The sequence below is a fragment of the Triticum urartu genome, chromosome 1A, assembly GCF_056163025.1.
Source record: "Triticum urartu cultivar PI428250 chromosome 1A, HENAU_Tu73, whole genome shotgun sequence".
NCBI classification, from domain to species: domain Eukaryota; kingdom Viridiplantae; phylum Streptophyta; class Magnoliopsida; order Poales; family Poaceae; genus Triticum; species Triticum urartu.
Genome location: NC_141873.1, coordinates 43537248 through 43608749, shown reverse-complemented (window position 1 = coordinate 43608749; position 71502 = coordinate 43537248). Strand labels below are relative to the sequence as shown.

Sequence of the window (71502 nt, the reverse complement as noted above, 5' to 3'; positions counted from 1 at the left end):
AGCGTTGTCATTCTGGTCGCGAACGTGTACGTACATATTGGTCGATGTAGAGGCGCGCACGTGTCGTAGTAGAGGCGCGCACGTGTCATAGTAGAGGCGTGCACGTAGCATGTACACGTACGTACATCGGCCAGGGTGCAAAAAAGAAAATACGGCCACGTATGTGTACATACGGGCGGGGTCTCGAACGCCTACTCGCGCATACGTACGGCCAGGGCTCGTGTACATGGCTGGGTCAGAACGGAGAAACAGCGTCGTCGTCGTGTTCATGGGGAGGCAACGGAATGCGTCGTGTTCATGGCGAGGCAACAGAATGCGTCGTGTTCATGGGGAGGCAACGGAATGCGTCGTGTTCATCGGAAGGCAACGGAATGTGTGGGAGCCAACCGGCTGGGTCGGATCGGAATGCGTGGTCGTGTTCATCGGGAGGGCTTGGACGGAACAGGCGATGGAAACGAGGCCTAGCGTACCGCACAACGGAGGAAACGGATCTCCTACGTTCGGAACGGGGTCCTGTTGATCGGGAGGGGTCTGGCGTACCGCAAAACAGAGGAAACAGACCTCCTACGGTCGAAACGGGGGTCCTGTTCATCGGGAGGGGGTGTGGCGTACCGCAAAACGAAGGAAACGGACTTGTGTTGGAGCGCTACGGTCGAAACAGGGGTCCTGTTCATCGGAAGGGGTGTGGCATACCGCAAAACGGGACTCCACGGGATACTGTTCATCTCCACCGTCGACCCCCTCCAGCCTCCACGAGCTATTGTTCATCCACCGTCGACCTCCTCCAGCCTCCACCTGCGACTGTTCATCCACGGGCTCCTGTTCATCTAGCCTCCACCGCGCGCTACTCCACCGGCTACTGTTCAACCAGCCCTCTCCACGGGCTCCTGTTCAACCACCCCTCCACGGGCTACTGTTCATCCTGCCCTCCATCATCTACTATTCATCCTGCCCTCCACGGGGTGGTCCTGTTCATCCAGTCCTCCACGGGGTCCTGTTCATCCAGCCCCAACCGGCTCGATCGAACGGGGTCCTGTTCATCCAGAGGCAACACCATAGGGTCCTGTTCATCCACCCCCACCGGGAACTGTTCATCCAACCCCCCCCCCCCCCCCCCCGCGCGCGCAACGCTCACTGTTCATCCAGAGGCAGCATCGATCGGCTTCAGTTAGCAGCAGTAGCGAAGGAATCACTCGATCGGGTTCAGTTAATAGCCATCGATTGATCGCTCGGGTTCAGTAACGCGTAGCTTGCAGTGCAATCACTCGGGTTCAGTTAGAGCCCAACACCTCGCTCGGGTTCAGTTAGAGCCAACGCCTCGCACACACGCGCGTATGTGTACAAGAGAAGCGCGCATCGCTCGGCCCCCGACCTCCCACCGTAACCGGGAACTCCCCGAAATTTTCTTCGCCCTCGCTTCTACCACGGTTTTTTCCGTCATGGACGACCTAAAGAATGTCATGCAGCTGCGTCTCCAGCCCGCCCAGGACGAAAAGCCCATTTTCTGTCATGATTTTTTGTCATAGAAGTAGGAGCCCACCACATCTATGATGATACCAGGTTTTGTCACAATTATCATCATAGAAGTGTCATATGTATGACAAAAAAAATTGTTCAGCCCAAAATGTCACGGATGTGTCTTTTTTTTGTAGTGTTGCTTAAGGCGTTACTCTGTTTTTAACTTAATACTCTAGATGCATGCTGGATAGCGGTCGATGAGTGGAGTAATAGTAGTAGATGCAGAATCGTTTCGGTCTACTTGTCTCGGACGTGATGCCTATATACATGATCATACCTAGGTATTCTCATAACTATGCTCAATTCTGTCAATTTCTCAACAGTAATTTGTTCACCCATCGTAGAATACTTATGCTCTTGAGAGAAGCCACTAGTGAAACCTATGGCCCTCGGGTCTCTTTCTCATCATATCAATCTCCATTACTTTATTATTGCTTTGCTTTTACTTTATTTACTTTGCATCTCTATACCAAAAATACCAAAAAAATATTATTTATCATCTCTATCATATCTCACTTTCGTAAGTGACCGTGAAGGGATTGACAACCCCTAAGCGTGTTGGTTGCGTTGAGCTATTGTTTTTGGGTAGGTATGAGGGACTCGAGCGTAGCCTCCTACTGGATTGATACATTGGTTCTCAAAAACTGAGGGAAATACTTATGCTACTTTGTTGCATCATCCCTTCCTGTTCGGGGAAATCCAACGCAGTGGTCAAGAGGTAGCAAGAAGAATTTCTGGCGCCGTTGCCGGGGAGTCTGCACAAAAGTCAACATACCAAGTACCCATCACAATCCCTATCTCCCGCATTACATTATTTGCCATTTGCCTCTCGTTTTCCTCTCCCCCCAATTCACCCTTGCCGTTTTATTCGCCCTCTCTCTCTCTCTATCTATCCTCCCTCTCTTTCTCCGTTTGCCTTTTTGCCCGTTTGCTTTTTGTTTGCTCGTGTGTTAGTTTGCTTGTTTGTCGCGATGGCTCAAGATAATACTAAATTGTGTGACTTCACCAATAACAATAATAATGATTTCCTTAGCACTCCGATTGCTCCTCTTACCTATGTTGAATCTTGTGAAATTAATACTGCTTTGTTGAATCTTGTCATGAAAGATCCGTTCTCCGACCTTCCTAGTGAAGATGCCGCTACCCATCTTAATAGCTTCATTGATTTGTGTGACATGCAAAAGAAGAAAGATGTCGATAATGATATTTTTAAATTGAAGCTATTTCCTTTTTCGCTTAGAGATCGTGCTAAAGCTTGGTTTTCGTCTTCTAAAAATAGTATTGATTCATGGAACAAGTGCAAAGATGCTTTTATCTCTAAATATTTTCCTCCCGCTAAGATCATCTCTCTTAGAAATGATATTATGAATTTTAAACAACTTGGTCATGAACATGTTTCACAAGCTTGGAAGAGAATGAAATTAATGATACGTAATTGTCCTACTCATGGTTTAAATTTGTGGATGATTGTTCAGAATTTTTATGCCGGATTGAATTTTGCTTCTAGAAATCTTTTAGATTCGTCCACGGGAGGCACTTTTATGGAAATCACTTTAGGAGAAGCTACTAAACTCCTAGATAACATTATGGTTAATTATTCTCAATGGCATACTGAAAGATCTACTAAAAAGGTGCATGTAATAGAAGAAATTAATGTTTTGAGTGGAAAGATGGATGAACTTCTGAAATTATTTGCTAATAAGAGTGTTTCTTCTGATCCTAATGATGTGCCCTTTTCTACTTTGATTGAGAATAATAATGAATCTATGGATGTGAATTTTGTTGGTAGGAACAATTTTGGTAACAACGCGTATAGAGGAAATTTCAATCCTAGGCCTTATCCTAGTAATCCCTCTAATAATTATGGTAATTCCTACAACAATTCTTATGGAAATTATAATGAGATGCCCTCTGATTTTGAATCTAATATTAAAGAATTTATTTCTTCGCAAAAGAATTTTAATGCTATGATTGAAGAAAAATTGCTTAAGATTGATGATTTGGCTAGGAACGTTGATAGAATTGCTCTTGATGTTGATTCTTTAAAACTTAGATATATTCCACCTAAGCATGATATCAATGAGTCTCTCAAAGCCATGAGAATTTCCATTGACGAGTGCAAAGAAAGAACCGCTAGGATGCATGCTAAGAAAGATGCCTTTATAAAAGCGTGTTCTTCTAGTTCCTATGAAAATAATGATGAAGATCTAAAAGTTATTGATGTGTCCCCTATTAAATCTTTGTTTTGCAATATGAATCTTGATAATGATGGGACTGAATATGATCCACCTTTACCTAGAAGGCGTTCTAAGAATTCGGAATTTGTTGATCTTGATGCTAAATTTGATGAAAGTGGGATCAAAGAAATTAAAACCCTAGATGTTGCTAAACCCACTATTATGGATTTCAAGGAATTTAACTATGAAAATTGCTCTTTGATTGATTGTATTTCCTTGTTGCAATCCGTGCTAAAATCTCCTCACGCTTATAGTCAAAATAAAGCGTTTACTAAACATATCGTTGATGCCTTGATGCAATCTTATGAAGAAAAACTTGAATTGGAAGTTTCTATCCCTAGAAAACTTTATGATGAGTGGGAACCAACTATTAAGATTAAAATTGAAAATTATGAGTTTTATGCTTTGTGTGATTTGGGTGCTAGTGTCTCTACTATTCCCAAAACTTTGTGTGATTTACTAGATTTCCGTGATTTTGATGATTGCTCTCTAAACTTGCATCTTGCGGATTCCACTATTAAGAAACCTATGGGAAGAATTAATGATATCCTTATTGTTGAAAATAGGAATTATGTGCCCGTAGATTTTATCGTTCTTGATATAGATTGCAATCCTTCTTGCCTTATTATTCTTGGTAGACCTTTCCTTAGAACGGTTGGTGCAATTATTGATATGAAGGAAGGGAATATTAGATTTCAATTTCCATTCAAAAAGGGCATGGAACACTTTCCTAGAAATAAAATTACCATATGAATCTATCATGAGAGCCACTTATGGATTTCCTACCAAAGATGGCAATACCTAGATCTATTCTTGCTTGTTATGCCTAGCTAGGGGCGTTAAACGATAGCGCTTGTTGGGAGGCAACCCAATTTTATTTCTATTCCTTGCTTTTTGCTCCTGTTTAGTAATAAATAAATTATTTAGCCTCTGTTCTGTTTGTGTTTTTTTTGTGTCTAATTAGTGTTTGTGCCAAGTAGAACCGTTGGGAAGACTTGGGAAAGTCTTGATTGAACTTGCTATAAAAAACAGAAACTTTAGCGCTCACGAGAACTTCTGTCATTTTTTTTAAAAGTTCTATTTAGTTAATTATTTTTGCATATGATTAATATATAAATTCCTCATGTCCAGAAATTTATTTTAGAATTTTTGGGGTTCCAGATCTTGCGCTAGCTACAGATTACTACAGACTGTTCTGTTTTGACAGGTTCTGTTTTTGTGTGTTGTTTGCTTATTTTGATGAATCTATGGCTAGTAAAATAGTTTATAATCCATAGAGAAGTTGGGATACAGTAGGTATAACACCAATATAAATAAATAATGAGTTCATTGCAGTACCTTGAAGTGGTCTTTTGTTTTCTTTCGCTAACGGAGCTCACGAGATTTTCTACTTTAAGTTTTGTGTTGTGAAGTTTTCAAGTTTTGGGTAAAGATTTGATGGATTATGGAACAAGAAGTGGCAAGAACCTAAGCTTGGGGATTCCCATGTCACCCCCAAGATAATCTAAGGACACCTAAAAGCCAAAGCTTGGGGATGCCCCGGAAGGCATCCCCTCTTTCGTCTACTTCTATCGGTAACTTTACTTGGAGCTATATTTTTATTAACCACATGATATGTGTTTTGCTTGGAGCGTCTTTTATTATTTGAGTCTTTGCTTGTTAGTCTACCACAATCATCCTTGCTTTAAACACCTTTTGAGAGAGCCATACATGATTTGGAATTTGATAGAATACTCTATGTGCTTCACTTATATCTTTTTAGCTTTATAGTTTTGCTCTTGTGCTTCACTTATATCTTTTAGAGCACGGTGGTGGATTTGTTTTATAGAAACTATTGATCTCTCATGCTTCACTTAGATTATTTTGAGAGTCTTAATAGCATGGTAATTTGCTTAAAATCCTAATATGCTTGGTATGCAAGATTAATAATAAAACTTTCTTATGAGTGTGTTGAATACTAAGAAAAGTTTGATGCTTGATGATTTTTTTGAGATATGGAGGTAATAATATCAAAGTCATGCTAGTTGAGTAGTTTTGAAATTGAGAAATACTTGTGTTGAGGTTTGCAAGTCCTGTAGCATGCACGTATGGTAAACGTTATGCAACAAATTTGAAACATGAGGTGTTATTTGATTGTCTTCCTTATGAGTGGCGGTCGGGGACGAGCGATGGTCTTTTCCTACCAATCTATCCCCCTAGGAGCATGCGCGTAGTGCCGAGGTTTTTGATGACTTATAGATTTTTGCAATAAGTATGTGAGTTCTTTATGACTAATGTTGAGTCCATGGATTATACGCACTCTCACCCTTCCATCCTTGCTAGCCTCTTCGGTACCGTGCATTGCCCTTTCTCACATTGAGAGTTGGCGCAAGCTTCGCCGGTGCATCCAAACCCCGTGATATGATACGCTCTTTCACACATAAACCTCCTTATATCTTCCTCAAAATAGCCACCATACCTACCTATTATGGCATTTCCATAGCCATTCCGAGATATATTGCCATGCAACTTTCCATCATTCCGTTCATCATGACACATTCATCATTGTCATATTGCTTAGCATGATCATGTAGTTGACATAGTATTTGTGGCAAAGCCACTATTCATAATTCTTTCATACATGTCACTCTTGGTTCATTGCATATCCCGGTACACAGCCGGAGGCATTCACATAGAGTCATGTTTGTTCTAGTATCGAGTTGTAATCATTGAGTTGTAAATAAATAGAAGTGTGATGATCATCATTATTAGAGCATTGTCCCAAGTGAGGAATAAAAAAAGAGAAAGGCCATAAAAATAGAAGGCCCAAAAAAAGAGAAAGGCCATAAAAAAAGAGAAGGCCCAAAAAAATGAGAGAAAAAGAGAGAAGGGACAATGTTACTATCCTTTTACCACACTTGTGCTTCAAAGTAGCACCATGATCTTCATAGAAGAGAGTCTCTCATGTTATCACTTTCATATACTAGTGGGAATTTTTCATTATAGAACTTGGCTTGTATATTCCAACAATGGGCCTCCTCAAGTGCCCTAGGTCTTTGTGAGCAAGTAAGTTGGATGCACACCCACTAGTTTCTTTTGTTGAGCTTTCATACATTTATAGCTCTAGTGCATCCGTTGCATGGCAATCCCTACTCCTTGCATTAACATCAATCGGTGGGCATCTCCATAGCCCATTGATTAGCCTCGTTGATGTGAGACTTTCTCCTTTTTTGTCTTCTCCACATAACCCCCTCATTATATTATATTCCACCCATAGTGCTATGTCCATGGCTCGCGCTCTTATATTGCGTGAAAGTTTATAGGTTTGAGATTACTAAAGTATGAAACAATTGCTTGGCTTGTCATCGGGGTTGTGCATGATGATAGCATTCTTGTGTGACGAAAATGAAACATGACTAAACTATATGATTTTGTAGGGATGAAATTTCTTTGGCCATGTTATTTTGAGAAGACATAATTGCTTAGTTAGTATGCTTGAAGTATTATCATTTTTGTGTCAATATGAACTTTTGTCTTGAATCTTTCGGATCTGAATATTCATACTACAATTAAGAAGAATTATATTAAAATTATGTCAAGTAGCACTCCGCATCAAAAATTCTGTTTTTATCATTTACCTAATCGAGGACGAGCAGGAATTAAGCTTGGGAATGCTTGATACGTCTCCAATGTATCTATATTTTTTGATTGCTCCATGCTATATTATCTACTGTTTTAGACATTATTGGGCTTTATTTTCCACTTTTATATTCTTTTTGGGACTAACCTATTAACCGGAGGCCCAGCCCAGAATTGCTATTTTTTGCCTGTTTTAGGGTTTCGAAGAAAAGGAATATCAAACGGAGTCCAAACGGAATGAAACCTTCGGAAACGTGATTTTCTCATCAGATAAGATCCAGGAGACTTGGACCCTCCGTCAAGAAAGCCACGAGGTGATCACGAGGGTAGGCCCCCCCCTCCTAGGGCGCGCCCCCTGTCTCGTGGGACCCTCGAAGCTCCACCGACGTACTTCTTCCTCCTATATATATCCACGTACCCCCAAACGATCGGGGACGGAGCCAAAAACCTAATTCCATCGCAACAACTTTCTGTATCCACGAGATCCCATCTTGGGGCCTATTTCGGAGCTCCGCCGGAGGGGGCATCGATCACGGAGGGCTTCTACATCATCATCCAAGCCCCTCCGATGAAGTGTGAGTAGTTTATTTCAGACCTACGGGTCCATAGTTAGTAGCTAGATGGCTTCTTCTCTCTTTTTGGATCTCAATACAAAGTTCTCCCCCTCTCTCGTGGAGATCTATTCGATGTAATCTTCTTTTTGCGGTGTGTTTGTTGAGACCGATGAATTGTGGGTTTATGATCAAGTCTATCTATGAATAATATTTGAATCTTCTCTGAATTCTTTTATGTATGATTGGTTATCTTTGCAAGTCTCTTCGAATTATCAGTTTGGTTTGGCCTACTAGATTGGTTGTTCTTGCCATGGGAGAAGTGCTTAGCTTTGGGTTCCATCTTGTGGTGTCCTTTCCCAGTGACAGAAGGGGCAGCAAGGCACGTATTGTATCATTGCCATCGAGGATAACAAGATGGGGTTTTTATCATATTGCATGAAATTATCCCTCTACATCATGTCATCTTGCTTAAGGCGTTACTATGTTTTTAACTTAATACTCTAGATGCATGCTGGATAGCGGTCGATGAGTGGAGTAATAGTAGTAGATGCAGAATCGTTTCGGTCTACTTGTCTCGGACGTGATGCCTATATACATGATCATACCTAGATATTCTCATAACTATGCTCAATTCTGTCAATTGCTCAACAATAATTTGTTCACCCACCGTAGAATACTTATGCTCTTGAGAGAAGCCACTAGTGAAACCTATGCCCCGGGTCTCTTTCTCATCATATCAATCTCCATTACTTTATTATTGCTTTGCTTTTACTTTATTTACTTTGCATCTCTATACCAAAAATACCAAAAATATTATTTATCATCTCTATCAGATCTCACTTTCGTAAGTGACCGTGAAGGGATTGACAACCCCTAAGCGCGTTGGTTGCGTTGAGCTATTGTTTTGTGTAGGTACGAGGGACTCGAGCGTAGCCTCCTACTGGATTGATACCTTGGTTCTCAAAAACTGAGGGAAATACTTACGCTACTCTGCTGCATCATCCCTTCCTCTTCGGGGAAATCCAACGCAGTGCTCAAGAGGTAGCACTACACCTCGCGCATCAAGCAAATCATGCACAAGGAGATATCGTATGTGGAGGAGTGATCACCATATGTGGCCAACTCCCTTGGTATCAACTACAATCACCTTTGTCCCATTGTCGGTAACACCCTTGTTAATATTTGTGTTCTTACTAGCGCTGGAATGGTAGTAGTTCGTAATGGCCATCGTTGCATTAGAATTCCTGGAGTGGCACACTTGTTGCCTACTCCTATGCCTAACCATTTCTCCATCGAGCATGAACAATTGCATTGTGTTGCACAGGAAGGAGATGCAGCTTTTGACCAGGAAGACCCAGAACCAGAACAAGTAGATGAAGAAGAACTCACCATCGACGAAGAGGAGGAGCAGCCCCAAGAGCAGCCACAACAAGGACACTACACCACCTATGCAGACCTCGACAGCCTCTAGGACTCCATTGATGATACGAGCAACCTCGTCGTATCACTTCGAGGCACATCCGCCTACATGAACATGAACTTCTCCAATTGGAGCCAGGAGTGGGCTCCCGACCAACCGCTGCAATGATCCCGCTGGTTTGGGCTTGCAAAACCCTAAGCTTGGGGGAGGTTATCACCACTTCTACATCAAGATGTGGCGGTATTTGAATAAATTGTAATGAGGTTGTACTTAAGGTTGAGGAGCTTCAAAACACTCGTGTTGGTTTGTTCCAACACTTTGCTTTTGTTATTGTTTTTCTTGCCTTTGCATTTTTTCAGTTGCAAGTTAGTTTTCAAAAACCCAAAAAAAATAGAATAAGCTTCTCTTTGCTCTTGTTCTTTATCTTACTCTTTGGAGTTTGTTTGCATTTTGTTTTCAGAGGAGTTGATTGATGCCAGACAACGAGGAATGCAAGAGTAAGGAAGAGGAGTTTGTAATTTCACAACCGCGAAGGTATGTCCTACACCCCCCCCCCCCTGTCTTTGCACTTGAAATGCTTAAAGTAGAGTAGGAGTAGTATGAGTGATATGTGCAGATGGGAGTAAGTCTTGATAGTTAAGACAAATGTTTTGTTCTAGTAGCTGAAATAATTTTGTAGCATTTGTTCTGTTTAGTTTAGGCAACCAAGACTTACTGTGGGACTATTTTTAAATAAAATGATATTAACCGAGAATAGCTTTGAACAAAAGGAAGTCTTTAAGACTTGGGGGTTGAGAAAATTGTAGTAGAAGTGATGTTTGAATTGCTCAACCGCATGTTCTTAATTTTAATAGACTCAATGGCACTTGTGAATTAAATTGTCTAGAGGAACTTAGTTGAAGGGTGAACAAGATTATGCCAAAATTCTGTGTTGTGTCTCTTACATGGTGCTTCAGCTCCTTGTTAGTGCCATGGCCCTGCTACTATATGCACGTGTACGTGTGTAAATGTGGCTTCGTCACTTGATGTTATGCTGAGGACTCCGCTGGACAATGAACGATCCACCAAGAGCTACAGCTCGGATTTCGGCTATGAGTTTGTTACCGTACGTAGTGGCAACACTACAAACACATATTATTCGGCTTTCTCTTGAAATGGTGTGTATGTGGTAAATAGACTGACCAACTCCATCATGTCTGTCCCATTTCCCCACATTTTTTTTTCAAAATCATGGCAAACCGTCGCCTCTTCTTTGCAATGAGATGAGTTATCCGGGCTAGCACCAACTCAACAGGGGTCTCAGATTGATCACTCCTTCCCTTTCCTAGAATCACTAATGAGGTACTATATAGATTCTGCCGCTCCAGCTCATATTTAGTTTAAATACCATTTGAAGGCTGTTTTTTGTTGTTGTTGTTGTTGAGAAAACGAACATGCCGAATTGAAATTGAAGTTTTGCTATTGTTGCAGGTCTTGGAAACTAATAGAGCTGAAGAATCACATGGTCGTGTACACAAGATGTATTTCATGGGGATTATGCTGGAACAAAGGAAAATGCTATAGAATCAGCTAGCTTGACTGTCCTGGCTCTTTTAGAAGATAAACCGATGATTTATGTTGATGATGCAAATTATGTTGATAAATACCGTGCATTGATCCCTGCACTTTTGACAAATTTATGTTCATGACATCTCCAGTTTACTCATGTTCTCATTCTTTGTGCTTCTTAGATTTGGCAGCTCCATTGATACATGGAACCCGTCATGATTCTGTCGGACTAAGTGTGGAGTTACTTGTGCAAGTTACACCATCAGCAAACACATAAAGACCTGCATGCTATCATCGGAAGTAGAGCACACATTTACATGCTCTAGGTCAATCTGTTTGGGAGAAAACAAAGGCTTGTGTGCCTATTAGTTACTTTTTGGTTTATCATATGTGTGTGTACCATCACTGATCGAAGGGGAAGACTCCCAATCTGTAACATGTGACATGTGCAACAACAAAAATGTTAGGCAATAAAAATTATGTGTAACATATGTTCTTATACCCTCTGCCTATACTTAGAGCATCTCCACTCGTTCAGCCCCCCAGCGCACCGGTCGGCGCTATTTTGGCCCTTCGGCCGGTGCTTTTTCGGCCCTGAAGGCGATCTAGTTCCCAGCCACGCCCCCAGGTGTCGGCCCCAAGACGTTATAAATTCAAACTTAACATTTCCCGCTACCCAAAATAACGCCACAAGTCCGGCGATCAGCAGCTGCCACATAGTACGGCGATCACCATGCCGCAGTTCGGCGATCAATCACTCAAAAGTTCGGCGTTCAAAAGGAAGGACGCGTAGGCAATGCATCAAACGGCGGCGTTGTCCTCCGGCGTCGGACTAGCTGGAGTCGGCGTGCGAGGGCTGGGCGGCGTCGGCGCGGCTTCTGTGCTGGGCGTCGTGGAGGCATCATCGCTCGGGCTTGGCGGCGGCGTTGGGGTCAGCGTGGGAGTTGGCGCGGTCATCGACGGTATCTGGTTCAAGATGAGGCCGCGCTCCACCGGGTACCACGCCTTGATCTGCTTGTCCATCGTCGACACGTCCGCCCCCATCAAGAACGCCAGGTCGGTGTTCCTCTTCTTCGTGGCGACGTTTGTCCGGAGTAGGTCGAGCTTGACGGCGCTGTTCTTCATCAACGCCGACCATCGCGCCTCGGATTTCTCTTCCCGCTGGGCGGCGTGGTTCTTGGCGTCGGCGATGCACTGCTCGATGGACGTGTGCAGCCACGCGGCGTCCTTCACCGTCTTGGCTCATTTGTCGCCGTCTAGGCGCCCATCAACCGCGCCCGGCGTCGGCGCGTCCGGTTTGTATGTCTCCTTGGCCTTGGCGAGGGTGCGCCGGACATCCGCCCACTTCTCGATCCGAGAGAGCACATGGAGATACTTGAAGTCTTGGTCGATGTTGTTGTTCTGACGGTACATGGCGAACATCCGAACCATCTGCGCCGAAGAACAAGAGTCGGCGACGCACACAGCGAAAAGGAGCGAGAACCGCGTCTGTGCATACCTGACCCTCAATGTTGGCGCCGCTTTCCGGGTGAGCCGCAATCTCCTCGACGATCCCATGCCATTTGTTGCAGGCCGTTTGGATGAGTGCCCAATGGTTCACCATGGCCTTCGAGCCGCGCTACATGTGGATGCCGGCGAAGTAGGAGTCAACCAACTTGTGCTCATCGAACTCTGACTTGATGCGCTCCCCGTACGTGTTGGCGTTCTGGTTCGTGACGGTGATCGGGTCGAGGCAGACGGTCTTCCATGCTTCGGCGAGGCACTCGTCTTCTTTGGATGCCCACTTGACGCGCGGCTCGCCGGTCCTGGCCGCCCACTTCTTCTTTTTCCCTTTCCTCGCCGGAGCAGGCGTCGGCTCCTCCTCCTCCTCGTCCTCCTCCTTCTCCTCCTCCTCGCCGTAGCCGAGCTCGTAGTCCATGTCGCCGATGAGGTCCATTGTATCCTCTTGCGCATGGAACCCGAGGAAGGCGGCGGCGGCCGAGCCGCTCGTGATGATGTCGTCCATGTCGGCTTCCGTCGCGTCGGGGTTGCCGAAATGCGATGACGAGGATTGCGAGAAGTGCAGGGCGCCACGGCACAGAGGCGGCGTCGGGGAGGCGGCGTAAGCCGGCGGCGAGTAGGTGTACAGGGGGTACTGGACGCCGGCGATCACGGGTGAGGGCGTGCGCTGGTAGGGTGGCCATGTGGAAAGGTGATGTTGGGGTTGAACCCGCCGTGCGTGTCGCCATCAGCGTAGCCAGGCGAGGGCGTGCACCCCCAGGGTTGTGGCGACGGCGAGAAGCCGGCCGGCGACCCGACGCTCTGCTGGCTCTAGGCAGCGTGCGGTCCGTGGCCGTCGGGTGGATTCATCATCCCCGCGTGAGACGCATCTGCCTGCTCCGCCGCGCGAGCCGCCTCGACCTGCTCCGCCGCAGCCACCGCCGACGCGGCCGTGTCCTGGGCCCTCTTGGCGTTGAGTCTGTTCCACCGATCGGTGGTGACAGCCTCCCGACGTTGAACCTCTGCCTTCCAGTCGGCGTTCGACATGCCCGGTGGTTTTGTCGGCGGCGCCCTCGGCTTCCTATGCTTCGGCTGGGTGGCGTCTGCACCGGCAGCGGCGCGAGGGGCCGTGTACTTCTTCGGTGGCATGGCGGTCGGATGGAGGGGAGAGGAAGGAGAATGGTGGGAGAAGGAAGAATGGAGGGAAATGGGGAGGAAGCGGGAAGCGGGGGGTCGGCGGGAAAAAGGGTCGTCTCTCGCCGACAGAGCGGACCCACGTGCCTTTTCGCTTTGGCCGGTGACCCCCGGGGGCTTGGGTTCAGCTCGGGTTCGCTGGCTGTTATTTCGGCCCAAACTGGCGATAAACAAGGCCCTGGGGGCGCGACTGTGCCGATTTTTCGGCGCCGGCGCTAAAAAAAGAGCCCTGGGGGCATGTTGGGGGCGCGAGTGGAGATGCTCTTAGTATAGAAACTATGCATAGATGTTACTCCCTTTTTTGTGGCTTTGTGTAATACATAGTATAAATAAATTATCGCGGGCTACTGAACCTTTGTACCTTTGCTCTAACATACTAAACCTTTGCGTGAACCTTTCAGCTATTGCCTTTCATCGTATAAACGTATGAAATACAAAACGTCTCATACCAGGTTGGATATGGCGGGGGTGGGTAGGGTGCAAAAAGCCACACTAAGCTGTGGTGGCTACCTGCCTATGGAATGGTCGCCAGCGTGGCTCAGGTGGTGGCGCTGCTTAGCGGGAGCGGCTGTTGGGCTCTTGTACCAACGTTGAGTTAGCGGAGGCTTTGACGACTGGGAGCGCCGTGATAGAAGGCTGACAGCATTGGAGTGGTGGCTAGGAACCCTAATTGCCGCGCTCGGGAAGGAGGTCAAGTGACTTTGGTCGTTTGCTCGGGAGGGAGGCACTCTCTTTGTTTGTTTGCTCGCTCAAGGATAGGTCGATTTTTTTACTTATCAGTGGCAAGGTGGGTAAATACCCTTCAACTTCTAGGCAACAGAACAAAGTGGTTGATGGAGAAGCTCAAAAGGTTGGGGTAGGCTGGCTGCACAAAATTGGTTTGCTGGAAATCTCCTTTGGTCCAAATTTTAGCTTTTAGACTGAAAAGTTGGCAGCTGAAGCTGAACCAAACACACCCTTAGAACTAGAAAGGCTAGATGGATTGTCCACAATGAAATACCTTTCCAGTAAGTAGAACACCAAAAACATACTCTAGAATACAAGAGTATCTCAACATGTTATGTTATCAGAACATGAGGTACCAAGGAGAGTGCAGATCGGGAAGATATTGGGGCAGCCAAACCCACGGGAATTACAGACACAGACCGAGGAGACATAATTTTCCAGTCTATTGTTTTGGATTCTTTTACTTGAGTATCCTATGCCATTTTCTTATATTATATTGGCTTTTTAACAACAACAACAAATGATTAAAACTCTCTACATGTATCATTGTGACACACACAAGCCTATACGGTCGGCTAGGACATATAGGGTAACGCTATAAATTTGAGTGTGCACATTGAAAGTTTATTATGACGGGTTCACCCCGTAAATATTTTGGCCATGTTTGGCATCATTTTTTCAATTTTAAGCACAATGGGTTTGCAATATGTATAAATTGTAAATTTCTCCACCCATGTGTTAAAGGAGTTATTTTTATTTATTAATTATTGCTAAGTATCAGCATAATTTTATACCCATGCCATGCCCATACGTTTTGTGGGTGTGAATGCCCATTGCTGATGGGTAAAATGTCTCATCCATTCCCGCTATTTCCGGGTTGTGTGCCCATTGATACCCATACCCATGGGCAAAAATGTCATCCTTGTTTTCAAGTGATGTTTCTCATGTTCAAAAATTCTGAAAAGGACGTGTGCCATATGTCCTCACGTAAATTTTCATGGAGAAAGAAAATATTTTTCTTGTGTGAAAAACATTTTTGGTGCTAAAAAATGCTTTTTAGAGAACTTTTTTTAAAGGCACGACACAAGTCTTCTCTTCTTGACACTTTGCAAAACGGAAATCTTATTTGGCGAATGTCAATCAGGTTGATTGTTCTCGCGAATGCCCTATCTCCTGTCTGATTCGTTTGCAGGAATCCTGAGCGGGATCCAAGCCACGTTGAATTTCCAGACCAATTCGCTATAAGAAAAAGAAGTCAGTGAACTAATTTTCAAAACACTAGAGCTAGCGCATTGGCTAGGAGGGTGACCCTCCATTTGGTACACCTGGGTTTGGATCCCACTCTACCCCCTTTTTTTTCACCGGATGGCATTTTCTCTAGGAAAAACCAACATGGCAGTTTATAAATTTTCAAATGATGTCACATGGCATTTTTTATTTGGTATAAGAGATGACATTTTTTATTAAGAGATGGCATTTTTTATTATCAAGAGATGGCATTTTTATATTAAGAGATGACATATTTTATTATCAAGAGATGGCATTTTTATATTAAGAGATGGTGGTTTTATTATTAATAGATGGCAGTTTGTTATTTTTAGATGGCATTTTTTGTTTATTAAGAGATGTCATTTTTTATCAAGGTTTTCTTCTTCTTCTTCTTCTTCTTCTTCTTCTTCTTCTTTTCTGTTCACATGGCAACTCAAATTGTAGGTCCATGACAAGTTTAAATGTACTTTTTAACATTCGTGGTTAATTCCTGATATTAGAGGACGACATTTAAAAAAAATCAGAGCATGACAATTTTTAATTTTTAGATTTTCTATGTGCTTTTTATAAGGAAATGTTTTTTGGGTGGTTCATGGCATTTTTCTATATATATATATATATATATATATATATATATATAAAACAACTAACTAGGCCTTTTTGGGTCAATCGGGGGTCCTCCCGGCCTGCCACCTAGCGATTGATCCAAAGTATGACTCTGAGCTATGCATGAATTGTACAACTTCGGGATCAGATACTTGTTGCTTCGGACTCTGACAGTCATCAAGAATATAAAGACCAACTCAGGTGGTGTTAATGCTGCGGTGATCCAGGAAGTCACTGCGAGGAAAGATGGAGTTTTCTGTTTGCTCCTTTACCTATGAATCCAGACGTAGAAATTTCGAGGCAGATAGTTTAGCAAAGTTTTTGTTTTCCCTAAATTTTGTTAGACACGTATGGTTACACTATTAGGAAAAGGGCTATAGATGAAATTAACACTAATGGTGCACCAGAGAAGTGGTGTGCTACTACTATATACTAATGGCGCATCATGTGCCGATGCGCCATTATTGTGGAAGACACTAATGCCACACTAATGGCGCACCAGACACAAGGTGCGTCACTATTAACAATTTTTTTTTCATTTTTCCAAACATACTAATGACGCATTCGGGCAAAGTGCGACATTACTAGTTCTAACTACTAATGGCGCACCAGCCATAGAGTGCGCCACTACTGTATTTTTTTTACTCTTTTTTTTGCAAAACTACTAATGGCGCACCGTGGCACAGTGCGCCATTACTAATTTAAACTATTAATGGCGCAACTAGTAATGGCGCACTGTGCCACGGTGCGCCATTAGTATATATATATTTTTTATTTTTTTTGCAAAACTACTAATGGCGCACGGCCAGCAGGTGCGCCATTAGTATGTTGGATTACTAATGGCGCATGGCTAGGTGGTGCGCCATTAGTAATCTGGGACCAGCTAGATATTTTGGACAGCCACACCTACACACTCACTTTCCCCACTTCATTCCCTCCACCTCCTCCAAGCTTGTCGGCTGCCTCCTCCTCCTCACCTCATTTGCATCATAGATTCATCAAAATTAAGTGGTGAAATTACCTTTTTTTGATAGGTAAGTAAGGGGAAAGCTATCTTCATGTTGTAGATCTACTTTTTTCCCCTAGCTCGCTCCAACAACATGCACATGCACTTTTTGTGGCCTAGCTAGGTCTATGTATATTTGTGGTGTTGCATATGTTTGTGTTTGCAGGTACCGGCTCTGTTGGAAAAGGCATTGCCTAGGAGGCGCTTAGGCACGCCTAGGCGCTAGGCAATGGCCCAACGCCTCGCCTAGGGCATAAGCAGAAGTCTAGGCAGAGCAAGTAAGAAATTGTCTACCCAAGCAAGAAATCATGCCATATTGCACTGATATGCCAAAAGGGCCATATTCCAATCGTAGTAGCTGACCGTTAACGTACTTATATACCCTAAATTAATAGAATACACATCTAATAACCACATATACACCCTAATAGTAAAAATTATATAATCGCCTAGGCTACGCCTAGGGCGCTGAAGCACCGCCTAGGCACTAGGCGAAGGACAACCGCCTCGCTTACGCCTACCGCTTTTTCCAACCTTGGGTACCGGTATTTGAAATGCGATAGTTGCCAATATTTTGCCGGAATGTTGATTCATTTCCGTTTTGGCAAGAATTTTGGCACTATGCATTTTTTTTGTCCTATTTTTAGGGAAAGTCATGCCAATTTTTTTCTTGGTTCTAAAATATCGTTTTGCTCTACCCCGCAGGCGACCATGGTCCGCACGATGACCGAAGGCATCGTGAATAGGTTTTTGAGCTCCGCGAAGGCCGGGATGCTTCAAAAGAACGAGATGGAGATAAGATGTCCGTGTCAAAGATGCAAGCTGAAGAGCCTTATTGCGGACCCGGATTCCGGGCAGGTGCGGGACCACCTGCTCTTGCGTGGTTTCATGGATGGCTATTGGTGGCAAGGTGATGAAGATAACTATGAAGTCGTCCATGGGGGCCGGGCAAGAAATGAGGAAGGGCAACAAGACAACCACCGCGGCTCGAGCGGGCGAGAAGACGAAGAATCTCCAGGACATGATCACGACGGTGATGTTGTACACAGTCATCATGTAGAAGAAGCCGGACATGATGATGAGGAAGATGCCGGAGCATATGAAGGGCATGATTATGAAGATGAAGATGCCGGCGGAGCAGACGACGATGTACCATCGATGGGCTGGGTGCAGGACCCTCATATTCAAGAGCTGCTTCTCAAGCAGACGGATAACGCAAGAGCTGCCGCCCGAGAGAAAGCTAAGCTGGATCAACTAGAGATAGACGCGGTTACTCCATTGTATGAAGGATGCAGGCCCGAGGATACCCGCCTGAAAGTAACGCTCATGGCTCTGGAGATGAAGGTAAAACACAAAATGACCGACGCATGCTTCGACGAGAACATGTCATTCTGGTACGAACGTCTTCCCAAGGGGAACAAGTGCCCTACCAGTTTCGAGGAGGCAAAGAAAATCGTGTGTCCTCTGGATTTACCGCATGTGAAATACCATGTGTGCATGAACAATTGCATCATTTATCGGGACGAGCACGCGGAGTCTACCATATGTCTGGTGTGCGGCATCACTTGATACAAGAAGAGGAAGAAAGCTCCTCGAAAAGTGGTGTGGTACTTTCCGATCACTCCTCGTCTGCAGCGGTATTTCGCGGACCCTAAGGTAGAAAAGCTCCTGTGTTGGCACGCGGATAGGGAGGAGAAGAAGCGAGAAGATGACGCAAATGATCCGGAGATAAATAAAAAAGACAAGATGCTGAGTCACCCTAAGGATGGGAGCCAGTGGCAAGCATTGAACTTCGAACACCCAGAATTTGGGAAGGATCCAAGGAACATCGTGCTAGGCGCGAGCACCGATGGAGTCAATCCGTTTGGCAGCCAGGGAAGCACACATAGCACCTGGCCTGTGTTTGTGTGGATGTACAACCTTCCCCCCCTGGTTGTGCATGAAGAGGAAGTACATTCACATGAATATGCTAATTGAAGGGCCGACACAACAAGGGAACGACATCAATCTGTATCTGGGGCTGCTGAAAGAGGAGCTAGACACGCTGTGGAAAACGCCAGCCAATACGTGGGACGCCGTAGAGAAAGAATATTTCTCTATGAGAGCCGCACTTCTCACGACGGTGCACGACTATCTCGGTTACGGATATCTCGCGGGGCAGGTGGTGCACGGATTTTCTGGATGCGTCAGGTGCATGGATGACACAACGTATCACCAGCTAAATAGAGATCCCGAGTCTTCGAAAACCGTGTTCATAGGACATCGAAGGTGGCTTAGCGACGATGACCCATGGAGGAAACGCAAGGATCTGTTCGATGGTGAAACCGAACCCCGAAGACGCCCGCGTACGAGGAGCGGCGAGGAAATAGACGAGCTGTTGAAAAATTGGAAAGATTGCCCACTGCCGAGAAAGAAGCAAAGGCGCCAGAGCCGGGAAAGAAGCGAAAGGCGCCAGAGCCGCTGCTGAAGGTATGGAAAATGAGGTCTGTTTTCTGGGACTTGCCGTACTGGAAGATCCACCGTGTGCCTCACAGCCTTGATGCCATGCATATCACGAAGAACGTGTGCGAGAGTCTGCTTGGTACCCTGCTCGACATGCCAGAGAGGACCAAAGATGGGCCGAAAGCAAGGGAAGACTTGAAATCAATGGGCATCAGACAAGAGCTTCACGCTAATGATGTTGATGATGATGATGATGATGATGATGATGATGATGATGATGATGATGATGGGGCGGAGCAGGACACAGAAAGTCGTCGCAAAGGCAAAAAGGCCAAGAAGACCGGAAATGACTACCCTCCCGCGTGCTTCACTCTAAGTCAGGAGGAGATCGAGCAGTTTTTCACCTGCCTCGTAGGAGTAAAACTTCCTTACGGTTACGCGGGGAAGATAAGCAGATACCTAGACCCATCGAAGCAGAAGTTCAGCGGGATGAAGTTTCACGACTGTCACGTGCTGATGATGGAGATACTTCCAGTTGCAATCCGTGGGATCATGGACGCGCACGTCCGTGAAACGCTAGTTGGCCTATGCAACTTTTTCGACATCATCTCTCGGAAGTCGGTTGGCGTGAGGCAACTCAGAAGGCTACAGGAAGAGATCGTGGTGATACTATGCGAGCTTGAGATATACTTCCCGCCCGCATTCTTCGACGTTATGGTGCATCTGCTGGTCAATATGGTGGAGGATATCATCCAACTCGGGTCGACGTTCCTGCACAGCATAATGTTGTTTAAAAGGATAAATGGTGTCATCAAAGGATACATTCGCAACATGTCACGTCCAGGGGGAAGCATAGCCAGGGGCTTTCTGACCGAAGAGTGCATCTCCTACTGCACGAATTATCTAGGCATCGAGAACCCCGTTGGTCTGCCCGTCAACAGGCACCTCGGCAGGCTCGCTGTGGGTTCACCGTGAGGGTCGCCGCGAAATGCATGTCGACTTCGAGGGTCGACTCGCCGACTTTGAAAGAGCAAACCTAGTCGCGCTACAACACATAGACGTGGTCGATACTTGGGTGGTAGAGCACACAACCTTTATTGAGAAGACGTACAATGACCGAGGCCAACAGAGGACGGACGGAGATATAATCAAAGAGCACAACTCATGTTTCACGCGTTGGTTCAAGCAGAAGCTTCTGTCGTACCCTTTACATGAGAATTCTTCCGCGGAAGAACAACTCATATTCGCCTTGTCACAGGGCGCCGAGCACAACCTGATGACCTATGAGGCGTACGATATCAACAGCTACATATTCTACACCGAGGACAAGGAGATGAAGAGCGATGGTTATCAGAACTCCGGGGTAACGGTGGAATCCTACACCGGTAACGACAAGGACAGATACTACGGAAAGATCGAGGAGATCTGGGAGCTGAGCTACGCTGGAGAGAAGGTCCCGATGTTCCGTGTCAGATAGGCCAAGAGCGTCCTAAAAGAAGACCGGTATTTCACCACCATGGTTATACCCGAAGCCAAATCCAAGACCGCGGGCACAAACGTCACCGCGAAAAATGAGCCATGGGTACTGGCTTCCCAAGTGGACCAATGCTTCTTCATTACCGACCCGTCAAAGCCCAGTCATGTTGTCGTGAGGAGATGCAAAAGGAAGATCATCGGAATGGATGGAGTAGCCAATGAGCAAGACTTCGACAAGTACGGCGACCCGAAGATCGAACATGACGACGACGATGAAGTAGCAGCATACACCACAAGAAGAAGCAGGACCACCCTACCTAAAGGATGTCCGTTCCACAGAAGAACTCCATTTGCAAAAAAGAAGGGCAAGAAGATTGTGAACAGATAGCTAGCTAAGATCGATTGTATTTAAATCGTAGTCTTCATTTCTCGATTGTATTTCATGGGCACTTTTTGATATCATGAATATTTTTAAATTTCATGGGCACTTTTTGAATTCATGAGGACACTTGATCTCGATCCCCCTCCATCTCGATCTCGATTCCCCCTCCATCTCGATCGCTATCCCCCTCCATCTCGATCTCGATCCCACCCGCACCCTCCCCCGCTAGCTCCACCGCCGCCGACGACCCACCGCACCCTCCCCCGCTCCACCGCCGCCGACGAGCACCCCCCCCCCCCGCACCCTCCCCCGCTCCACCGCCACCGCCGATGATATTTTCAAATAACAAATTTGATGATATTATTTAAAAAATCATTACTGTTTTTATAAAAAATATTACTGTTTCATATTCATGTTCATTTTTTAAAAAATAATAATAATAAAGTGTAGACTACAATTGTTGTTAAACAACAATTATTACTGTTTTTATAAAAAAATATTACTGTTTCATATTCATTTTTAAAAAAATAATAATAATAAAGTGTAGACTACAATTATTGTTAAACAACAATTATTACTGTTTTTATAAAAAAATATTACTGTTTCATATTCATATTCATATTCATTTTTAAAAAGTAAAGAAAATTCTTACTTATGGCGCACGGGTGGCTGTTGCGCCATTGCTATCTAAAAAAGTATACTTATGGCGCACTGTCCCACTGGTGCGCCATTGCTATGAAAAAAACATTCTAATGGCGCACCGCCTGGGGGTGCGCCATTAGCAATCTTCCACATCTATACACTTCGTCCCTCCCTCGTCCCTCCCTCTCGCCAAACACTTCCCTCTCCCTCCACCGCGCCGCTCCCTCCCTCGTCCCTCCCTCCACCGCACCGTCGCCGCCACTGCCCCGACCCACTGCGCCGCAACCGCCCACGCGCCCCCGCCGCCTCCCTCTCCCCTTCCTCCCCCTCGAGCGCTGCCTCCCCCCGAGCGCCGCCTCCCTCGCCTCCCTCGAAACCCTAGAAGCCCGCGACCTCCCCGCCATCTATCCCCGCCTCCCCCAAGCTCGCCGTCTCCGCCCTCCGTCGTCTCCGCTCCGGCCACCACCAAATCTCTCTCATCGGAGCTGCCCCTCGACGGCGGCTAGCCTCGTCGGACGCGCTCCTCGACGGCGGCGTGAGCCTCCCCGCGCGTCCTGGTTAGTCTCTCCCTCCCTCTCTCCCCCGCTCATCCCCATGCCCCCACGGGGCGGCGACCTAGGGTTAGGTGCGGCCGCCGTTCCCGCGTGCTCGCGCGCTCGCGTGCTCCCGTGCTCCGCTGAATTTGGGTTGTTCTGTTCATCATGCAGTTCATATCTCCCCTGGATCGCTGCCGAAGGGCCTGCACTCGCTGGATCTGTCACGGAACAAGATCGGCAACGTCGAGGGGCTTCGGGAACTGACGAAGCTTCGCGTGCTCAACCTCAGCTACAACCGAATTTCGTGCATCGGCCAGGTAAGTCGCAGACTTGGGGTTCTTGCATTGCACTGCACATCTTCTGTAAATTTCTTAGTACTAGATTTATTTCTGGTCCATGTACACCAGCATCCTATCCAAGACAGACATGTAACATTCCATAGGATGTATGGATCATATCTTGAATGATATGGCAGTGGCCACATTTGTTGGTGGCTGGGACCAGCCACATTCAGTAATTATTTTTTTCCTACAAAAGTTCAATGTCTATGCATCACATGTTATAGTCCGAGGAAAAGTTCACTGAAATTGTTGTAGTTTAAAAAACAGTTAACTGAAACTGTTGTAGTCTGAAACTGTTAGGAGTTGGTAATTATCGGCAACTGTAGTCTGAAATTGTTGTAGGTTGGTTCAATTGCCCATCATTTTAGCGACGACTGCACCTTGCCTCCCCCACATTGATGTTGCTGTGCTTGCGCCGGTTGGAGCTCTCTAGGAAATTTTGTGATCTAGTAATCCACTCTTCTTTCTTTACAGACGGCGTGTGCGAGCAGAGCCACCTACTTGTTTGCAACACATGCTTGCATTTTGACAGAATCAGATAGTAAAAAAGAGCACCATTTCTATGTGCATGCTGTACTAGTATGAATCTGAATGTGCCCCATATCACTATGCGTGCCTAACATGTGATTTTCCCTTCAAATGCTCTATCATAGTGACATGTATGGTGAGGGTCACGGGACTGACTGTATGGTTCTGCTCTATCATTGATTTACTTGTTTGGTTTGGTAGCTGGAGCACTGTATCAGTGGTGCTAAACTGCTCTTGTTATCTGACTTGTTGGTGCGTTATGAGCCACCGTGTTGTGTATGGCCTGCCTAAGAATTGGTTAAGTAGTAAGTTGTTTAGGCTTGGCCATTTCCACTCATTGTAGATAGATAGAGTTACACTTTTGTTACATTGCGTTATCTTTCTGTAGAGTAGTAATGCTCCACTTCCACATATTTTTAGTTAGTTATCTTCCAGTAGTATTTCAAATTGAAGCCCTGAGCAGCAGCACCTCTTGTGTTGTTCACTATCACATAGTTGCAGTTTGGCAAACACATGCTAGTAAATATTCTACTGTTTTGAAGTGCTTGTTGGAATATGTGTGTGAAATTATTTTGTGGCAATTGTTGCTTCTGATCAAAACAGGTACCTTATAACATCATGGAATCACAACCTTATAACAAATAATTTAAGAGGCTATGTTCTGGTTTGCTGTATCTCCACCAGTTTGGGTTGGTGAATGTGGATGATTTTTTATCCTGTGAACTCATTGTACTGCTACAAGAATTTGGTATCATCATGGTGTAATTTTGTCAACTTGTGATGCTGCTGCTGTATCCCGAGAGGCCCTTGAGTTTGCCGGAATGTCGATTAACTTCCGTTTCGGCAAATTCGGGTACTCCATATGTCCTATTTTCAGCAAAGGTTATGCTGAAATTTTCCGTGAATTTTAGCATGACTTTGCTAAAAATAGGACATATGGGGTACTTGCGACTAATGCATGGGCCGGGGTATCTTAGTACTTAGTTAAGTAGGATCAACTGCCCCGCCATTCTTGCTGCATTAAACCATAGGTGGCAATAGAGCTAAGTGATTAGGCCCAACTTAGAATTCTCCTTAGCATCGATAAACCCTAGATGATAAACCCAACATAGGTGGCAATAGAGCCAAGTGATTAGGCCCAACGTAGGGTGCCTCGGCATCGATAAACCCTAAATGATGAAAACTTAACTTGGCTTCTATAGGGTGCCTCGGTGTCAATGAGAACCTAAATGATGTACGCTTAGGCTTTTAGGGTGCCTCGGCGTCGACAAACCCTAAATGATAAAAGCTTAGCTTTTAGGATGCCTCAGTGTCGAAAAACGCTAAATGATGAGACCATGATCTTGTTCCTGGACAATAACCAACTTTTTGACCAAACTTTTTTTCTATTTAGAGCGAAACATGGCCCACAACTATGAGGCCGGCGGTTTGGGCGGCAAGCAATTCTGGGAGTTGTCCCAGGAGTTGGAGGATGAACCTCACCGCTATGAGGACGCCGCGGAAGACACCGATCCTGACTACACAACCCCTAGTGGCATCGGGGATGACACCACTGATGATGGCGCCGCGGATGCCACCACTGATGATGGGGGCGCACGCACAGATGGCAGCCAACCGAAGAGGCAACGGAAGGACCGGCGCCCGAGCGTGCTCGGCACCATCAGGGGGGAATTTACTGAAGTGAACTCCGGCGGGCATCCGACAGCGCCCAAACACGTAGTCAAGGGGTACTCGGTTCAGCTCGGGTGCATTCTCCGGAGCACCATCTCGATCAACACCGAGAACCCAAGGCATAAGGACCGAGGGAATTTGCGCAGCCTCCTCTTCACAAAGCTGCACGAACGATACAAGTTCCCCGCTGAGTTTGCAAACACACGCCTCTCGGGGAATAAAGTGAACGGTGCCGCCCTCACGAGGATGAGCATGGCCCGTCTACTTGGAAAAGCACGGTGAAGGCAATGATTGAAAAAGGTGATAGTTATGAGAAGATCAAGGCAAAATATCCTTTGATGAGCGAAGATGACTACAAGGAGTTCAAGATCAAGTGCGAGAGCCCCGCAACCTCCGAATCAAGTCAGTGGGGGAAAGAAATGCGGTAGTTGAACTTAGGGGTCCACCAACTCGGTCCCGGCGGTTATAGAGTGGCGGAGCCTATATGGGACAAGGAGGACGCGGAGCGTGCCGAGCAAGGCCTACCGCCCCGCTTCGAGAAATACCGTGACAAGCAGACCAGGAACTTTCTCAGGGCCCGGTACAAGGAGGACCCGGTAACAAAGGAGCTTACCACGGATCCGAAGACCAAGGCGCTTGAGCTTGTTCTGGGAAGGAATACACCCCCGCGTAATTAGCTCCATATGGTTGCATTCTAATTAATCCCCAATATTTCTAAATGGTTTGCATTCCTTCCGCAGGACAATGAAAGCAGTAGCGCGGGGTCGTCTCAGAGCTCCCCTTTCGACACCCCTTTGAATAGGGCGTTGAACGTAATGAAAAATAAGGATAAGCTCAGTAAGCCGACGTCAACTGGTCGTGTGGCCGGCAAAGGCTTGTCCACAAAATGGTCGTCATACTATACCGCTGGTGGGTGAAAGGAGAAAAAGACCAGCTCGGAAAGCCAGTCGCGCGAGGTTGAAGCACTCAAGGCACAAGTGGCGCGGATTCCGGAGCTTGTCCAAGAGCAAGTGGAACAACAACTGGGAACGAAGCTCAACGCCATGGTGCCTACGTTGATTCATGGGCTGACGACGTGGATTGCGGGCGGCCAATAGGGGCCTCCCCCGGTTCCTAGCTTCACGGCCAGCAACTCGCACAACGCGCAGGCGGCGCCATTGGTGTCTCCGGCGGAGGCGGTATTCGTGTCTCCGGCACCGGCACGGGCATTGGAGCTTAATGCACCCGGGTGTACGCCGGCCGGCACCTCGCCAGCAAGCGGCCCCTCCGTCAGTTGCACGCCCGCCGTTGGCGGTGCCTCGACATTAGCCGAGCTCGACGGCATCATGGTAACTAAGCCTCTCGGCCGATGACTTGATCTCCTTGCCTTTGACTGGGCATCCATGACGCCCTACATGTTTTCTTAGGGCGCCGCCGACGTTCCTTGCACTCTCCTGCAGTTCGTGGGCAGCGAGTTGGTCGATGTCGCCAAGGGCAGAATCGTTCAACCGGGCAACCCCATGTTCCACGGTAATCCGATGCCACCCACAGTGTATAGGGTTTAAGTGGTTCGGGTGCTGCCAGGCTGCGACGAGCTGTTACCTCCGATTCGACCCGCTGGGGCCAATGAAGAAGAAGAGATGACCCTCAGCGCCTGCGTAAGCTGTCCCCTGCTTTGGCCAAAGAGCCAGATTCGTTTGGGGCGGGGGACACCACCCCACAGACAAGACCGTCAGTCGTGCCGGCGCCAAGCCATGGCAAGAACGTCGCAACGCTACCGGACATGCCGGACATCCCTATGGCACAGAATCCGGACATGCATATGGCACAGGATCCGGACGACGACGACAACGACGACGGTACATTTACCAACGTCGATAAGTACTTTGCCGAACATGGGTACGGTGACGAGTTCTGCGGGCCTCCTTCTCAAGAACCCAACCAAGACGACCGCGATCTAGCTGGTACGGCGGAGAAACCCAGTTGCAACAGGCGTCGTCTGGCGTTCAGTTCTCAGGAGACGCCTCCAGCTGCCGCCTTCACCGAGCCTCAGATAGATGAGGTGCCAAATATTATCAGCCCCAACACGCTCAAGAAGGCGGTCTGTGAGCAGAACTCGGTCCCATTACAGCAGATCAAGAAGAAGGGACGGAAACGAAAGGCTAAAAAGGGCGCCGGTGCGAGCCAGCCGGCACCGAGTATGATCCATGCTCAGGACGGGCCACCTTCACCTAAGGATATCTCGAGGAGGGTGCATGTGGTGGGTAGGGTGATGCTACCGACAAATATGCTCAATGCTACAACCGGTGTTATGCGGAGTCTGCATGACAGTGTTCTTTCTTTGGAGAAGCGGCGTCTCAGAGAGAATGATGTGGCATGCCCAGTTTTCGTGGCCAAGGTGCCAGAGGGCAAGGGCTTTGTCGATGGCGCCATCGGGGGTACGATCGTCCTGCGGTTTGATGACATCTTTGCTATGTTTAACCTTCATCCGCTGCACTACACCTTCGTTCGGCTGTTTTCGCTGAGTATGGAGATGCGGATCATTAGAGACAGGCCCCCAGACATCATGATAGTCGACCCCTTCTACATGTGTGCCAACTTCTTGGGCAGCGCTGGGGACCGCCAAGTCGCGAGTTCACACCTCAAAGGCGTCATTCTGGCAAACCCAGATAAGGATAACTTCCTCGTGTCTTACTTTCCCGAGTAAGTCATCCCTTAACCGCCCCGAAACAAATGATTTCTTAGATTTCGATCGTTCTTTCTTTTTTCTAACATTCTGTGTTCTGTGCAGTGACACACATTGCACACTCATCCTCTTAAGCCCGAAATATTCCATGGCCACGTATTTCGACCCGAACCGTGATTCCAAGATAGACTACACAAATATCAAGAAAGTTCTTGATGATGTTCTCCCCGGCTACGCCAAATCTGGAGGCACCTTCACCAGGCCAGTTCGTAGGTACGGCAGGCACGTGTTCGCCCACAATACTAAGTTCTGCTGCGTCAAGCAGCCGCCTGGCGGTCAGAAGGATGCCTACTACGCCCTCCATGACATGCGGGCGATCGTACAGGACCATCATCACCTTCTGCTACCAGATAATCTCAAAGATTGGGCCGCGAGCTTGTCGGCAATCCAGGACGCGGACATCAGACAAGAATTCTTTCGCATCCAGTCGGAGTTAGCGGAAATCATCCATCAAGATGTCCTTCATACCTCGGGGCAGTTCTACCTCAGATATCAACCGTCCAACAGTGAGATAGACACAACGCTACAAATGCAGGCTGACAACGCCCGCGATTTCATAACCATCACGACAGACGGCGGCTTCATCCACGCTCCGGTCCCATGAGTCGAGTCGAAAGTGGTGATGCTATGTGTAGTTCTGAAACATTGATTGGCTCATGTTGTAATTAAACTTTAATGAATTGTATGTCTCTTTGGTTTGGACAGTCGTTCAACTTAGATGTAATCGATGCTATTTATTAGTAGGACCATGAATCGTGCTATTAATGTCTTGCTTTTCTCTTCCGATCCTTTTGTTGCATACTTATATATTGCTTATGTATTGTCTGTTGTTTGGCTTGTGCATAGAGATGCCGTCGTATGTCGTGTACAAGGGTAAGGTTCCCGGAGTCTACGACGACTGGGAGGAGTGTCGGAGACAGGTTCACCGTTTCAGCGGTAACAGTTACAAAGGATACACCACTAGGACGGAGGCGGAATCTAGATACACCCGCTATCTAGCGGGAGAGAGAAGGAAGCATTGGAGGAACCGGATGAAGACCAGTTTCATCGCGATGATGCTCATCGTGATGACCGCAGCTCTCTTCTATGTGATGGTAGTTTAGATGATCGATATCGACTTGTAATGTAAAGACAAACTCGCTACTCGCGGTCTCGAGACTTGTAATGTTTTATCTTTGTTCGGTCTTTTGAATTCGGAGACTAATATGATGAATTGTATTCGAAGACTAATCTTCTATTGTATTCGATGAATATGTTGTTGTTGTGTGCTGCTGTCTATATTCTGTCCAATAATATATTTTGTAACCTGTGCAAAAATCAGAAAAGTGAAAAAAAACTAATATTCATACTAATGGCGCATCACCTCAAAGTGCGCCATTAGTATGCCAAAGGATACTAATGGCGCATCACTACACAGTGCGCCATTAGTATACCAAAGGATACTAATGACGCATCACCCCACAGTGCGCCATAGTGGGTAAATATGATCCCCTGGGAGGCATACTAATGGCGCATGGCGTAGTGCGCCATTAGTATACCAGATACTAATGGCGCACCAGTGGTGTGCCATTAGTAAAAAATACTAGTGGCGTGGTACTAGTGGTGCGCCATTAGTAGGCAAAACTGATGCGCCACTAGTAGGCATTTTCCTAGTAGTGTTAGTTTCACCACCTGACATTGTAACCATTCCTCTGAACATTTCGGTTGAATAAAGCGTGAAGAGGTTTCTCAAAACAAAACAAAAATGCAAAACTTCCCATTACCCCCGTGAACGAATTGTTTGGGACCCTGATAAGTGACACACATGTGGCACGAACACATGACAACTTCAAACGTTTTTTATGACAAGTTTAGTAACCTGAGGACGGTAACTTTTAGTTGTCATAACAACTTCCTTTTTAGACGACAAGTTTCGATTGGGGGGGGTATTTTTTTCTTTTCGGATGGCAACTTTAGTTGTAAATAACGTTAGGGCCATAGTACTTCGTGCCAACGTGTGCGCTGATAGGCAGTGGTGTGCCGGCCCAAATTTGGGCCGGTCACACGGGAGCCGTCAGATCGCTCCACCTCACTTCGTCCGCCTTCCGCATAGGAGAAACGAAAGGCCGCAACGAGTGCCGCCGCACCCCCTGTCAAAATGTGAGCGATGGAGAGCTTGAAGCACTCCTAGGATTCACCGCCGCCGCTTGCTGTCGCTGCTTGCCGGTTGCAACACCGGGCCGCTCGTCGTCGCCGCTCACCGGTTGCAACATTGGTGCCACTGGTCCACCCCTCCCTATGCAGCAGTGGCGAGGGTGCCGGTTCCAGCATCCGCCACAGCACGATTGATGCATAGAAAACGTCGTGTGCATCAACGGCTCGCCACTGCAGCTTTTTTCTCGCCGGTCACTAGTTAAAGCTTTTCACATATATGGTTGAAACTTCTGTGTCAACGATTGCAACTTTTTTTCGTTTCGCTGTCACCGGTTGAAGCCTTTTATATCACCGGTCGAAGCTTTTTTTAGCCGGTTGAAGTTTTTTTCTTCATCATTGGTTGCAGCTTCCGAGGTTGCTTGGTGGTCGGCCCTCGATCCCCGTCGTCTCTGGTTGAAGCTTTCGACAATGCTGGTGGTAACATTATCGATCGTCGATTGCAGCTTTTAGTGTTGCGCAGCGGCTGACCCAACTTTCTCGTCGCTGGTCGTGGCTTTTCTCGCCGCCGGTTGCAACATCGTCGTCTCTGGTCGTAGCTTTTCTCGTCGCCGGTCGTAGCTTTTCTCGTTGCCGGTTGCAACATCGTCGTCTCTGGTAGTAGCTTTTCTCGTTGCCGGTTGCAACATCTTCGTTTCTGATCGTAGCTTTTCTCGTCGCCGGTTGCAACATCGTTGTCTTTGGTCATAGCTTTTGTCGTCTCCAACACCGGTGGCATAGGATGCAGCGGACCGGAGGTTTGTTAAGAAGGTGGCGTGGGAGGCGGCAGCCGCTCGCCGGAGGAGAAACATGTGAGGAACGGGAAGGGGATCGCCCCCATGTTGACGGGAAGGGGTGGCCGGCGACTCCATGACAGCCGGCGGACAAGATCCGACAGGGGAGGCACGCCAGCTTGGAGGAACAGCACAGATCTGGCTGGAGGCGCTCGGCAAGGGGGTGGACGAAGGCTACAGTCGCCATGAATGAGGTTGCGATGTTTTTTTCTGAAATAAAGAAGAAGAGAGAGATGAATACGTGTGTGTGTGAAGACGACCGGCTGAAGCATTCGGCATGGGCCAAACGCAAGCGTTTTCCTTATTACTACCTCCATATCGAAATATTTGTAGTTGGGGAGAATTAGTACAAGTTTCCCCAACTACAAGTATTTCGATACGGAGGAAGTACTTAGGATTGTTTGATGGGTCCCTCCCATGGACATCAGACATTGGGGTGCTTGCAAAATTAGTGTCTCAAGGACACTGACTTATTACGACGCGTCCCTAAACTAGGCGCCCTTGAACCGACTTACGACATGAGACGCGATTCGAAAAGAGAAGGACGTGGAATCCGAGTCTTGAACGATGATGATTCGACTCTATAGATTTCGCCAAAGCCTTGATCCAGCACATCTCGATCGCCTCAATCGACTCAAGCTGCCAAATCATGGACAGCATGGCCGCCGCCGCCGCCAACTCCCGCTGCAGCCGCGTCGTCTACGTCGGCAACATCTCCTTCAAAGCCGAGGAGACGCCTGCAAGCTCATCGGCCCTGTCCTCTCCTTCAACCTTGCCGCCGCCACGGGGAAGCACAAGGGCTACGCCTAGTACGCCAACAACCTGCACGGCCACCGGCTGCTCGACCGCAAAACAGTTTGTACTACGATGTACAGTATATATATGTGATAATGCAAAATTTTCTTTAGTGTGCGTTTTTTCACAAATTATTTCTTGTGTTTTTCATGAGGTTACTAATTTACTACATATGACAACGTTACTACTAGTATATATTTGTTTCAGGAATCCTTGGGTTTCTGTAACCATCGCTGCGTCAAAGTTACATTCTTGTGAAAAACGAGATGAACTTGGTTATTACACGAAAATGAACTCAAATTTCCTAGAGCTGAGCTTCAAATCAGAGGGAGATTCAAGTTGAGTTCATGAAATCAAAAGTGGACCTTCTCCAATTTTTATAAACTTCACACTAACATTACACACCACAACAAATGACTGCAAAAAATCACATTGGTCATAACAATAAAACAACCACCTATAGAATTGTAAGCATCACTCCTGAAACCACGCAAACAGACCAACATTCCCATCAGACAGAAACGCCATCAAAATCCAGCTAAAAACTCCCCAAAGAAACAAAGGTAAGACATCTAAATCTTTCCTGGGGAGAAGCAATCAATCAAGACAATGCCCATGAATCAAAACTAGCCTATGGTTCCCTAGCTCCGACTGCTAATAATGCACAATTATTACAAAATAAGCTTCCTAGGTTGCAAGGCCGAGCACCGTTCCATCCATTATATGTACCTTTGAGGTGTTTCCAGATTTTCCCCATAAATCAGGTGCTCGGGGGAGCTGAACTGGGTATCTTGAAATGCTTCTTCACATAGTGTGATGCCTCTGAATCATTTCTGTGGCACAGGACCCTCAGCAGGGTTTTGGAGTCGCTTCCGAATTTGCTTTTGCCCCCTTGAGTAACTTCGCGCAGATCATCAATAAGCACACGGGTCTGGGATAAGAAATGACATCTAGTCATTTACAAATATGATTTACAGCAAAAGGATACTCAATTTCTTATACTACAGCATCCCCAGTCCCAAGTCTTAACAACTCGATGGCACACTGCTGAGCAGTCTTTGATTCAATTATGGAATATTTTCTAGAATTGAATTGTAGCTAGTTTGAACAAAAAAAATTTTACTAAGTTCACTCTAGTAGGCATTTAAAGCATTGTGCGTATAACTGGAGATATGGCAAGCTCATTATAGATGGTGCTTCTCGAAAAACAACGGTGCACTTGTTCTATCAGCATTGACCAATTCCCCCAAAAGGTTCATGAGAAATTTAATCCAAAATTACCTCTTGCTTGATCAGATTTATTACAGGACGAACACGCGAGACCAAATTCTCAACAGTTCCACGAGGCAGCCCATCTCCGCCAGATATGAAGAATTCCTACGGCAAAAAAAGGGGTAACTTTTTTAGGTAAGCAAACAAGTAGTCAGCATGGGTTAAGACAACATTTTATCGGTCGGACAATAAAAACAAGGCAAGATTAAATATATGTTCCAGACACATGATAAGCATGTTCAATATAGAATGATACAGCCACACACAAGATGTCCCTTGTATATACCTTAAGGCAACAATATATTTATTGGTCGGATAATAAAGACAAGGCAAGATGTTCCAGATACAAAAGCAGCCAAGATGTCTTCAGACAACAATATACCTTCAGAATTTCAAGATCTTCCTCCAAAAGAGGGGCATCATTCGGAGAGAAGACGCGTGTAGGACCTCCATCTAGTATTACCCGAACTAAGCCATCCTACCAAAAGAGATTACGACAAAATTATAATCAAAACTTTTTACAGCATCTCACTGATCTCAACAGCCAAAATTATCACCAGGGATGCTTGCAGAAGCCCTGTAACCACACGATCTCGCAGTTGCTCCACAATGACGTCACAGAGTTGAGCAAGCACCTAAAGAGTGAGCATTGACATCAAATAAATGCCAATTAGTTCGGCAGAAGCTTAGTAGCTTACCAACTAGACTACAAGTGGAAACCTTTAGAAAGAAATGCTAATAAATATGCTTGTCCAAAGTATGAGGTATCAGCATATGCTTTAGCATTTGGCGAAAACCGAAATTCCGACATAAAAACCGTCCATTTCCTCGCATGCGAACTTATGAACGTACCAAATCAAGCACTTCGACAATAGTGTCCAATCGAGCTTGTAAAACATTGTTTTTGTACATATTGTCGATGAATGGCTGTTGGAGGTCCCAAAATATGACCTTTAACCCTACGAAAGAAAAGATGCAAACTTCAACATTGACAAGCTATCAGCTTCCAAGTGTGCATACATATTTTTCTTACCTGTAAATTCACATACCCGATCAATAGCAGCATTGATTTCTTTTCTACTGCCATCAAATTGATTCTTCTGATTGGAGACTACACCCTTTGACTTGCCGTTCATTGATCGTCCTAACACAGTCCAAATATTTTGAATATATAAATGAACTAGTTTGATCTATGTGGACAAGACCAAACAGATTAAGTGGCAATCTATGTGGATAAACTGATTACTTTTTTTAAAATGCACACTTACTGATGTTAATTTTGTCACTTTGCCTTTTAGCCCACCGCTCACTTATGCTGTCCTCCAACTTGCCTAGCTGGCTTATAGCATACTGTTTGGATATTAATAAAAAAACATCCAGTTCAGAAACTCTCAAAGTAATCAAAATGAACAAGCGAATAGCAAGAACGTCAATTATCAAAAGAATGGCATGAGTCTTGTTGATGTAAATCATGGTTAATTATGAAAGAATGACATGGATCCTGTTGATGTAAATCATGGCAACAGCCAGTACCAGCTATTGACTCGATACTAGAATATTGTGTCAAGTCCAGAGCCATCAGCACAATTAATAGAAAATTTCTGCAATGATTCCATGTAAAATTACTGATAACCAATATTACTAATAATGAAACAACTTAATATTAACTACATTCAAAAGGGAACAGCATCAAACCAGAAACCGTGAAAGATACAGACAGTTAAAAAAGATATATTTAATGTGACTGTAAGCTGTAGCAGGTTAGCAGCATAATTATCAACTCCATATCTGAAGTCTAAAAAATTTAAGGAAATACTGCTCCAGCGTGAGTGTCAACCATTCCAAAATAAATCTTCTATGAAAATTGCTATGTGTTTTTTCCTTCTCATTTACATCTTTGTGTACCAAAAATTGCCCAGGAACTTGGTAAGTCGTTCTAAATAAAAGTAACATAGCAGCATCAGTTGTAAGTAACAAACTCACATATAGACTGTTAAGCCGCACACATAGCTTTGACATTGTAAGTTGAACTATTTCACTCGATTTTCTCTCATCAACAGGTCTGACTTCTTGGATTTCCTTTTTTACGAAAGCTTTGATTCCAAGCTCCTTTTTATATCGAGTAAGGACAGGAACAGGTGGAACTAAATCTTCTTTGTCAACTGCAAGCACACAAAAACCATTATCAATTAAGAGCTAGAGAAAATAAAGAGGGTTAAACCAAAGCATGCGGGTTAAAACAAATGAGATAGATATTTCTTTTCTCCATACTAGATACTATCTCAACTATACTATTTAGCAGGGACCATCTATCTAAAGCACAATTTTATAGGTTTGTGCTCTACAACAAGATAATATGTGACTTTAGGAGAAAGAAAAAATATATAGACGTCCAGCAAGATAAACAGAAACGTACTTAAGGAGAAAGAAAATGGTGATGATACAAACCTATGGGTTGAGTAACAAGTTGTGTATAAATTTGAAATGCCTTGTCAATGCCACGACAGAAGCTATTTAATTCCCCAATTCGCATAGGAACCTTGAATGCAAAAAACTGATCTGCAGTCTGCAATAGTTCACAAGTGATCATTACTTTCACAAATACAGGTCATTTATCAAGCAAAAATATATATTTTAAACAATTAAGACATGTACATAACTTTGAAATATTGTGGCATAGAAGAGAAACAACATTAGATATTAACCTGTAAGGAGAAATTAATGAACAAAAAATTAAAGAAGTAATGGAGGACAGAAGCAACACCTCTTCTATGATTCTATAGACTTCAACAATAGAACCCCCATGGCGTTGTTGAGGGGATATAGGATCCCAAGTCTGCCAAACATAAAATTTAGCATAGAGAAAATGGTGCGGAAAATTTACAAGAACACTCGATGAGTACCAAAGTAATGTTAGGAAGCAAAGACAGGTGGCAGGGGAAAAGGATGTATTGTAACAAGTGGCAGTAAAACAAAATGCTCTAGCATACCAAATAAGATGCTTACACAAACTAAAAAACAGTCATATACAAAAAGAAATGTGCTAACCTCTTGTTCAGCAGCCCTTTTAACCCAAGTTTCAACTCTCTCCAGTTGCCCATTCACCCAGCGTAAAACAACCGTGCCCGATTTACTTTCAATCTGAGATAAACAAAAAGGCAGCAAATCAGGATAAACATAACAAGAAGCCCCATGGGGGGGCATGAACATAGCATGTCAATTGTCAAAGTGACACCCAAGCAATTTGCGTTTTTGTGATTGTTTGTAGTTGAGGAAGAAAAGATCTAACCTCATAAGGAACTAGCTTTTGTCTACATAGACTGTCCAAACCATCGTTACCCACAACAGAAGCCATCACTGACATTATGTACTGCTCCAAAGAATCAGCTGCCGGAAATACAGAAACTACGTCCTCCGTAAGATGCTCAGAATGCTCAAGAAAAGGTCCCTGCCACAACAACTTAACGTAAGCATGCAGCCTCACAAGGTTGTGATGGATTTAATAGTTATTTATTATAACTTACCAATTTGTTTCCATACAGTTTATGGAGAAGGGAAGCGGAAAGAACTGCTGCCTGTGGATGCCATCTTGACAAAACTGGGGAAAAAATGTTTGTCTCTATCTTCAAAAGCTTCTTCGTCTCCTCAGCTAGAGATGCTAAAACATGCTCATGTGATGTGTCTGCTTTAATCTCTACGAAATGTGCAATCTGAAACAAAACAAAAAATAATCCATAGTGTTGACATATAGATGGAACTAGAAAAGTACATGACCTATACAACTACAGATTGCACTATATGGGTTTCCACTCCAGTACACTAAAAAACTAATGACCTGACCAGAAAAAAAGTTACAATTAACAGTAAAAATATGAAGATATAGAGTCTAGCATTTATATCCTTTGATATGCAGATGAAACCACGTGCTTAAACTCTTATACGCACGTAGAACATGAATATTGCATAGAAGGCCTCATGTCATACTGACTTTTGACTTTTGAGGAATACAGTGACCAGGAAAAGACCAGAACAAACCCTCTAGACCAAAAGGCCAAAAAGCATACACAAAATTTGGGGCAAAGAACCAAAATACAGTCCTACTAAATATAACAGAGGTCATGCCACATTCAAATATACAAAGTGATCAAACACCTCTAACTGCAAAGAATTTCGCCAACGGTGGCAATAACATAGATTTCTAGAAGTGAAGGTGATCAAATACAACACGACAAATCCAAGATACATGTATACTATAATGGACCAACATTCAAGGTCTGCATAAGCAGGCATGGGTGAATAAGTGATCTTATTATATCCATCTCATGGTAAAATGAGAAAAATACATCAGGAAAGAATGAAAATCAGCAATATTAGAGCTACACTACAAAAGAATAATTACAGCTGCAAATAAGGTCACCTTCATGAAAGCACTTTTGACAGAAGAAGTGATGTAACGGTCAATCTGGTCTCGATCAGGTGACTCCATTGCCTGATGCAGGAAAGCAAAACCGGTGCCAAATCAGATTTGTATGTATGTGCAAACGCTAAAGCTCTGGTTTTCCACATTCTGCAGCGCCTATTGAGAACAAAAGGTTGCTACTGTATACTACCACAAGTTAGAAGACGAGAAGTGTGGTGGTTAGAGACCATTTTGTGAGGAACACTACTAGATTTGTTTGTACTCAAGTGACTTCTGCTCAAGAAATGCCTGGAAGCGGTGGTGCTTATATGCACTGGCGGAGCATCGGCGGGACCAAGGAGGGTCCCCCCCCCCCCCCCCAAAAAAAAAAAATCTCCCGGCCTCTCTAATCTGTCTACCTGTTTTGGCCCCTCCTTGGATTTCACTCACGGTCCGCCACTGCTCATACGTACACTAGCCACAGGCAGACGGTCCGACTTTTAGATTACAAAAGGTATGTTGGATGAGAAATGAAGGATTGAATGTAAAGCTTCAGCACCTTGTCATTTTCTTCACCAAGGATTCGCCTAGTAAGCATTGCTACTGTTACGATATCAACCATCATACTGGGACCCTGCAGATGTAAAGACAAATTTAATGTGGGGAAAAGGTAAGATCGTCAGTACAAACAAAAATAAGAGATGAACAGGTCCACTAGAATCTACACTAGCTTAGAGATAGCAGATCCCAAATGGTAGTCTGAACAGAACAGAAATAGCAACATGCACGGTGGGAGTGAGGGTGTTCGGTCCTGTTATGAATAGTGAGTTCAAGGGCAGCAAACTCCTCTACCATTGCATGCTGCCATTCCTGATGAAGAACATCACAGAAACAAAGTCAGCGCGGCAAGAGCCCACGCCTGCAAAAACCAAGGAGGTCAATAGGCGTACCGGGACGAGCGTGAAGGGCATACTGAAGAGAAGATGGTGCATCAGGAAAAGATGATGCCTCACCAGGAGAAGGTTAGTTGGACTTAGCAAGCAATGGCTTGTAGGCAGCAAACTGGGTATTGCACGACTCCATAACCTCATTATGATGACCAAGTGCATGCTTGTGAGCATCCTTAAAAGCCTTCTTTTTCTGAGCATCATTCTCTTCAGCAGTACCATGCGAGTACATGCGTGACAAGGAAAGGAAGGCAGGCACTGCACCTTACCAGTAAGAAAATCTCAGTCACTGATTGGATATGAAGGTGCGCGTGAATGGCCATGCCATGGTAATTGATGCTATCAAAGATCACCAGGCGGAGGGGAACAGAGACATTGCCCAATGAAGAACTAGAAGATGGCATTTTTTTAAAGAGCATCTACATACAGACAGAGCACTCTGAAAATAGAGCAGAATGCCTGCTCAGCAACCTGAGGAAGAAGGTTGCGGCGGCAGAGCTCGGGAGAGGAGCATGGAAGCTCAGCAGAAACAGAGGGCAGATATGGCGTGGTGAAAAGCAGCGTCCATCAGAAAAGAAACCGACATTGTACAGATGGCATGATGGCTGCGCACACTCGTGGCATGCAGAAGAACACAGAGCAGAGAGAATCAACCAGATCGATCTTGAAGGAGACAAGTGAAACGAAAAAATTGAACCTTAGAAGCCAGCTCTTCATACCATGATATGAATAATGACTAAATCTATTCCATGGACTCTAGGTCTAATACATACATGTACATGAGAGGAGATAGTAGGAATTCTAGGACAAAAGGAATATTATAAAGAGTAACAACAATACAATTCTCTCAAACAGTTCCCACCCACCAGGGTTCAACCTCTAGGATCGACATGGTGTGCCAGATATTTAATCAAAGTAAATACATATGTGTGTTCGGTGCAAAAGTGTGCACTCATGTAACATGAGGCTCCTATACCTCTACAATAGTTGTAGGGCTTGTAGTGGATGCCCACACGCGAGTACTGTGGCGGATCAAAGAAGATTCATCTGAGACACAGAACACAGCATCATACCGCCGTCAAGCCCTGGGTTGAAGGACTGTAAAACCACCCGCGCATGTGTGTAACGCAAATGAAAAAAATGGTGGACTAGAAGAAAATTATGCGCTCAAATCTATGTGCAGGTTAGATCAAATATGAAACACACGTGAGCCTAACAAGAACAAGAGATGAACATGACAAGCTTGACAAGAGAAACTATGCCTGCGAACTATTCCATGGGATACTTGAATATACAATTTGCAATTTTTATCATAGCAAGGCACATGCAGTCATTCAGTAACAAAAAATGATAAGTAACCAGCAATAATGATGGTTTGCCTTATGCGCATATGTGTTGCAACATTCGGTGGTGAATAACAAATCAGACATAGCCTGCACGAAGTGGTACATGATTGTATTACTCATCTTCACTGACATGGTAAATATTTACTGTATAAAGCAAACAAACCCAGATCTATTCCTTGTTGAAATGAAAGGATAAGTTTCAAAGAGGTTCACTTGCCATGCATGTTAGGTGCACATCAGCAAACCAGGATTGAGAAAAACAAACCTCTGAGAAGTGCAGATGATAATCATTCAATTTCTTGTCCACCCATTTCTGAACTGGAGACAGGAAAGACTGGAAAAACGTAAAGTCCTGGCAGCTATCATCGGCATCAACAGAACTACGTAGACTTTTCAAGTGTAAGCGTTCTTGTGGACCACGCTGTTCCTTCAAGGGTATCTTCCTCAAATGCTCAATCACAACTTTCAGGAGTCCTTGCTCACCTGTAAAAACAAACTGTGTTGCAGAACACATTAATTATCATACTATGGTGATGGTAACTTGGTTCATGAGCTAATAAATTAGTAGCATGCTACTGAACAGGACTACATATTTAGTCCAGTGTGGTTTATGCAAGAGCATCTTTTGATCTCAAGAAAAACTAAAGACCCAGTGGTTACTGGTTTTAGATATGATTCACCACTTTAACAATAATCCTACATTATGACAGGCTTAACTTGAACTGTGTTATTATGAAAAGGCATCATTTCCACAAATGGTACGGGCAAAAGGGGAGTTTGCACTAAGGTTTTTTTTCAGATAACTGTCTCTAAGGAAAAGGCATCATTTCCATAAAATGGTGAAGACAAAAGTGGAGTTTGCACTAAGGTTTTTTTTTCCAAAAAACTCTCTGACAGACTGACATTATGAAGAGAAAAGACTAGAAGCGCTGTCACTAAAAACTGGATAAGGATGAGAAGATCCTCCCTTGCTTTGGCTCACTCAGAATTCTTAAAAATAAAACAAGATGCCAGAATCCAGAAACACATCTGATTGCTGCCGTAGAGATATCTAAGGCTAGCCGCAGCATAAGCACGAAATACTCCAAGAAGGATACATGTCAAAAAAATACCAAGGATAGCCTCTTCTCGGTTAGTGCTTTACCTGTCGGAATAATACCCATGCATAGCACGTATCATGAATTGTCTCTGTGATTCCTAGTATACGCCAAGTGGACTTTAGGAGCTCAAGGATTTCTTCCACCTCCTGGTTGATAAAAGTAAAAGTATGAGACAAATATTGCAACCAATGGGGTGGACAGCGGAAAATGGCAAACAGGGATTTGAAGTACTGGCCTCTGTGAGTTTTCCCTCATCTAAGGTGTCAAAAACACTGCCAAGCATTTTTTCATACAAGGCGGCATTCAGATGGTAACCATCAGCCCAATGACAAACCTCACCGGTAAGATCGCCACGAGCAGGCCTTTCAGAGAAAGATGTAGCAACTTCTCTCAGTGAACGTAGGCATTCTGTACGTTGAACCTCCGCAGCAGATGGGGATAGCGACTAGCAAACAATACAACATCGTAACCTCCATTTAGTTTATAGTTCATATAGTGCTTATTTGAATAAATAAATCAACCATAATAACTAACTGGGGTAAAGCATAAAACCTCAGATTCTTCAATCTTTCTGAAAAGATTTCTTAGCTCATTGACTTTTCGACCTAACTCTCCAAATCCAACAACAGGATGGTTTATTAGGCCCTCCTCCAGCATGTTCAGCTAAGCAAAGACACAAACAGACCTTATATTGTTAAGTCATGCAGGTATGGTTCAAAATCCTTAAAGCACAAATGGATGGCTAACCTGTCTTTTCTGCCAACGAAGATATGCCTTCATGTCAGAAAATTCAGCTCTAGATATACAGCACAGTAGTTCCAGTGGTATCAAGAGATTGTCCATCCGTTTTCCGACTTTACCCACCATAGCATTAAGTAGTCCCTGTCTAGTCCTAATATCCATGGACTCCGTTATCTATTCAAAAGCAGAGGGGTGAAGGAGGTAAGCAGATGTAAGATTAGCATTCTGAGTATCTTTATTAAATTTGGTTGTTCACAAAAATATAAAAAGGAACAGTAACCTTAAACTCAACGAGTTGTACTATATATGCAGTTTCAAACAGCACAAGAGATTTGCAAGCTACTAATGTTGAAATGTACAAATATAATTTGGTTGTTCACAAAAATATTAGATTTGGTTGTTCACAAAAATATTAGATTTGGTTGTTCACAAAAATATAAAAAAGGAACAGTAACCTTAAACTCAACGAGCTGTACTATATGCAGTTTCAAACAGCACAAGAGATTTGCAAGCTACTAATGTTGAAATGTACAAATACAACTTCAAGTGAGGGAAATAAATATATAGTGCAGAACAACAGAAAACACAAAGGCGCAATTTTGTCTTTCAATTTATTAACCAGGAACAGAGGTAAGACAAGTCACCTCAAGTTGGGCTCTCAAGATTTCAAGCAGGCCAACTAAACCTGGTTGCCGGTGAGTTTGCGATTCAGCACTTTCACTCTTACTACGGCCAAGTTTCCTCATTAATCTGTGTCTCTTCTCTTTCTTCTTTTCTTTCTTTGGAACTATAAGGCCCCTATAAGCAGTAGAAATAGGTTAAGTACTATGATAATCTTGGAAACTGCTATCTTCTAATTAAAACACTATGCTCGACACAGTGAACTGCACAGGCCTACCCTGAAGCGCCAGCAGCAGCAACAAGGATTTCATATGCTGTTTCACGAAGATCATCATCTGTGATACCTGGAAGAGTAAGACAGATGTTGTTTTTCAATAATTTTCTTTAGCCGATAGTTCAGAATTCAGAGTCAAACAAAGAGATCAACGATGGCCTAGTTATATCACTAACTAAAGCAAACGCCTTTAACTTTTTTTATCCAAATAGTATAATATTACAAACTAACATGTTTAAGAAGTAACTGAAGCAAATAATGACAACCCAGTTATTGTTCCAATAAAGAAAGTGAACACCTTCACGTGATTCAATAAACTAAAGAAAGCAATAGTGCATCACTGGCAAGTTATGAGGAGACAACCAACAAAATGCATGTAAAGGCAAAAGGGACAGATAGAAGATCATCGAAATTGTCTGTAGTAGCAATAGCATGATAATTATTGTATCAGAACATAAGGCATGGCTAGTCTAGTTTAATCTATTATGAGGCATGCAATACTTATAGTTGACAATTAATAACTATTACCTGTTTCAAATAATGGTAAGCGCAAGGATATATCGTTGGCATCAGTTTGATGCCTCCTAGAAGCCCTTCGACTATCGAATTCACCTTCATCATCCTCAAAGTCTTCAATGTCATCTATGGTTAATTCCTCGGTGGGAGAGTCCAATGATAATGATTTTGGTAAGTTTGCAACTGATGATGGCACAGCAATTTGTGGTTGTTCAACAACTGGTGGTGGTACCACAACTGGTAATGGTGCAGCGGCAGGGACAGGGGGTGGTTCTCTTGTTGGTGCTGATCCAGAATATTCAGGTCTTGTAAGTAAATAGAACCCTTCGACATCTCCAGTGTTATCCTGAAAAAACAAAGTTCAGGCATATGAAAACTCAATGGGCAATGAATTTTAATGACTCTGATCATGGTCTGCAAAACAAATGAACCAAGCATGTAGCCCAATGTGAAAATTTCAACACTGAAATTGGGAAGATTATATAAAAATGCACATATGAGGAGCCGTTTGGTATCCATGGGCATTCAGCAGAATGATTAGTAAAGTAAGACAGGCGGCAGTATCATGAATGTTTGAAATTCCTAAATCATATTGTTTCTCCTTTGTCAAATGGTAATTTTTAGAAGAAAAAAAATACAATACATAAAGAAACCTTAAGTATAAACTCACGACATATGGGTAATCAAGGCTGTCATGATAAAGCCGGATGGCATCTCCAAGGTCAAGTGGATCCCCTACAACATCAAAGGATCATCAGTACAACTATAAGGAGACAAAGTGAGATACTTGAATGAGGCTACAACTACTTCACCTTTCTTAGCGCAATTGAGGACATAATCAACACTGACTTGATCAATATCCACGTCATCCAGAGAGATAGCACCAGGCGGCATTACAACTTTCTTGATCAAGTTACCAGAAAGGATGTAATTGAGCAACACATGGCGATCACGGCGATAACGTTGTAGCAGCTCAACAGGATTTTCTCTGGTCAAGTTGAAACATGGTGAACTTAGTTTACAACACAAGCTTAACGTCGCCTATGAATGGAAGGATGCATGTTCTGAAGCGATCATTACTCATCCATATTGCGTGCAAGGGAGACAAAAATCTGAGGATGGACTATCAACTGCTTGCCACTGGCGCAATGAACCTGCAAACAAAACAAAACAAAAATCCATTGTAAACTAAGGATGTGCTTGGTTTGAGAGACATGCTAGGGTGGTTGTGGGTATCCCCAACCAGGTGGCTAGGGATAGCCCTTTTTTTTGTTTGGTCGGAAAGGTGGGGTTATCCCATGTTTTGTTTGACTTAAAGGATGAAAAGTGGCTGAGGATAGCCATTGAAGTGTTTGGTTCGAGGGACAAATGAAGGATAAGGGTTGTGGTAACCGTTTTTATTTGAGGTGCTGAGATTACCCTCATAATTTGCACTTTTTCAATGGAAAGAAGGAAAATACAGTATGTGCAGTCATAATTTCGAAAATCTTAACTTTTTCACAGCAAACCAAAACAAAACAATAGTAGAATTTTTGAACTTCGTCACATATAATAATTCAACATTCCATAGATAAGTCAAGTGCATAGAACTCATAGTTCAACATTCTATAGAGCACTACTAGAACTTAACAGTTATACAACCCATAGTTACTGTCTTGGTTGTCAAAAGAGCTAATTCATACAACCCATAGTTACTGTTTTGGTTGCATATCTGGTGTAATGGAGGCTCGCACATGTTTACCATCAATAGCTCCAATATAATCCTATTTGGTGAAAACAAAAACCCAAAAATTAGGATCTAAACAAATTCATGCCTACAATGACAAAATGTAGTTGTCACATGGTCTCATACCTTAAAGTATGGATCCCACCGGTAGTTTCCTTCTATTTTGGTTTGGGTCTCCAATGAAGGCTTCCTAATAAGGTCATCTCTAAGCTCGCCAATAGCATGGAGTACCCTTTGGAAGTAACGGCTCACAACTTCACCGGATCTACCAAAACTGGCGCCAATTACCCTATTTCCAATGTTGTACCCAACGGTGTGCAAGAACATTGCTACTTGTTGCTCAATAGTCAAATGTATTGTGTCCTTTAGCAAGTTGCGATCCCTAAAGAGTTAACAAAACCTAAAGAAAGGTACTCTCCGAAGCCTAAGCATGTTCACGCAAGTTGTGTCATTCTTCCATATTTTGTTGTCAAAATACTCTCTTCTCATCCTATCTCTCTCATCAATTGGGGCATACGTAATTGCTTCTCTCCTTTTTCTTTTTCTGGATTGAACAACCAATGTTATCATGTTGATAAACCATTGTGCCGCAGCCGCATAAATTAACATCTTTGCCTTTCTGTCCATCTAAAATGCAGTATAGGATTCAGCTATAATATGCAGTACAGGGTTTAGAGCTAAAATATGCAGTATAGGATTTACAGCTAAAATATGTTATCTTTTGTCTCGCTGTCCATCTACGTGTGAACAAGAATTCAATAGCACACCGTATGTGTACAAATGGCCAACTACTTAGAACCAAAACCAACATTCTTTTTCCACTGCCAAACATTTTACTAAAGAACAGAATAGGATTTAGGGGAGAAATAACCTCAGATTGTAGTTGTGCTGCTGCTGCTAGATGTACTGACGGTGGCCTTCAACTTTCCTGTGCCAGAAAATTAAATCAATCAGCGAACTACACATGAGCAGAGACCACGCATCACCAGCCCCTGCACGCACGGAACACTAGCACACATCTAGCACACGCAGCCGTGCGCACGCGGGCGAGCCGTTCAGACCCATGCAGGCAGCCATGCGCACGCATCAGTCACCGGCCGCCCGCGCCTCCTCAAGCCCCCAGTCGCTGGTCTTGAGAACCAGCTGCGCCGCCGCCAGGCTTGAGATCCAGCCGCGTGCGCGCCTCCTGAGGCCCCCAGCTGCCGCCGGCCTTGAGATCCAGCCGCGCCGCCGCCTCAAACCCTTGCTCGCATCGCCCGGGGACACCCTCCGCAACGGCCGGCCGGCACACGCGAGACGAAGCAGAGGAGATAGGGAACGAGTAACCTTACCCCACGTGTCTCGCGTGTGCCGGCCGCAACCTTACCCCACGAAAGCCTCGCTTTCCCCCATTACTCGCGCTCTCTCTTCCGTGCGCGGCGGCGGCGGCGCATCTAGCAGATAGCAGAGAGGCCGGCGGGAGGTGAGCTCCTTCTCTACTCGTTCCCTATCTCCTCTGCTTCGTCTCGCGTGTGCCGGCCGGCCGTTGCGGAGGGTGTCCCCGGGCGATGCGAGCAAGGGTTTGAGGCGGCGGCGCGGCTGGATCTCAAGGCCGGCGGCAGCTGGGGGCCTCAGGAGGCGCGCACGCGGCTGGATCTCAAGCCTGGCGGCGGCGCAGCTGGTTCTCAAGACCGGCGACTGGGGGCTTGAGGAGGCGCGGGCGGCCGGTGACTGATGCGTGCGCACGGCTGCCTGCATGGGTCTGAACGGCTCGCCCGCGTGCGCACGGCTGCGTGTGCTAGATGTGTGCTAGTGTTCCGTGCGTGCAGGGGCTGGTGATGAGTGGTCTCTGCTCATGTGTAGTTCGCTGATTGATTTAATTTTCTGGCACAGGAAAGTTGAAGGCCACCGTCAGTACATCTAGCAGCAGCAGCACAACTACAATCTGAGGTTATTTCTCCCCTAAATCCTATTCTGTTCTTTAGTAAAATGTTTGGCAGTGGAAAAAGAATGTTGGTTTTGGTTCTAAGTAGTTGGCCATTTGTACACATACGGTGTGCTATTGAATTCTTGTTCACACGTAGATGGACAGCGAGACAAAAGATAACATATTTTAGCTGTAAATCCTATACTGCATATTTTAGCTCTAAACCCTGTACTGCATATTATAGCTGAATCCTATACTGCATTTTAGATGGACAGAAAGGCAAAGATGTTAATTTATGCGGCTGCGGCACAATGGTTTATCAACATGATAACATTGGTTGTTCAATCCAGAAAAAGAAAAAGGAGAGAAGCAATTACGTATGCCCCAATTGATGAGAGAGATAGGATGAGAAGAGAGTATTTTGACAACAAAATATGGAAGAATGACACAACTTGCGTGAACATGCTTAGGCTTCGGAGAGTACCTTTCTTTAGGTTTTGTTAACTCTTTAGGGATCGCAACTTGCTAAAGGACACAATACATTTGACTATTGAGCAACAAGTAGCAATGTTCTTGCACACCGTTGGGTACAACATTGGAAATAGGGTAATTGGCGCCAGTTTTGGTAGATCCGGTGAAGTTGTGAGCCGTTACTTCCAAAGGGTATTCCATGCTATTGGCGAGCTTAGAGATGACCTTATTAGGAAGCCTTCATTGGAGACCCAAACCAAAACAGAAGGAAACTACCGGTGGGATCTATACTTTAAGGTATGAGACCATGTGACAACTACATTTTGTCATTGTAGGCATGAATTTGTTTAGATCCTAATTTTTGGGTTTTTGTTTTCACCAAATAGGATTATATTGGAGCTATTGATGGTAAACATGTGCGAGCCTCCATTACACCAGATATGCAACCAAAACAGTAACTATGGGTTGTATGAATTAGCTCTTTTGACAACCAAGACAGTAACTATGGGTTGTATAACTGTTAAGTTCTAGTAGTGCTCTATAGAATGTTGAACTATGAGTTCTATGCACTTGACTTATCTATGGAATGTTGAATTATTATATGTGACGAGGTTCAAAAATTACCTTGAAATATGGATTGAAGCGGGTGCTTTCTTGTATTTTACGATGGCAATGGTTGGAGGGAGGCTGAATCATCTCATCTCTCAACTCCCCAACAGCATAAAGCACTGCCTTAAAATACCTACTAATGACTTCGATAGATCTTCTAAAGATAGGTTGTAGTGTCCTATACCTTTGGTTATGGCCAACTATTAGAAGAAACATGGCAACTTGTTCCTCAATAGAAGTATGAATGCTATCCAACAACAAATTTCTCTCTCTAAATATAGCACACAAACGGAAAAACAGAGCTTTTCTCATTCTGAGTTGATTTGAACAATTTATGTCACTAGAGTGATAAATGTATCTCAAATTTGACTCTCTAGATATGGCACGATCGGCCATGCTGCCCACGGTTATCCTCGGTGTTTGTTGCCTAGATCTTCTAAACATGACCATCATGTAAGCATACAATCCAGCCACTAGACCGGCTCCTCTCACAATTAGTTGCCTTCGTTTTCTTGCCAATTCATCCATCTATGACAATACAAACAAAGTATCATATGCATAAATTTTTGTCTTAACCATAGTAGGCTCTCTCTGTACAGAAGATAGACAGTAAATAAAATCAAAGTATCATATTCCAATTAAGCATATTTTGCTCTATCTTCTCTGTACAACAACAAGGGCTGTTCCCTGTTCAAGATCCCGATCCGAGGCAGGAAGGACAGGGGTAGGGGAAGGAAGAGAAGAGGAGGGCGGAGGAAGGGAAGGAGGGGGCGGATCTGCTACCTCTCCCGTGTCAGGGTCTACTCCGGCGGCGGCGGCGAGTTGAGGCCGGCCAGGAGCAGGGGCGGGCCGGCGGCGAGTGTAGGCCCGGCCAGGCGCAGCGGCGGATCGGCGGCGAGGTAGACACCTTCAGCAGGGCGGCGGAGAGGTTGAAGAAGGAAGGGGACTGGCGGCGGGGTAGCTAGCGGGCGGTCGCTGGCGGCTAGGTCAGGAGGGCTCGGGCGAGGGGAGGGGGGAGGGGGTCGCGCGAGGGAAGGGGGAGGGGTGGTCGTTCGAGGAAAGTGGGTCGGGGGGAGAATTTTTTCCCTGTGCGGTCTCAGCCTCGCTCGACCCGGCAGGCGTGTTTTTGCATCGGTTCGACTATGAGGTCCATGCACTCTACCAAACAAAGAAAAGTGGGTCGGATAGAGAACTTTTGGGCCTATACACTCTTCATGCATGCTGTCAAACACACTCTTAGAGCATCTCCAGCCGCGCCCCCAACAGACCCTCCCTAGGCGTTTTTGCCGCGTCGGCGCCGAAAAAACGGTCTAGTCGTGCCCCCAGGACGCCGAAAAACGCCGGCTCGGGACTTCTTTTCGTCCGGCGGTCACAGGCCGAACCCGGCGTACTGGGGGGCAGTTGGGGGCTCCGGCGCAAGGGAAAAGCGCGGCTGGCCCACGCCGTCAGGGAAAAAGTCAAGGTTTTCTTCCCCGACTTGCCTCCCACCCCCCGCGCCCTCGGCTGCTAGTAGCTTTATCCCGGCGCCGCCCGCCGCCTTTCACCACTAGATAGCCATTCCACGCCGGAAAAACAGTAGAGCTTCGCCGCGGCAGCCCCTCCAACAGCAGTTGGGTGTTTCCGGCCGCGGAGGGGCAGTTTAGCGGCGGGGACACGCCCATCGGGCGCAAGGTGTTCGGCGATTTGCCTGCCTCGGCGATGGACTCGGATGACGAGGAAGCGCTCGCCGCGCTGCTGGAGGAGGAAGCCGAGGCCGACGTCCAGGAAGAAGAGCATCTCATGGTGCTCGCCGCCCTCGCCCAGCTGCTGGCGAGCAATGAGAAGCCGCGGCGAGGTGGCTCGGCACCGGGGCGGGTGAAAGCAAAGAACCAGCGTCGTCTCGAAGGCTACTGCATGCTCTACTCTGACTACTTAGCCGATGTTCCACTTCACGGCGAGAAAACATTTCGACGCCGTTATCGGATGAGCTGAAAGCTCTTCCTCAGGATTGTGAATTCCATCTGGGAGTTCGACAACTACTTCAAGTGCAAGATGGATTGCACTGGCGCCCTTGGATTCACCTCCATCCAGAAGTGCACGACGGCGATGAGGATGCTTGCATACGGAGCTCCTGGTGATTCACTCGACGACTATGGGCGCATGGCCGAGTCCACCAGCATAGAGTGTTTCTACAATTTCTGTCGGGCAGTGGTGGCAGTGTTTGGACCGCAATACTTGAGAACACCCAATGTGAAAGACACTGCTCGGATCCTAGCACAGAATGCAGCAAGAGGATTTCCTGGGATGCTTGGAAGCATCGACTGCATGCATTGAAAATGGAAGAATTGCCCATTTGCTTGGCAGGGGATGTACAAAGGCACCAAAGGCGGTTGCAGTGTGGTACTTGAGGTGGTGGCCACACAGGACCTCTGGATTTGGCACTCCTACTTTGGTATGCCAGGAACTCACAATGACATCAACGTGCTGCAGTGCTCTCTTGTCTTTGCCAAGCTTGTTGAAGGTCATTCTCTTCCGGTGAACTTCGAGATCAATGGGCGACACTACAACAAGGGGTACTATCTAGCTGATGGCATCTATCCGAAATAGTCGACATTTGTGAAGACAATCATAAACCATGTGCCAGGAGGCAAGAACGCCTGGTTTGCGAAGGTTCAGTAGGCTTGCAGGAAGGATGTCGAGCGGGCATTTGGTGTGCTCCAATCTCGATTTGCTGTTGTCCGGTACCCCGCTCAGACCTGGTCGAAAGATCAAATGTGGGAGATTATGACTTGTTGTGTCATCTTGCACAACATGATCATCGAGAGCGAGCAAGAAGACCCAGTGTTTGATACTGAACCATACTACAGGCAGGGTCCTCTAGCCGAAGTTGATCACCAGCTACCGGCAACCTGGACTGCCTATCTCAGTATGCGTCAGGAGATCCGAGACCCACAGGTGCATCATCAACTGCAGCAAGATCTGATAGAGCATCTATGGAGGCTCAAGGGCGACACGGGGCACGACGTGTGATGGCATATGAGTTTTTATTTGTTGAACTATATAATTTGTATTGAACTATTTTTTGTTGTACTATTTTGTTGAAGTATTTGATATTTCTGTGATGAAATATGTGATAAAAAATTTATGTGCATAATTGAACGCCGAACAACGGCGAACCACGCCGAATATGGGCCTATTGTCGCCCATATGGGCCCTTTATTCGCCGAAACGGGGCTGAAAAGTGGGCCAATTTCGGCGGCGACGACTGGGCGCGAAACCGCGCCCAGCGCCGATTGTATCGCCGGCTCGCCCCCAGGGGACGATTTTTATGCGTCCTGGGGGGCCGAACGGCTGGAAATGCTCTGAGCATCTCCAACCGTTGCCTCCCAGGGGGCACGGAAAATCGCCGCCTGGGGGCGAGCCGGCGCTAAACTCGGCGTGGGGCGAGCGGCCCGCTCGCCCCAGGGTCGCCCCAGACGCAATTTTTTTAAAATGGAATTGGGAAAAGTTCGGCAAATTGGACAAAACGTTTGGCTAAAATTCGGCAAACTTGACATATATTCGACATGTTCTACGCTACATAAGTTATAAAAAAACAACTAAGGGGCGAAGAAGTCGATGAGCGGGGAGAAATCGCCGACGTCACCGCCATCCTCGTCGGCGGCGGCGGCCTTCTCCTTCTTGACGCCCCTGCTGGACCCCTGCCCGGCGTCGCCCTGGTGGACCGTTGGCGGCGGCGCGTCGTCGTCGCTGTCGTCGAGGACGACGACGCCTCCCTCGTCCCGGCCACGGCGTCGAGCTTCGAACCTCGCGTAGGCGAGGCACTGGCGCTCCAGCTCTGTGCGTGCCCAGTCTTCAGGCGCCCATTTGAGGGCCGCCGCGTCGTCGAGCTCCTCCTCCTTGACGCCGCCGACGAGCCCGGGCTCCGTCTTCACGACGGGAAGCCCCGGCTCCGTCTTGACAGCGGCGAGCCCCGGCTCCGTCTTTGACTTGACGTAGCGCGGAGGAGCCGAGGAGGAGGCGCGCCTGTCGCCCTCGTTGATGACGATGCCGGCGCTGCGGGTGCGCCGGCCGAGCGGCGTCTCCGCGGCGGGCTCGGCCTTCACGCCAAACATCGCCGGCGAGCCAGAGGAATGGGAGGATGAATGGGAGGATGAGCGGGAGGAGGACCGAGAGGAGGAAGACGAGGAGGAGCCGAACCTCCTGGGCATCCATTGCCTGGCGCTCCGGCGGGGGACCGGGGCGGCCGCCGCGGCAGGGTATGCCAGCGGTGGGTCGTTGCCGCCCTCGAGGTGTTTGAGCACCTCGTGGAGCGAGCGGCCGGGGGCGCTCCACCATACGCGGCGCCCATCGCTATTCTTGACGCCGCCCACCATCGGCGCCCCGTTGGTGGACACCAGCCGCTGGTTGCGGTGGCATACTGGGGGGGCACGATGCTCCTCCATCAGGGACGCCCGCACGCAGTCCACCTCGGCGGCGAAGATAGCGGGGCGCGCGTCGATGTCGGGCACCGGGGGAATGGGAACGCCCCCGTTGCTGAGCCTCCACCCCGTCGGCCCGGCACGCATGTCCGATGGTGCCGGGATGTTGGCCTCGAACAAGAGGTACGCCTCCCACTCGTGGAGCGAGCGGCGGCTGAAGCCGTTGGCCGCCGCCGCGTCGCCAGGGAAGCGTTCGGCCATCGCTGGGAAGGGGGGGAACGCCGGCGGACGGGGAGGAAGGCAGAGCTCGGCGGCTGGTTTGGGTTAGGACTGGTGTGGCCAGCGGCGAGGGGGAGGCGCTGGTTTTATAGCCCCGCCGCACAGTGTGTACGCGTGTGCCATGTGTACGTGTGGCGGGAGGGGAGGCGTCGCCGCGCCGCCCGTGATGAGGAATCAATGGCAAGGCTGACCGGCGGCAACCTTGCCATTGATTCCCCGCGGGAAACCGAGGCGTTCTGGGGGAAGACGAGGCGCGTGTCGCTGACTCGGCGGGCCCACGGCTCTTTCGTGCCAAAACCGCTCGCCTCGCCCCCGGGCGCCCCCAGCGCGCCGGGTTCGGCCTGGATCCGTCGGCGCCAGTTTCGGCCCAAACAGGCGAAAAACAGGCTTCTAGGGGCGCGGCTGGGCCGATTTTTGGGCGCCGGCGCGGAAAAAACGCCTGGAAAGGGCCTATTGGGGGCATGGCTGGAGATGCTCTTAGCAGTCCTAGTCTTCAAGGTGCGTCCCTAGTCCTTCGCATCTCTAGTTGATCGTGTCGTGCATGTAGGGGACTCTCTGTGTATATGTACGTGAACTGTAACTGAATCAACACAACGAACACTTTACTCAGTATTCTTCTTGGTAATCAGAGCTGAGTTTTCCCGAGGACTGAGCCGTAGCTCGGTGGCTGAGCTCGGCGGTGGCCAGCCAGCCCGCCCGCCCGGGTTCGATCCCAAGTGGGGACGAATTTCGGGTGTCTCACCGGAGCACTGTTCATAGGAACAGTGTTCCGCTAATAAGAAGTCTCCCTCCGTGCATGTGAGCCTCATGACGACATAGAAATCCTGTACCGGGCGCTCTGGATATAGGTTGTAGGTCTAGTTTAGGCTCCCAGCAGGGTGTGTGAGTGCGGCGTGTGTGCGTGTGGTGTGCGTGGTCTGTGGGTCTGAACATATACTACTACTTGTATCCCCTAAGGAGGCAGCAAAAAAGAGCTGAGTTCTCCCACCCTCCTCTCCCATGGCTTCCTCTAGCGCCACTCCCGTTTCCTCTCCCGTCGGCTCCGTCACCAGCAATGACCTCGCCGCCGAACGGGCCGCTGAGCTGGCTGCCAACAGTGGAGGCGCGTCGGTCGCGTCTCCCACTCGTCCCCGCGCCCAGGTCACGGAAGACCCCTCCCGTGTCGGTTCTCTTCCTCTTGTTGCTCCAACTGACGCCGGTGCGCTGCCCCTCACGTCCCTCCCCACTGCCGGCGCCTCCTCCACCGTCTCCTCGATCCACGACATCAACATCAGCAACTACATCCAGTTCAAGGTCGATCTGGGCGCCAACTTCAACCGCTGGCGCAAGGTCATCGGCTTCCTCCTCGCCCGCCATCACGCCCAGGACCACGTCTAGAAGGGGCCGGACTCCCGGCTTGCTGATCCTGATTGGCGCGACGTGGACAACACGGCCGTGCTCTGGTTTCTGGCCACTGTCGAGGGGGAGCTCCTCGACATCGTCGCACCGCCGGAGTCCTCGGCGTACTTGATCTGGTCACGGCTCCATGAATACTTCTTCAATAATCAAGTCGGGCGGCGACTCCATCTGAGCCAGGAGTTCCGCGCCTACGTCCGTGGCGACAAATCCATCCACGACTACTGCCGCCAACTTCAGCACCTCGCCTCTGCGCTCGCCGACATCGACGACGCCGTTGACGACAGCACCCTGACACTGCAAATGATCGACGGCCTCGGCGACAAGTTTGCCATGCAGGCCACCATCCTGCAGGCCACCCAGCCCCTGCCGCCGTTCGTCCAGGTGCGCTCCAGCCTGGACCTTGCCGAACTCGCGCTCGACAAGCGCGCCACGCCACCGGCTCGCAGGTGCTCGCCGTCAACATCCAAGGCGGTGCTGGCGGGAGTGGGGATGATCGCGGGGGTGACCGTGGTGATCGCCAGTGGCGATCATTAGGAGCGTGGCGGCGACCGTGCGCCCAACGGCGGCGGTGGTCGCGGCGGCAGACAGCTCAACATGCATCGTGGTCATGGTGGTTGCGGGCGCGGTTGCCGTGGTGGCCGTAACGGCGGCGGTCGCGGTGACTCCTCCGGCGGTCGCGGCCAGCAGCCCTGGCTTGGGTATTTTGCCCCATGGGGTGCGCCGTTCTCGCCACCCCGTGCACATTTATTTCGGTCTCGCGTCATGGGCCATGGTTACTTGTCCCGACAGTAAATGGTCCATGTTTACTTGTCCCGGCAGATGGTGTGCCCTTCAATGTGGACACCATTGCCGGCAGTTTCTATGCCCTTATTCGCCAAGTCCTATCGGCAGTTTTTCTGCCCTGAAGTACTTCTACCGGCAGTAACAAGTTTCCCGGCTGATCATTTGCCCTTATTCACATACTTCTCCCGGCAGTTAATTGCCCCCAATTAAATGCTGTGGTGTAGTGGCAGCTGCAGTTCAAATTTGACCCGCTTCCTACTGAATCGGCGGGAATTTGTCTTTTTCACCAGAGGTGGATCAAAACTTTTGACACCCAACCATTTTGTCAATTGTGCATTAAATATGTCCTAGTATTTTATAAAATTGATTTGGTCCATTTTTGCAACAAATATATGGCAGGTCCTTCACAAAAAAAAAACTCATTTCGGACACTCGGAAAATGGAAAATGTATTTTCCGTGCAAAGAAAATGAAAACTCCCTTAGGCAACATTGTTTGAAATTCCAATATGCACCCTTGTGCACAATATGAGATCATTTGAACAAACTATGCCAAGAATGTGGCCATAAGATTGATCATTTGGCTTGAAAGCCATGAATCTTCACGCATGATGGCTCATTTCTGAGAACACTTTTTTAAAATAATTGCCGTATTGCAAGTTTGCTATTTTTCCTAGGAACTTGGCCACATATAATGACATAATGTGAAGGTTTCCCAATTTTTTGATTTTTTTGAATTTTTTATGCCCGTTTCAAAATGCGGTCAAAACGACGGGAATGACCGTTCCTAGCTAGTGGTTGAATATTGAACTTTTTTTGGTGTTTCTCTGATAAAATAGATACTTATGTACCTAGAAATGATTTTTGGAAAAAATAAAGAGCAAACTACAAGGCAGCTACAGTTCAAGTTTGACCCGCTTCCAACTGAATCGGCGGAAATTTGTCTTTTTCATGAGAGATGGATCAAAACTTTTTACACCCAACCATTTTGTCAGTTGTGAATTAAATATGTCCTAGTATTTTAGAAAATTGATTTGGTCCAATTTTGCAACAATTATTTGGGAGGTCCTTCACAAAAAACCTCCTTTTGGGCACTCGAAAAATGAAAAATGGTTTTTTCGTCCAAAGAAAATGAAAACTTTCTTAGGTAACATTATTTGCCATTTCAATATGCACCCTTGTGCACAATATGAGATCATTTAAACAAACTATGCCATGAATGTGGCCATAAGATTGATCATTTGACTTGAAAGCCATTGATCTCCACACGTGATAACTCGTTTCTGAGAACACTTTTTTAAAATAATTGACGTATTACAAGTTTTTTATTTTTCCTGGGAACTTGGCCACGTATAATGACAGAATGCGAAGGTTTCCCAATTTTTGGATTTGTTTTGAATTTTTTATGCCCGTTTCAAAATGCGGTCAAAACGGCGGGAATGACCGTTCCTAGCTAGTGGTTGAATCTTGGATATTTTTGATGTTTCTTTGATAAAATAGATACTTATGTACCTAGAAATTATTTTTGGAAAAAATAAAGAGCAAACTATGAGGAGGCTGCAGTTCAAAATCAACCCGCTTCCTACTGAATCAGCGAAAATTTGTCTTTTTCACGAGAGGTGGCTCGAATCTTTTGAGACCCAACTATTTGGTCAATTGTTCATTAAATATGGCGTAATATTTTAGAAAAATAATTTTGTTTAATTTTGCAATAAATATATGATAGAGCCTTCACAAAAAACCCGATTATTGGCACTCCAAAAATTGAAAAATGATTTTTTGTGTAAAGAAAATAAAAACCCCTCAAATCAACATTGTTTGTCGTCCCAAGATACACATATGAACACAATATTGGGTCATTTAAACATACAACATGAGGCTAATATGTCGATTGTTTACCCGAAATAAGAGGCTATTGATAAATGTGGTCAAATTTGTCGATATGAACGTTCTTATCTAAGTGTGAAATCTTGCGAAATTTTTTATGTTTCTGTGATGAAATAGATACTTTGAGTTGGTAGGATCAATTTTGCAACAAAGAGTTGGTAGGTTCTTTACAACAAAACTGAAATGAAAAATGTATTTTTGACCAATTGAGATGGTCATAAGATTATCAAAGCTTTTATTACGTTTTGATTGGTCCATAGGTTTCTCACGCGGATCACGCATCATACACCGTCGGATATTTCCGGATCGGACGGCACCCCTCACGGCCTCATCCTCTCACCCTAACCCTCTCTCCAACCCTAACCCTCTTCCTCCCTCAGATCTCAATCCGCCGCCGCCCCTATCCCTACCCCCATGTAGCCCAATCCAATCCGCCGCCGTCCTCTACCCATATCGCTCCCTGCTCCGGCGAGCCCGCCATGAACCGTCTGCGGGCGGGGAGCCCAGTCTACGGGCGGCAGCGCAGCGGGAGCAGCACGGTCTTCACCTCCCCGGGCGGTGTCTCCCCCTTCCACCACCGCTCCTCCTCCACCTCCTTTGCTGCCTCCCTCCAACGCCCACACAGCTCGCCAAAAACATAGACGCTGTCGCCGCCGCCCCTCGCACCATGGCCGCCCCCCTGCATCGACTCCCCACACCTCCCCGCCCTCAAGTGGCTCCTGCCCTCCACTACCTAGATCCGCGTCGCCCCATCCGCATCCCCACCCACCTGCTGCCGCCATCCACTCTCGCCGCCCCCGTCCACCACCTCGTACCACGCCGCCGACCACCATCCACTCTCGCGTGCACACGACCTCCTCGTTCTTCGCGACTGCTCCATGTATGCCGCCTGATTCTGTCGAGCCCCGGCGTCTCCCGCCACCGCGCAGCACCGCGCCGAGCTTGCCTCGTTCCGCTGCGTCATCTACTCGGCTGGATCCGCCATGTTCGGTGAGTTCATCCCCCTCCCCCCTCCTTCCTCCTATCTCTCCCTTCCCTCTCTAATCTCCTGTCTTGAATTATCTTCTTTTGCAGCAGTAGAGGAGCGGGTGGGGAAGCACCAACCAAGGCCATGCCATGGAGGTTCTGCTCAGGCAACCCTGCACTGCTTGCAGCCGACGCCGTGGAGGTTCTCTCTCCCCTCTTCTACTATCTTTCTCTGTCTTGCAGCTCCTGATGTGCTTCACTTTGATTTGGAGTACAACTCCTACTTTTGCTGTTGTAGAGGATAGGTTGGCTGAAATTTATGTAAACTGTCTACCCTTTATTCAATAACAAAATCTTGAATTTTGGATTACTTGTAACAAGCATGTTCAAACAACTTCTTAGTTAAATAGCCACAAACAGAGTCAATTATTTTTGCAATTTGTTCCACGGATGGGAGTAATTGGTTGTAATGCATCTTCTTGTGGTGTGGTGTTTCAGTTTGATACTACTATGCTTTCTCTTGTCAAATTCGCCCCTGACTAGTATAGTTAGTACTATTTCTGCAGGTTGAAATTATTCACCCCTCCATTGTGACTATTTCCTAATCGAGTACAACAAACGTCCTATGTTTTTGTGTGCAAAATAAGTGTGAAACATTGTAGTGCTGACCCAACATGTACCTAGCATTCCAGAATGTGTATTTCCTTTGATTCCATAGGCTTAACCTGTAAGCTATAAAAACTGTGAATCGGTCTGTGGGAAACTGGGCATATTGGGTTGGTAAATATAGAACTGTAGACATGTAGAACCAAAGCCTGGAACTTAGCCATTTAAGTTGTTGGTACTTGGTAGTACCTACACATTGAAGTTTAGTTGATTCAGGAAAACTTAACTTGAGATTTTCTTTCTTATGATTTACTAATGAAACCTTGATTCTTGAATCTTGATGTAGGTATCCAAACCTCAGAGGACTACAGGTTCTATGCCATCTCGGCGGAGTACCCTGAGTTCAGCAACAAGGAGAAGACACTCGTGCTGCAGTTCACGGTGAAGCATGAGCAAAAGCTTGTCTGCGGTGGTGGTTACATCAAGTTGCTCGGAGGTGATGTTGACCAGAAGAAATTCGGTCATGTTATATTTATTAGAATATACTGAGTACATTCTGAACCCCCTAATGTGACACAAGTTATATATGCACATGCTATTGTTTAAGTGTTGCTTGTGTATGGTAAATGGGTTGAGCACCCACCGCTGTTTGATGCTATTGTGTTTAGGATTCTATTCCTCTATGCGTGTAATCTCCAGACCATGATCAAGCACACACACACGGTTGATAAGCATGTAATGATTACTACTAATTAATGAAGTGAGCAGACTTCTTCACATAAAGGAAGATGTCTGTTTTAATAATAGTGTTCTTGATCTGACCTCATACACCTTTGTTTTAGTAATATAAACAAATAAAATAAGATTGTTTGCATATAATAAGATTGGTGATGCTGGATGTAGTGACTGTGATCTACTGCTACACGTGCTACTGCTAGTAGTGCTTGTGATTTTGTTTTGCTCTACCAACTGTGGATTAATTCCTTGGTCACTACTAAGTAGGTGATGCTAGTGTTTAAGTTTCTATACTACTGTTTATACTGCTGTTATTCCGTCGGTGTTATGCATATAGGTATGGGATAAAGTACTTTATTTGTATGGTTATAGTGCTTGTCACTCCATAGGTTATACTGATTCTAGCACTGTGTACTAGTAGAAATTCAATCTAATGACGACGGGACATGCTCTCTTTTCTTTATGCTGTGTTAATAGGATACCGTAAACGTAGGCCGCCGACAATCATATCATAGTCTCAGTCAGTTCATTTTCTCTATGGGGAATGAATTCTTAGCTGCTGCAAGTTTGGCAAATAGACACCGTACTCGTTTTTCTGTGTAAACATAGTTAGCACCTCTGTTTTTGAAGTAGTTCCTTACTTACCTCTGTGTAAACTGAATTTGGTTCAGTTAAAAAACTGCACTACCTGACAGTTTTGGGCAGCGAGCTTCTAACTGAAAAACGAGTTCGTTATGCTCATAATTTCAAGTTGGCCTCTACATATGAGTTGTAAAGCATGTTCTAAGGTTTCCGTAGAGTACTTATTTGCTTTGTTTGGATGTACGGTTTGAGAGCAGCCGTCTATTTAGTTTGCTGTCCAGAAATATAGTATAGTTTTTAAAAGCAACCAATTCATGATAAGACTTGGTGAGGCTGATGCACATAGCTACTTTAAAAGTACCTTGTTAACAGTGTTGAGGACAAGCTAAATCCTGTATCAGGGTCCTGTTCTTGTAAACATTATGTAAAGCTAAAATTCTTCCGTGTCTTGCTCTTTTGCTGGTGCCACTATACATGTTAGATTGCTAGATGTACTTGTTTCCATCTCAAATTACTTGGGTGTCATTCATATGTACATAAGATAATTGTACTGCAAAAAGATCTTTTATATAAATCCTGTTGGCTAACTTTCCATCTCAAATTACTTGTTTCCATCTCATGTGCCTTTAGTTTTTATTTTAAAAGTATTCGTGTAATATTTCTTATATCAGTGACATACTTTTTGTTCTCTTTTGAATGCCCAGATGTTTTGCATCAGCCTGTCATTGCTAAGGAAGAAGCAGTACTTGAAGAAGCAGACTACATGTTTTCTTGTTGTGAAGCACTAGATAGTTCTATTTATTCATTCCTGTTATAGAGTATTCCAGCAACTGAATGCTTGAATACGTAATGTTGTAGGTTGCTTGGATTTGTATAAAATACGGATGCGATGGAAATTTGTAGAATGTGAGTTTTGAGATATTTCTGTAATATTTAGCTAATTGGTGGTGATTCATATTGTTATTCAAACTGGTTTGAAAATGTTTGTTAAATGGGCTGGAGTTGGACCTTAAAGAGGCCAAGGATCAAATTATATTGGACAAATATTTTGGGTAAAAAATGAAACAAAAATAAATGAATGTGGATTGGACAAGAAAGAAAAAGCCTGAAAAATATTGGGCTGGACTCATTTGGTTAAACATAATTTGGAAAAAAAGATAAAAAGGCCGAAATGTTGGGCTTGGTCCATGTGGCTGACTAAAATTAATAGGGAAAAAATATATAGAAAGGCCGAATTGTTGGGCTCGGCTCATGTAAAACGCCGAATCGGACCGGGCTAATTCTTGTGCCATATCAAATTGCCACGTCGGATGCCTATGTGGCCTGGGGAGGTTGCTAGTGACCAAAACGAAACAATAGGCATATTTTGGTTGTAAACGTCCACGACATTCTCACAGAGAAGGTCGTTAATTTCAATTTACGACCGCCAGCTTTTGACCTTTTGTTTTTGGTCAAAAAAGGTCCCAAATGAAAAACAATGACCTTTCAGTGACCACTAGTCAAGGTCACAAGTTGATATATTTCTTGTAGTGACCATGGATCCCCCCGAACTCGGCTGGGGTTCTTGGGCCGCGCCCGGGTGTGCTCCCGCAGGCGTATTCAGCCATGTTCTCTGGGCTGCCGCTGCACCTCCTGCGCCGTATCCTCCTGGCGTCGTACGCCTGGGACACCAACACCATGCCGCACGCCACTCCGAGCTATGGCGCAGCCTTGCCACCTACTCCCGAGTGGATCATGGACTCTGGAGCTGCTTCTCACGTGACCGGGAACTCAGGTAACCTTTCCATGTCTCATTCCCCATTACTGCCTAACTCTCATCACATTATAATTGGCAATGGGGCCTGTCTTCCTGTTATTGCTACTGGTACAGCTCTTCTTCCCCCTCGCCCCTTTCATCTCACCAAAATACTGATGTCTCCTAATGTTGTCCAAAATCTTATATCTGTACGCCAATTTACTCGTGATAATCTTGTATTTGTAGAGTTTGACCTCGCCGGTTTTTCTATGAAGGATCTGGCAACCCGGGCCCTTCTCATGAGGTGCAATAGTGGCGGCGACCTCTACCCCTTTTCCAACAATAATGGTGGCTCCTCCACGACGGCTCTCACTGTCCAGACGTCCGACCTGTGGCACCGCCGGCTAGGGCACCCTAGTCCCTTCGCATTAGCTCGTTTCTCTCTTGATTTCTTAGATGCATGTAATAAGAATGATGCCCATGATTCCGCACTTTGTACTGCCTGCCAATTTGGAAAACACACGCGCCTTCCATTCCGTATCTCCTCCTCCTCCTGCACCACTGCTCCATTCCAACTTGTACATTGCGATTTATGGACTTCACCAATTGTTAGTTTTTCTGGCTATACCTATTACCTTATTATATTGGATGATTACTCTCACTACTCTTGGACGTTTCCTTTGCGTGCTAAATCAGACACAAGTCTAACTCTCCGACGCTTCTTTTCCTTCATACTAACGCAATTCGGGGTGATAATCCGTTGTTTGCAGTGTGACAATGGAGGCGAGTTCCTCGCCTCCTCCCTCCGCGATTTCTTCTCCTTGCGCGGTGTGTCATTTCGTCTCTCCTATCCTCACACTTCTCCGCAAAATGGCAAAGCAGAGCGCCTCCTTCGTACCACTAGCGTAATTGTTCGTACACTCCTACTCCAAGCGCAACTTCCACCCCCTTTTTGGGTCGAAGCCCTCCACACTGCTACTACACTCCTCAACATACGACCCTCCCATGCCATCCACCATTTTACCCCGCATTTCCTTCTTTACAGGACACATCCCACGTATGATCATCTCCGCACCTTTGGGTGCCTTTGCTATCCCAACCTCTCCGCCACCATGTCACACAAGCTCTCCCCCCGTTCCACACGTTGTATTTTCCTTGGTTATCCTAGAGAACACAAGGGGTACAGGTGCTTCGATTTATCCACTTGAAAAGTAATCATCTCTCGCCACATTGTTTTTGATGAGTCCTCCTCCCCGTACATGCACGCTATGGATCGGGCAGTCACACCAGATCCCAGCCTGCCACCTGATCCACCCTTCCTGGGATCCCCCGCACCTACCTCGTACCCGCTGCCGCCGTGCCAGATTCGTCGCACGCCAATCCCGCTCCACCAGCCGACCCACCTGGCTTCCGCCCAAACCCACCTACCTCCCCACACTGCCCAGGTCCCACGCCCTATGATCCCGCGCTAGTCACTCCTCCCACGCCTGCATCGCACCATTCTCGGGCTCACACCCCACCCACCATGCCAATCTACCCGGCTCCTCCTCGGGATCAGTCCAGCCTGACCACGCCACTCCTGCCCGGATCAGCCTCGTGTTCCACCCCACGCGCCACTCCCCCAATCATGCTACGCCACCCACCACGATGGACCAGCCTTTTCCGCCTCTACCGCCCAAAGCTGTACCGGTGCACCCACCCAACAATCCACATAAAATGCTAACACGCTCTAAAACCAGGTTTTTTCATGCCTAAACAACACTATAACTTGGCCGTTTCCGCAGATGTCTCCCCACTTCCTTCCTCCTATCGCGCCGCCCTCAAGGATCCCCATGGCGAGCTGCAATGTATGATGAATTTACTGCGTTAATGCGGAATGACACTTGGTCTTTGGTGCCTTGTCCTGCAGGTGTCAACGTGGTGACCGGGAAGTGGATTTTCCGCCATAAACTTCATCCGGACGGCTCTCTTGCTCGGTACAAAGCTCGCTGGGTGGTTTGTGGGTTCACTCAACAACATGGCGTCGACTATGATGAGACCTTCAGTCCCGTCGTCAAGACAGCCACCATCCGTGTCGTCCTCAGCATCTCCACGGCAAACAATTGGCCCATTCAACAACTTGATGTCAAAAATGCTTTTCTCCATGGTGATCTCGCCGAAACGGTATACTGCGAGCAACCTTCTGGCTTTGTCGATCCTTCTCACCCCAAGCATGTATGTCGTCTCCGTAAATCCCTCTACGGTCTCAAGCAAGCCCCGCGTACATGGTTCCTTCGTTTCACAAATTTCCTCCATACTCTTGGCTTTGTCTCATCCAAGTGTGACACCTGCCTCTTTACTCTTCACCATGGGGACACCACGGCCTACCTTCTTGTCTATGTTGACGACATCATACTAACTGCCAGCACCACCTCACTCTTGCAGTCTCTCGTGTCCTCCCTCTCACGTGAGTTTTCGATGAGTGACCTTGGGGACATCACCACTTCCTTGGTATTAATGTTCATAGAAACGCCCATGGGCCTTTTCTTTCTCAAGAGCAATATGCCCTAGAGATCTTGGACCGGGCCCATATGCTTCAATGCAATCCGATCTCCACCCCAGCCGACGCTCGCTCCAAACCCTCGAGTGCTGGCGGCTCCCCCTACTCTGACCCCTCTCATTACCGATCCATCGCCGGTGCCTTGCAATACCTCTGTCTCACCCGCCCCGATATCCAATATGTCGTCCAACAAATCTGCCTCTTCATGCACGCCCCCATGGATAACCACTTCCAGCTTGTGAAACAGGTCCTCCGCTATCTTCGTGGCACCACTCATCATGGGCTGCAGATCGATCGCTCCTCTTCCCATGATCTGGTCACGTACAATGATCCCGATTGGGTAGGATGCCAGGATACACGGTGCTCTACGTCCGACTTTTGTGTGTTCTTGGGCGCGGACCTGGTCTCATGGTCGTCTAAGCGTCAACACACCATCTCGAGGTCGAGTGCGGAGGCCGAGTATCGCACCGTCACCAACTGCATCGCCAAGTCTTGCTAGCTACGCCAACTTCTCACCGAGCTTCATCGACCTCCTCGCCGTGCCACCATTGTTTATTGTGACAATGTGAGTGCCATGTATCTTTCTACAAATCCAGTTCAACATTAGAGGACGAAGCATGTGGAGATCGACCTCCACTTCGTTCGTGATCGGGTCGCTCTGGGTGAGGCCAAGGTGTTGCATGTTCCCACGACGTCTCAGTTCACCGACATTTTCACCAAGGGGCTGCCAACCATTGTATTCAGTGAGTTCAGGTCTAGTTTGAATGTTCTGCCAGCCGCCGTTCCAACTGCGCGGGGGGGGGGGGGGGGGTGTTGAATTGTACTGTCACGTCTCTGTACATTGTAACGGCAGTCTGCAACTTAGCAGTCCTAGTCTTCAGGGCGTGTTCCTAGTCCTTCGCATCTCTAGCTGATCGTGCCCTACATGTAGGGGACTATCTGTGTATATGTATCTGAACTGTAACTGAATCAACACAGCAAACACTCTACTCAGTATTCTTCTAGTGGGAGCCAATATAGCCAAAAATACGTTTCACGCGCGTGGGTGGATGCCGCTCGTTTTTCACGGGTCACCGCATTCCTATTTTTGAGGAATATTCGGTGCACCTGGCTGACCTTATCTTTTCTCGCCTTAGATGCAAGACGGCGCCCGAACCCGTCCCGCTCCGTATACAAATTAGAAAAAGCTAGTTCTAATTAGGCTGTGTTGCTGTTAGCCAAAGTTGTACTAATTAAGCACTTTGGCGGGCCTATGCGGGACGCCGCTCTGCACCCACTGGCAGCCACCGAAAATAGGACTATCCCTGTCCTTGGGAGGATAGCCCTCAAACCAAACACATCCTAAGTGATTAAAGGTAACTCCTGCGCCCCACCTCCCCTCCTCTTCGCTCTCTTTCTCCGGTGAGATTTTCTCATCCAGTGGCAAGGTAGCATTGTCTTCTTCTTTTCACATCTTTATCTGATTGTATGTGTTTTTTTCATGGTTGGAGTGGATTCATGCCACCGAATTTTGACAAAATTAGTAGAGGCAAGATATGCGAAATGTAGGTTGTCATGTGAGCTTTTTTTGGCAAAGAAAATCTATCACAGCCCTAGATTAGTCTTTGCTTGTCATTGCATAATCATCCATGCATCATGTTTAAATTCAAATTAATTTGAAATGGGGACTGATAAATCCTAGCACCAAATGAAATTCAAATAGGTTCAAATGAATTTTTTTCGATGAACCCAAAATGCCTTTCAGAAAATTCCATGATTTTTGTTAAAGGTGAAACCCTCTGCCAAAAACCATGCACCCATTTTTGGGACATTTTTGGATTTATAGATTAAATCATAATGTATTTGAGTTGAAGCATTTAAATGCTATGAATATTTTAGATGCTCTAATAATTCTGGAAATAGTTGAGGGCTGTTCGAAATAATTCAAAATGTGCCCACAATTTATTTCAGGATTTTTAGAAATCATCTCGTATTTATACTAAATCCAAAACAAGGAACAAAATTGAAAAACAAAAAGAAATAAGAAAAGATAGAGAGGGGAGAGAGTACTTACCTGGCCCAGCCCACCAGGGGCAGGGTCGTCTTCCTCCCCTTGCCAGGAGGACGAAACACGCGTGGTCGCCGCGCGCCGGCACGTGCCGGCCACCTCCAGCTTGCCTGGCTGCCTCCCCGACCCTCTAGACTTCGCCATGACACCCCTAGTCACCCTCTCACCCTGCCCCGTCCTAATCCTCCCCTGGCTCTCTCACTCACGCACACCCGAGCATGGTTGTCACCGCCGCTCGTTGCAGTCGCAGCCACCGCCGTCATTTTCACTCCACCAGAGTGTCCACCAGATCCGCCTCCTCTCAGTGCTTCTCCTCGCCAACATACGCTACCTCGGGAACCCCGCACCATCGCCATCGCCTTCATCTTCAACCCCGGGCACCCGAGAGCGCTGTTGTCGCTTCACCGCCTACAGGATGACCCCAAGCCCGCTGAGATGCCGAACGACCCCGCTGTGAGCCTGCCATCATTTCCTCCTTGTTTCCCCTCTCGAGACCCTCCTCTAGTCGTGCTGCCGCCACACACTGAGCTTGCCGCCGCCACACACATGAGCTTGCCTCCGCCAGCCATGTCGCCGCCGTGGACAGAGCTAGCCAAGCTTGTGCATGAGCATGCATCCGTGGTAGTTGCAATTGCACGAGTCCGTATCATCCTCCAGTGGTGTAAATGGTTCACCGTAGCCTCGCCACCATCATGCCCGAGCTCCGGCAGCCGCCTGGCTCAACGCCGTCGCCAACTCTCCCCCCTCGCGTGCCACCGCTTGCACCATTGGACATGACACACTCCCAGCTCTCCATAGAGCCCTTCCGCGCACAAAATTGTCCCCTGTAGATGAAACCCAATGCCTCCACCGAGGGTTTGGTCACTGGTGTTTAACCGCCGGTCGTGTTGACATGGCCGTTTAATAGTTCCTAACCACCGTAGTCAGTTTAGGAACCCTGCAGACATCGTTTGAGGCCGTAGTGGAAACCTCGGCCGGACTTCCTTGCGGGTCAGTATCAAATAGGCGATAAACCTGGACTAGAGTCTTGTATGGTTAGTCAGGTCGTGGTCGACACCCTCGCCAGGCCTCCGCTTGAAAGTTGCCGAGATACATGACGTGTACATGATGGTAAGTGGTGAGAGCGTGTGTGAAGAAGTACACCCCTACAGGGTAATGAACTATTTAGATAGTCGCGTCCTCGGATATGGACTACTTGCAAAGCTTACATTGTTCATAGACAAGTTGAAATGGATACTCTAAAATGCACAAGATAAGCGTGAGTGCTATGGATGACCTTCTCGTAGGGAGACGGGAGTGGATCCATTGTACTGTATTGATATGGTGACTATGTGGACTCGTGTGTGCTTTCCCACCTCAAAGAAAGTACTGGTAGTCGTAGTCTAGGATAGCCATTGAGTCAAAGCTGGCTTGCTATAGTTATACTCCACCACCCCCTTTGATGATACTGATGCATAAGTAGTTAGTTCTGATGTAAGTCTTGTTGGGTACATTTGTACTCACGTTTGCTTAATTTATGTTTTGCAGAGGAGACATTAGTCTCATTAGTGGTTTCTACGATGAGTTTGACATTGACCGATTAGCATGGGAGTCCCAAACAAAGGCCTGGTTCCTATGGAGGGTCTTGTAGATAGACATGCTTTCTAGCCTTCTTTCTTTTCAGCTGTCTATACTCAGACATGTTTATACTTCTGCTCGTTGCTTGTATGACTTTGCATGCAGGGTCATGAGACCCATGTTTGTAATATCATGCTATGTATGGCTCCTCGGAGCTTCTTAAAGAAATACTTTGAGTCGTAGAGTTATGTTATGTTGTGATGTCATGTTGTGTCTACACATATCGACCATATTGTGTGTATGTTATTGAAATGCTTTGGTATGTGTGGGATTCGACACCTAGTTGTTTATTCTTGGTAGCCTTCCTTATGGGGAAATGCCTCCTAGTGCTTCCATCCGGAACACATGGATTGACCGACATGTGTCCTTCTTTGCTCCTGTGTCTGTCCCTATGGGGCAATGTCACACGGTGTTTACTGGAGTCCTTTGTAGCCTTGCTACGACTCGGTTACACTCGGTGCTGGCCGACACGTGCATTGCTGGGTCACGTATGCCTGTCCCTGTAAGTTTGTGCCACCTTGGTTTATGACTAGTCATGTCAACCCGGATTCTCTGTCATATGGATGCTAGCATCATAATCATATACGTGAGCCAAAAGGTGCAAACAGTCCCGGCCAAGGTAAAGGCGGCATCCGTGGGTTACCGTGCGTGAGGCCACAAAGTGATATGATGCGTCTTATGCTAGATTGGTGTGACATAGGATCGAGGTCCCGATAGCTTTGGTATCAGAGCCTGATTGCCTGTAGGATTACCAAGCCAAACCGGTCGATGTTGAGTCTAGAACTGCTTTAGTTATATAAGGGAATTGATTGTGGAAGGGAATGTAAGATTCATTTTACTCCTTATCCTTGTGTCCCTCTGATTCTGAGTCACCCTCTTCTTTTCTACGGGGTTAATGTTGGGGAACGTAGTAATTTCAAAATTTTCCTACGCACACGCAAGATCATGGTGATGCATAGCAACGAGAGGGGAGAGTGTTATCTACGTACCCTCGTAGACCGCAACGGAAGCGTTGACACAACGTAGAGGAAGTAGTCGTATGTCTTCCCAATCCGACCGATCCAAGCACCGTTACTCCGGCACCTCCGAGTTCTTAGCACACGTACAGCTCGATGATGCTCCCTGGGCTCCGATCCAGCAAAGCTTCGGGGATGAGTTCCGTCAGCACAACGACATGGTGACGATGATGATGTTCTACCGACGTAGGGCTTCGCCTAAGCACTACAACGATATGATCGAGGTGGAATATGGTGGCAGGGGGCACCGCACACGGCTAAGGAACGATCACGTGGATCAACTTGTGTGTCCTAGGGTGCCCCCTGCCCCCGTATATAAAGGAGCAAGGGGGAGGCCGGCCGGCCCTATGGGGCGCGCCAAGGGGAGGGGGAGTCCTCCTCCTAGTGGGAGTAGGACTCCCCTTTCCTAGTCCAATTAGGAAACTTAAGGGGGAAGGAAAGAGAGGGAGAGGGAGAGGGAAAGGGGGGCCGCGCCCCCCTCCTAGTCCAATTCAGACTCCCCATGAGGGGGGGCGCGCCACCTCTTGGGCTGCTTCCCTCTCTCTCCCCTCAGGCCCAATAAGGCCCATTACTTCCCCGGGGGGTTCCGGTAACCCCTCCGGCACTCCGGTTTTATCCGAAATCACCCGGAACACTTCCGGTGTCGGAATATAGCCGTCCAATATATCAATCTTTATGTCTCGACCATTTCGAGACTCCTCGTCATGTCCATGATCACATCCGGGACTCCGAACTAACTTTGGTACATCAAAATGCATAAACTCATAATAACTGTCATCGTAACGTTAAGCGTGCGGACCCTACGGTTTGAGAACAATGCAGACATGACTGAGACAAATCTCCGGTCAATAACCAATAGCGGGACCTGGATGCCCATATTGGCTCCTACATATTCTACGAAGATCTTTATCGGTCAAACCGCATAACAACATACGTTGTTCCCTTTGTCATCGGTATGTTACTTGCCCGAGATTCGATCGTCGGTATCCAATACCTAGTTCAATCTCGTTACCGGAAAGTCTCTTTACTCGTTCCGTAATACATCATCTCGCAACTAACTCATTAGTTGCAATGCTTGCAAGGCTTATGTGATGTGCATTACCGAGAGGGCCGAGAGATACCTCTCCGACAATCGGAGTGACAAATCCTATTCTCGAAATACGCCAACCCAACATCTACCTTTGGAGACACCTGTAGAGCTCCTTTATAATCACCCAGTTACGTTGTGACATTTGGTAGCACACAAAGTGTTCCTCCGGCAAACGGGAGTTGCATAATCTCATAGTCATAGGAACATGTATAAGTCATGAAGAAAGCAATAGAAACATACTAAACGATCGGGTGCTAAGATAATGGAATGGGTCATGTCAATCAGATCATTCACCTAATGATGTGATCCCGTTAATCAAATAACAACTCTTTGTTCATGGTTAGGAAACATAACCATCTTTGATTAACGAGCTAGTCAAGTAGAGGCATACTAGTGACACTAAGTTTGTCTATGTATTCACACATGTATTATGTTTCCGGTTAATACAATTCTAGCATGAACAATAAACATTTATCATGATATAAGGAAATAAATAATAACTTTATTATTGCCTATAGGGCATATTTCCTTCAGTTAAGAAATTAGGCTTTCTCATCTATCTATCAGGATGACGAGTTACTATGCCGGAGACTTACAAGCAAGGTGTTATCTTCTCGGATCGGTGTTTCCATAAGAATTTGGTGCTATGTTGCAAGTTGTCTCATATTTCATGCCCGTACAACCGTTATGTTATCCGAGTTATCCAAGGTTACTAAATAATCTGATGCATCTGCAAATTCTTTCTTCCTGTTCCGATGTCCTTTTTGTCCAGGCTAATCACACTAATCGGTGTGTTGAGGTGCTCTGTTGCCTCGACATATATGTTGAAGGTGTTAGGAAACTAGGATACCTTAGAGAACTACCCATTACTCTAGCTTTGTACTGTGTCTTCAGTGTGATGGTTCTGGCCACCATTCTCGAAAGTGTTTGTGATGTTATAGTTAGTAGGTATTCCATTTCTGGGTTCTTGGACCCAAGATTCGATCTGCTTATTCATGTTGATAGTGTTTGCTCGTTCCTTTAGGATATTAGTAACCTTTGTGATAGTCCTCGAGGTTCGTGGTTTGTCATTCTTCCAATAACATGAACCATCCTCGGCAGAATTTTTTTAACCAAAAGATCACAACAAGAGTGCTCTTGATGAGTTCTCCATTGTATATTGTTACTCTGCAAATCCTACCTTTCTACATGGGTTATCTGGAAGAAACATATTGAACTTTGTTCGACGTGCTAGCCTATGCATCTACAACTCAGGAAATCATGTGCTCATATGAGTTATTCCTATTCAATTATATTTTGACCTTCGTTTATCAATTGATAGTCAGGAGTAGTTGTGCATTCGGGTTCATCGGTGCTTGATATTCTTGTGGTCCGTCAAGCCATTCTATTTTTGAATGACTAGGAGAAATAAACTCCAGTACCTCATCCATATCTAGGATTGGGTCAAAGCAGTTGTGTTCCGCGGATTAAGAATGCCAATCCAGCTTCTAGTATGTTCTGCCCTGGAGTATTGCCCTCTTTATGTCAAGAATATCATAGGAGTTGCACGCCATCTTATGAATTCTTGATGCAGTGATACTTCTCGCAATCATCATCCATTTCTTGGTCTCCGTGTTGGTTGTAACCAGAATGTCGACAAGTGAACAGTGATGTGTGAAATCAATACTCTAGCAACCCAGTTGCTTGGTAGTTAATGGATAACAATTTCATTCTTAGGGTGCGGGTTATTGAGTAATCATTCTATGATTGATCGTGCTACCTAGTCCATTTTTCCTAGTGCACCAGTCTGATCAATGAGTTAGAATTGTGTCAATCCCTCACTCCTATAATCATATCATCTTGCCCTAAAAAGCAAGATTGTTCTCGATCTTGGTAACATATCAGTGGTTCATGATTTTTTGTATATCCTCTTAGAAGTATCACTAGGTTGTCCCTTTACCGTTATATTGAGTTCATGATCAAGTTGGTTTTTCTATAAAACACCCCTTCTCCAAGAATCTGTGTTGGATACCCTGAACTAGTTGGTTAAGCTAAATAACAACTTGGAGAGTTGGAAAATAAAAGCTTGATCTAACGTAAATCATTTTGAAGGGATATCTTTTGTGTGTGTGTTAAAGAAAGACAATATCTTCATCGATTGACCTTTGTGATCAGTTGTTGGATACATTGTCTTATCCAAACTTTGATTTGAGTGTGGGATATCATCAAATCAAATCAGAC

The 71502-nt window shown here is 46.3% G+C and overlaps 2 protein-coding genes and 1 pseudogene across 9 annotated transcripts; 2 read left to right on the top strand and 1 right to left on the bottom strand.

Moving 5' to 3' along the window:
* Positions 1 to 32015: 32015 nt before the first annotated feature.
* LOC125545023 (plant/protein (DUF810)) lies at positions 32016 to 48645 on the bottom strand. 7 transcript variants are annotated; one of them, XM_048708864.2, is made up of 29 exons: positions 48388 to 48644; positions 47620 to 48132; positions 43973 to 44046; positions 43705 to 43880; positions 43563 to 43627; positions 42905 to 43238; positions 42380 to 42446; positions 42126 to 42279; positions 41488 to 41655; positions 41293 to 41403; positions 40976 to 41185; positions 40785 to 40886; positions 39906 to 40136; positions 39674 to 39727; positions 37907 to 37981; positions 37366 to 37437; positions 36473 to 36658; positions 36238 to 36396; positions 35997 to 36089; positions 35713 to 35784; positions 35397 to 35514; positions 34932 to 35110; positions 34217 to 34298; positions 33982 to 34092; positions 33801 to 33928; positions 33506 to 33583; positions 33331 to 33426; positions 32958 to 33053; positions 32016 to 32607 (listed from the first exon to the last, which is right to left on the bottom strand). In XM_048708864.2, exons 2-29 carry the CDS (start codon positions 48130 to 48132, stop codon positions 32437 to 32439), a joined length of 3975 nt encoding a protein of 1324 aa, XP_048564821.1. In that variant the 5' UTR covers positions 48388 to 48644; the 3' UTR covers positions 32016 to 32436. The 7 variants fall into 7 exon arrangements, 6 of the variants coding, with proteins under 6 accessions (XP_048564821.1, XP_048564830.1, XP_048564859.1 ...); XM_048708873.2 differs by having other exon boundaries at positions 33801 to 33907; positions 48388 to 48643; XM_048708902.2 differs by lacking the exon at positions 47620 to 48132 and adding an exon at positions 45490 to 45546 and having other exon boundaries at positions 48388 to 48642.
* A 4637-nt stretch (positions 48646 to 53282) lies between these two features.
* On the top strand, positions 53283 to 54473 carry LOC147989823 (uncharacterized; annotated as a pseudogene).
* Positions 54474 to 56671: 2198 nt separating this feature from the next.
* Positions 56672 to 60230, top strand: LOC125545009 (calreticulin). Of its 2 annotated transcripts, none has more exons than XM_048708852.2 (4): positions 56672 to 57339; positions 57424 to 57517; positions 58268 to 58417; positions 59943 to 60230. In XM_048708852.2, the coding sequence occupies exons 2-4, from the start codon at positions 57466 to 57468 to the stop codon at positions 60053 to 60055; spliced, it is 315 nt and encodes a 104-aa protein (XP_048564809.1). In that variant the 5' UTR covers positions 56672 to 57339; positions 57424 to 57465; the 3' UTR covers positions 60056 to 60230. The 2 variants fall into 2 exon arrangements, with proteins under 2 accessions (XP_048564809.1, XP_048564801.1); XM_048708844.2 differs by having other exon boundaries at positions 56676 to 57339; positions 57427 to 57517.
* Positions 60231 to 71502: the final 11272 nt, after the last annotated feature.

What these genes read in the sequence shown, in the direction of transcription:
- LOC125545023 (XM_048708864.2), bottom strand. Translation starts at nt 48,132, where the DNA reads ATGGATGAATTGGCAAGAAAACGAAGGCAACTAATTGTGAGAGGAGCC. An exon ending in AAAGGGCTGCTGAACAAGAG is followed by an intron (nt 35,785 to 35,996) that starts GTTAGCACATTT and finishes TATGTTTGGCAG; the next exon opens with ACTTGGGATCCTATATCCCC. An exon ending in TTGTCGAAGTGCTTGATTTG is followed by an intron (nt 33,584 to 33,800) that starts GTACGTTCATAA and finishes CTCACTCTTTAG; the next exon opens with GTGCTTGCTCAACTCTGTGA.
- LOC125545009 (XM_048708852.2), top strand. Translation starts at nt 57,466, where the DNA reads ATGGAGGTTCTGCTCAGGCAACCCTGCACTGCTTGCAGCCGACGCCGT. An exon ending in TTGCAGCCGACGCCGTGGAG is followed by an intron (nt 57,518 to 58,267) that starts GTTCTCTCTCCC and finishes ATCTTGATGTAG; the next exon opens with GTATCCAAACCTCAGAGGAC. An exon ending in TTACATCAAGTTGCTCGGAG is followed by an intron (nt 58,418 to 59,942) that starts GTGATGTTGACC and finishes TTGAATGCCCAG; the next exon opens with ATGTTTTGCATCAGCCTGTC.